We start from the raw sequence: 71,058 nt of genomic DNA, 5'->3' as shown, positions 1-71,058 counted from the left end.
CTATTGCTGCTTTGTTAATTAATTGTGCGGGCAGTTGGACATAGATCTTGTTCTGTGGGACATCAGGAATTCGAAGTGGAGAGGTAAATTTGCGTCTATTTCTCATTTTCCATGCATACTGGGAGGGGCATGTACCATATAATACCAAAAAAAAGCGCAAACTGGGAAGGGTGTTCTCTCTTTTCTCATCCTTACATTTCTTCCTACTGTAACAATGTTTATGGAAAGATTTTTTGTCCCTCTTGAGTCTCTTAATTGGGGAGTAAATTAATATTGGTGAAGAACCTAAAACTATTTGCTGCTAATATTATTTTAGTTTATTTTAGATTCTGTATAATTTGACCACCACTATGAACCAATCGAGAATTTTCACCTTGATATTATCTGTTCTACAAATGCATTGGTTAATACAGACATTGGAAAATGACTTACCCTGCAGCCTTGGACTGCCTGATGTTTGAAATACATTCCTGTGTCAGATGTTAAAACCCATGGACAAATAGCGAATTAGCGATTTGTTATACTTTTTGAAGAAGAGATGGGCTTTCGATTTAAGTGGTATTATGCTAAAAGAATCTCATGAAAATGAATAAGGGCTTTTTTTATTTTTGCTGCAAGAATAAGGATATATTTGTGTCCCATGATATGCACCCTATCAGTCTTCATGGATAGTTTCTACCCATACTGTTGAGTTTGGTGCCTTGAATTTTGGTTTGCAACTCTCTTCTTGGCCTGTCCCGAATTATGTTGAGAAAACCCAAAGGCAAAGCGGAACCCCCGTGGTACAGACCTGCATTAATATTGGATCAGACCCTATATGAACCTTGTTAGGGTTTGGTTCTCATAGGTATTTTATTGTATCTTACACAGCAAGCCATCTTGTATCTTGAAGAACAAAAAGAGAGAGCAAGTATGTACCTAAGCTTGAAGAACGAAAATGAGAGGGTGTTTCAGTTGTATGGAGGAGGGTTTCTTGGTGAGAAGCTGTGAAAACTACAATAGTAATCTCCACTACTGTTATATAGTGGATTTCTTCTTCTTTGGCACTCGTGGATGTAGGCTATAAGATGAACCATGTAAATCTTTGTGTGTGCCTTGAGTGCTCTGTTTTCTCCTTTTGCCAATCGCTTTTCAGATCCTCGTGTTTTCGTTCCCTAATACATACAAACTGGAGTGCTACAGGAAGAATCCAACAGACGCTGGAACTATGGAAATCAGGTTTCAACTTTTCAGGAGAACCATTTCTGTGAAGGAAACTACTAATGATAACTTAGCGAGCTTCTTTACTCATGGAGGCAATAAATCTTTCACTTTGAGAGGCTATGCTGCATCAGATTCTATTATCTTAAACTTTCTTGCTTGAAATGCCTTTGTACGACTGTACCCTTGTAATGCCCTTTAGTTTTCACTAGCCAATCCTTGAACCTTCTTTATGCTTTATACACCTCATAGTGGCCACCAGCTTGTTCCTGAGGGAGAAGTTAAAGAATAATGTTTTAATGTTTTGTAGTGATTTAGTGATTTAGTGATTTAGTTGTTCGTGAGATTAATATTCTGTATTCACAGCATGTCATTTTTTATGTGCTTCTTTAACATTCAAGTTCATGAATTGTTCCTTCATCTAATTTCTCATTTTTTCTAAATGTAGGCCAAATAGTTGACACTGTTGTAATGAATCCTCCATTTGGAACTCGGAAAAAGGGGGCTGACATTGATTTTCTATCCACTGCTTTGAAAGTAAAGATCAGAGTATTTTGTTTATGTTTTTTACTTAAATGCCTTCTATCTACAGTGGTTCCTGATTAATTTTGTCATTTTAAATCAATTGTTGTGCCAGGTTGCCTCTCAAGCTGTCTATTCCTTGCACAAAACCACAACAAGAGATGTAAAGTTATTTCCTTTTTAAGTTGTGATGATTACTTGTTCAAGATGCATGCATATTTTTGTTTAGGACATAACTACATTAGAATGTGATATAGACACTGCATTTGTATGGTTGGCTGGTCTCTAGACATATTTCTATTTTGACATGTTGTTGTTGATCCATATATGGGGTGGATTCACTAGTCATTCATTAGGTTTCATTCCTGCTTTTCAGGTGTACTAGTATATTGCCTCTAGATGCGGTTGAAGAACTCTATTGCTTGGACAAGGGATTGTCAGCTTTCTATTTGTTGATAGTAGCAAGCTGATTGATCCCTACTGTTAGTTGTTGATAATTGGGTTCTCTTTTACATTACTGATATCTCCTAGGTTGTCAAGGATTAAAAAAAAAACTCTGTTATTTGCTGTTGTGGGGGGGTTAATGGTCTACTTTGAATTAGGATAAAGTCTGTGGCTCCATTGTTCTGTATTGCAACCACAAAATTGGAGGGTTCAGTCCTAGCTTCTTCCTAACCACGCTAAAAATAACCACAAATACAGATTGATACATGTACAAACAAGCAAATACGCATACAAACACTGAGTCACATGAATTTCATATGATGATTGAAAAGCTCTATTGCATTTAACAATCAAAAAGAAAAATAAAAAATCCTCTTTTCTATCGCATTTTGGAAATCCTTGACTTATTAGGATACATTATGTGTTCCTGAGCTTGAAAATCTTGGTCGCATGCAAACTGATTTGGACCTTTAATACTTTCTGACAAGGTTTTAAAAAATGAACCGGACAACGAACCGTTCAGGGGTCCAGTTCCCGGGTCGAATGGTCTGACTGTTTGAACCGAACGGATGGCCCATTCTGACAAAAAAATAAAAAAAGGCCAAAAACCGTTGGACGGTTCGAACGGTTCAACTGCCCGGGTCAGCGGTTTTCTGACCAAATCAACGGTTTTTGGCCAAAAGACGGTTCTGGGGTAAAACAGGACTGGTCAGATGACTGGTTCCCGGTTTTTCTGGTCCGACCGTCTGGTCCGGTCTGGTTTTGAAAACATTCCTTTCTGAAGTTTTTCATCTTAAATGTGAATCTGTTGTCAAACCATGGAATTAGCATCCGTTTGGAGTTTGTAGCCACAGGTGTATTTGTTTAAGAGGATTTTTCTTGTGAATATGATGACAAGCTCTTTTATTTGTTCCCCATTCTCTTGTTGTTGTAGCATGTGAAGAAAACAGCTTTACGGGATTTGAATGCTAGAAGTGCTGAGGTTTTATGTGAGGTATGGAAAATGATATTTGTGTTGAGTTCCCTTTGTCTATTTAACATTCTGGATTGTGGTGATTTATACAAGAAATGTGCTAATGTCTGCATTTTCACTCTTTTACTTTCATGATTGAATATTGCTTAGTTAGCAGAGTTCAGTTGCAGATCTTGTTTGCATGAGCTATTATGTACCTGTCAAGTTATCTTACTGGCATATGGTTTACTTATCCTTTTTCAGCTTCGGTTTGATGTACCTCAACTTTACAAATTTCACAAGAAGAAAGAGGTTGATATTGCTGTTGATCTGTGGCGATTTGTTCCCTAGAAGAATCAAGAAGGTTCATTGACATTGTGCATCATCAAAGAACAGCTTCAAAGGCAAAGTAGTGGAATGGACTTGAATCCCGTGTCTGTATATTTGATAAAAAACAAAGAGAGCAGAAGGAAATATCACACACTTTAGATGTTTTCATACCCTAGTTGAAAAATAATGCAACATAGTCTTTCACAAAGAAAATGAAAATGCAATATCATTGTTTTGGAAACTCATAACAAGAAAAACAGTTCACATTGGAGAAAACCCCCTTGAAAACACATTAACTTCAAAAACAATCTTCTCCATCAAGATACCATGGCCAAAACAGAAAATTATTACAACAAAGAAGCAGAGAAATTAAGAAAGTAGGTTCCAAAAGTAGCTTTAGATGATAATGCAAGTTGAACATTAATACAAACTTCCATCCAAGACTTTGACACTCCTTGTCACAACAAGAGTCAGATAATTAGCCCCTTACCAGGTTACATACAACTAATAGCAGCTTTACCCATCAAGCCTCATGTTGCTGTTTGTGCATTTTCTGTTTCCTCCCCCAAAGGGTGGCCTTCGGCAATTATCTACTTCACCAAAGCCCTTAACTAGTATACTCTCATTCTTGATGAATAGCTCCAAGCCTCCAACGAAGCAAGCTCTCCAAGTTTTCTCTCTGTATCTCCATCTCTTTTTCCTCATTCACTATGTTCTCTGGAATATCTTAGATGGAGACGAATTACAGCTGTGGGCAGGCCACCCGCATTGTAAGATCATCGACCCAACTCTTCGAATTTTTCACTGCGACCCACAAAATGGCAACTTATTAATGGCGGTAACTTGGCACAGTCCGTTTCCAATCAACGGAAGATACTAAAGATGAGTAGTTGAGTACTTGGTACGAATTTGGGCTGGCACTGGCATCAGCCCAGGCCCATCCCGACCTTACATTGATTGTAGGCCCAGGACTAGCCTGTCTCGAACTAAGCCCAACATTTTGGGTTCAATCCAGCACCCTACGAGAGTCGGGTTGCCCGATTTGAAGAATTCTTGCATTGGTTCAAGTGTGGGGCCCTAGTTAAAATTAGACACATTCCCAACCCAAGCCAACCCAAATTGTACCCGTAGAACTAATGTTTCTTAAAATCCATGTATCCCAGAGCTTCTCCATATCTGGAGTGGACTGTGGTAGCTTTCAATGTCATTTTCCTGTTCTGTTAACATTCTTCATCATTGACAGGGACGAAGCCAGTAATCTTTTATTTGTGTGTGTGGTGGGGTTGGTATCTCCATCATCCCCAAAGTAATGGCCCCTGGGCCCCGGTGCCGCTCTCTGATCATTGAGATCCCATGTTGTTTTCTATGCTTTGATTCCAAAATCTCTGCTCAATTGGAGATCCATTTGATTTACAGTCGGAATCAAAATCCGGTTGGAATTGGGATGAGAATGGTCTATTCCCCTTGCCTGTTTGATTCAGACGGAAATTGGAATCCGAATCAATTGGAATGGATTTTCATTTCCAAGGGAGGGGGGGGGGGGGGAGAGTGGCCATTCTCTCAAATGGGGGAATGTCATTCTACCGGGAATGGGAATTGGATCATTCTGATTCCAATTCCAGACCCCTATACCAATGAACCAAACGAACCCTATATGTGTAATTGCTCAGTTGTCTTTGGCTTTGTGCTTTAGTTTTTGTTTTTCTAGAATCTACTGTACTTTTAACTTGTGTCTCAACTCTCAACTTGGACTTTTGGCATAATATTAACCTCAGAGAATTGCATGCCTTCTTGCCTTGATAAAGTCTTTACTACTTATAAAAGACCACTAAATAGGAATGCCTAGAATTCATCTAACTAAATTTTTTCCAACTTCAACATTTATTTATACATATTCTCTCCAATTGTTACCACACCAATTTTTTTTATTCATGGATGCCAATGTCATATAGTTTAGTGAACCAAACTCCCAATTTCCCCTGTCAAATCTTTTAAATAAAATCTCTCATATTTCAAAGTGTAACAATTTGGCCGAGCAGGAATAAGTAAAACAGATGCGGAATTCCTTACTTTTCCATTACTCCTCCAACATATGTTTGACATTTTTCCAACCTATGGTGTTCTCTTTCAAATTTTGAGATTAGTGGTTTAAAGAAATGCATGAAAATAAAGCTTTGTTTTGCCACAGATCAAGGGTTCTTGTGCTTCAAGGTTCGAAATTTTAATACATATCAGGCTGTATCGGGGATTTCTCAATACGTCCTTGCAAGGGGTGTTTTAGGATTTTAATTAGTCCAAAGGGTGAACAGACCTTAAACCAATCCCTCTAAATCAGATTAAAAATAAAAAAAAACTAAAAAAATAACTATTCATACCGTTCGATATGCCTCTACCACATATCAGCATATGGTATCAATATTTTGAACCTTGTGCTTGTCAATTAATTGGTGGTAGTGGAGTGGGGAATACGTGAAGCCATTGAGCCTCAACATAATCCAAGCAGCAAGGCAGAATCTTATTGGATGTTGACATTCATCCAGATTTCTTTTGCTTGTGTTAGAATTTATGAACGCATTTGATGTAACTTCTGTGATGTTGACATATTTGCAAAGTCTTTGCGTTGATATGTAAATCAGCACATAACAGTTCTCATCATCTTCTGCCGCCCTGATCTCCTAAGCTTCATTTTACACTAATGTGTACACTAATCAATAAATATTTATATCTATATCTATATTACTACAAAAAGTGGGAATAGAGTCTTGTGTTCCTAACATTTTTCTCGATTAAAATCTCCCTCTTTTTGAAATATGGTATCTCTTTATTGTGAGGAGAAAAAAATGTATAATTTGAATATTATTATTAAATTCATTTAATTTCCTTTCATTAAGTCTCACATTTAAGGTATTAACCCTCATTCTCTCTCATTGAATTATATAGTTAAGGCATTTTTGTTTTTCATCAGTAAATTCTATTTTTTTTTTTTAATTTCTTTTGAAGGGCTACACAGCAGGTGGTAACCCATCCCCTAACCCATACCCCCCAACCTAGGTGCAGGTGGGATTTGTTCCCAAGTCCCCACTACAACCAATAGGAGACCTTACCAACTAGCTGGATGGCACCTTGCAAAAGAGAAACTACAAAAAGATTGTGAGTAAAGTGAATTATTCTTTTTTAAGATGCAAAATTTGCAAGATAATCATTTTTAGGGCTGTTCACGGGTCGGGTTGGGTTGGTTTAATAGATTTTTTTCAACCAACCCAACCTGGCCGGGTTACTTAAAGGGCAAACTGAATACGACCTGCCATTAAGCAAAACCGACCCTAACATGAAGGGTCGGTTTGGCATTGTTTGTGAACAACCCTAATTTGGTGTAAAATTTCCTACTCAAAAAAGGAAAACAATCCTAAAGACAAAAGTAATTCCCATTTAACTAATATTTTATTGTTCTTTAATGTTAAAAATAAGTAACTAACTAGAAAGAAGAAACTAAGATAGGGATTACCTAGTTACAAGTCGGGAAGACTGATTTTCAGTCTATTCCCGTTTGGCTCGTGGAAGATCTAACCGCCAAAAGACAGAGCGTCGAAAAGGCGTGAGAAGCCCATTTTGGGCTGATTTCGGGAAGCTTCAAATGAAGCTTTTCGCATCTTTCGCGTTTTATTCTCGCGTGGAAAGACATGGAAAGACGCATGGAAAGATGTGCATCTACCAAACGTGCTTCGGGCTGCTCAGATCTTCACGCACAAGCTCAATGCGTCTTTTGCAGGTCAGAGCTACTAGAAGATCTTCCCAAAAAGACATGCCAAACCGACTGGTGGTGAAGAAAAATCGACCAAATCAGGTTGGGTCAGGCTAGTTTGGTCAGTTTGGCATTGTTTTTGAACAACCCTAATCATTTTGTTTCAATTTTATTTTATTTATTTTATTTTGGTATTTAACACAACACACTAACTTTTCAACATTGGTGGTAATAGCGGGACTCAAATCCACGTCTCTACTGGGACTACCCAACTAACATGCCAACCGAGCCACCTCTAAGTTCATCACTAAATTCTACTAATTAAATCAATTCATAATGATTTTAAGAATATAAAAATTTATACTTCTAAGATCCACCCGGAATCAAAACCATACTTTTGTCTAGGTGAGTAGGTGGTGGTAAGAAGTTAACCATTTTGGATCAAATGAGCCAACCCATGATAAAATAATCAAGGATAAAAAATTTGATACGATATGCCCCATATCGGGTGTGTCGTATAGTATCTTTTGGGTCCCGAAACACCCGTTCCCTCTTTTTTTAATACAAAATACATATAAAAAGGTATCCAAAAACCAAAATTTGAAAAAAACTCTAAAAAATATAAAAGCAGATGTTTTTAGTACTAATACGCCTTTGCCAATGCACAAGGGCATATTGATACTTTGAACCTTGGCAATAATTAAACAATAAAATTAAAAAATAAATAAAATATATTGAAAATTTTGGGCACATATATGATAAATAAAAAATATTTTTGTTAATGATGGAATTGGAATATAATATTTAAAGCCGACTAGAAATGAAACCATTTTCCAATTCCCTCTCATTAAGTCCCATATATAAGGTATATTTGTTTTTCATCATTAAAATTCTACTAATAAATCTATAGAATTAATTTTAATAGCATAAAAATCAATATTTAAAAATTAATTACCCTAAAAATGCTGTTTTCTTCCTATTCGGTGGTGGTGGGTAAGCAATTCAATCATTTAGGTCAAATGAGTTAATCAATTATACCATAATTAAATAATAAAAATTTAAAAAAGATAAAGATAAAATATAAAAATACAACAAATAAAAACAAATTGGGCATATCTCTAATGTTTTTAAAATCAACACGGACAGCGAACCGGTCAGGGGTCCGATTCCTGGGTCGAATGGTTTGACCGTTTGAACCGAATGGACGACCTGTTCTAACAAAAAAATTAAAAAAATTAAAAAAACTGGCCAAACCATTGAACAGTTCGAACAGTCTAGCTGCCCGGGTCAGCGGTTTACTGGCCAAATCAATGGTTTTGGGGGAAATAACAGTTTTGGGGTAAAATGAAACCAATCACCTGACTAGTTCCAGTTTTTTTGGTCCGACCATCCGGTCTGGTCCGATTTTGAAAACCATATAATATAATTATTATTGCAATTTAAAATTTCTACATACCCACTTACTAGTTCATCAAAATTTATGGGTGGTTCTAATCGGTCAAAGTTGTTTTGGTATCATAACCATCCACTATCACCTTTGAGAGTTGAAATATTAATTGAAGTGAGTATACATCTTTGTAGGAGATCCAGAATGATCTGCCCCAACAATCGTCACACAATATTCTTGCGACTGCAACCAAAAAGCAGATCACCTAGTGTGTTTTCAATTTAAAATAAATGGGAATTGTGTCTGTTTTATATTGGGGTGTCGCACAAATCTGTGCGACCATGGTTGCAGCAGATTTGAGCTTAATACATACAAGCAATTCAAATACCAAATGATGTCTACATGTGCAAGTTGTTATACATCTTTGTAGCCACCCAACCTGTGAATCTGTGATAGGTTCCAAGTAAGCAAAAGAGTGGAAGAGATAAAGGAAACATAAACTAATAAGGGTATGGAGATAAGTATAAACAATGTTTCAATTAGATATAGAGGAATGTGACATCATCAGTCCTAGCTTGGAGTTAATTTACATTATGACAAAATAAAGAAGCTCTCACGTTTATTAGACAAAATGGAGATCTCTTCATAGGTAGAGATGTGTCTGTTCCCTACTTTTGAAGAAATCAATTTAGCTTTTCATTTCCATTGAAATGGAACGATAAACTTTTTGAGTATTGAGTGAGATGGAAGCAATTTCAAAAGAAAGCTATGATCCCTATTATGATCATTAATATATTTTAAACCCAACTTTTGATATTGATGACCAAACTCATTAACTAAACATTCCAACCTATATTTTATCAAGATTGGTATCTTTAGCCAACAAGATAACTTTTTCTTTGAATGAGATTTAGGTAACTCCATTTAACATCTCTCTCTCTCTGGCAAGAATTAATATAAGAAATAATTATTCATGAAGAGGTAGATGGAATCCTAATCTCATTGATCAGTTTCCAGGAAGATGAGTAGATGGGTCATATGTTTATATTTTTGAACTCTTTGGAGGAAACATGATCACTTTTTGCAATTTTATATTTCCATGCTTGAGCCTTGGCATCTTTGGAGATATTTTGTAGTACTAATATTCTCAGTTTATTTGGTTAAGCTGAAATTAATGATAATATAGTACACATTATTAATTGTTTGTTGATACATATAAAATGGAGGATAAGCTGGGAATAACTGGGCTGTCCATCAACAATCTAGCAAATCATATCCGAAGTAGATTATAAAAGCACTAATGATGTTGGTTTTGTCAGTGATAGTTTGGGGTTAGGAGGAGACAAAGGCGATTGGTTGCACTAGTTGTGCAGATTTCCCAGTCCATCAACAATCTGCTTGGTTAAACCTCTTCATGCATGCATTCATTAAAGAATCAGGGTTGAGCTTTGTTGCAACTTGACATGTGCTGAAGAGCTCTTTTCCGAGGTGCCCTTCTGGCTGTATCAAAAGCCAAATTACCTGATTGTAGATCCATCAACTCTCTTTAATTTGTTTATATTTTCACCTCTTATTAGAAGAATACATCTCCCATGTGGTCCCAAAGGCAGAGTGCTTGGAACCATGAGCTGTTGTTTTTGTCTGGGTCTATATATATATATACATACTTGTTTGTCAAGTTGCAGTATATAAGCTAGGTTTGGAATTTGCAGAAGCTTTTGTTAGCTTTAGGGAAAGCTTGCTTAATTTGACGACACAGTTTACTGAAATGGCTCACAATTTGTGCTTATCTTTAGGAAACTAGATATCTAAGCTCTGGTGATCTGTTTAGAATTAAGTGGTCCACATTCTACCTAGCTTCTGTGTCTGTCTGTATCTTTGAAAGAGAGAGAGAGAGATGGTTACTTAAGTAGGAAGTCAGGGAACAGAATGGTGGAGGGTCCCACAATAAGACACATGCCTAGATTTCTCAAAGGAGATGGTTCCTTAGCTAGAAATTTCAGAGAACAGAATGGTGGAGGGTCCTACTATATGACACAGGCCTAGATTTCCCCAAGTTCATTGTAATCTATGGATATATACAGGAAACTTAGGGATTGACATCCAAAGTGGAGTTATCATGACAAAAAGAGGGAGCTTTTGAGTTGAATTTAAATACCAAACTGGACAATTAGATGTCATTGATGGCTGATCTTTTTCGAGAATCTTAGGGGATTCTTTTGGTTCTTAGTCCCACAGTCTCTCTTTCTCTCTCTCTCTCTCCTTAAAAGGGTTTGCTCTAAGTCGCTTAACAATAGACTGAGCCGGTTTATTTGATGCATATTGCTTCCATTGTGTGTACTGTGTAGTAATGTGCCTTTGCTCTGCATGTGCCCACAATCTGCAGTTTATATGCAGTTTATATTCTTTATACTTTCTTTTGTTTGGTTTTTATATTCTTCCAACACACGTCAAATCAAACCTAACAAACAACACATTGCTTTTTTTATTTTTTTTGCTTTTCATTAGTTTATTTATTTCATGATATGTTGTTTTTGTCTTTCCTTTTTTTTTTTAATTCTTTGTTTCTTGTTATTTGTAGGGAAAGTAACAGTGTTCATGGGCTCGTCCAATTTAAACCCATGACATAAGAGCCCATTCAAAATTTTCTTTTCTTTTTCTTTTTTTTTTAGGGTGAACTTCCTGTGATAGCTGGATTGATCCAACAAAGTCTATGTTCCATAAATTTCCCCTTTTCTAGTGCTTTATTGTGGGGTAAGTAATGGGGTTCCATTGTCATTGCCAAGTGAGCTCATAATATAAAGGCCCATAGTTCATGGTCCAGTCCATCTCTCAGAAGGATAGAGCTTCCCTTTTTTTTATTTGCTGCACATTTAGAAGGATGAAGCTGAACCATATGTTTTGCACCCATGGCTGTTGAACACGATAGCTTGGAATTAATACTAAATTAAGACTACTTCTTTCTTTATATATTGTAAATTAGAATATTATATAGTATTGAATTTTGTAGCTTCTCACCTATTTGCAACCCATCTCCATTGATGATATATTTAAGCTTTATAAGTTGTAACTAACTCCAAACCATCTAGCCAATGAGACCAGTTCATAGAACAGCTTGGACAAATTAAGATCAAGCACTAAAGGAATCAATACAACATGGACCACTTGTCCATGACCATCCAATAAAATGATGGACACCCAAGAAAGCTTGTGTACTCTATGGGCCAAGATCTACCAAGTAGAGAGGATCATCAATTAATTAATTGTTTGCCACATGAATGGCAAATGAGAAAGGGAGTATGGTTTTATGACTAGAGAGCCTTTGCCATTGTCTTGAATATGTTATCTTTAATATGTCAATTATGAAAAAAGGTAGGTCACACTTCATAGAGAAATTCTTTATTTATTCTCTTGTTCTAGTAATTTGAGAGCTATGATGGGAAACATTATGTATTTTTATGGCATGGCAGGAAAAATTAAGGATTGGAGTTCTCAAAGTTTGACTAATGAGAATAAACCAATTCCTGATTGACTTTGGATTGCACAAAAAGACACACCTACATCTTATTTGTTTTAATTGTTTATTGTCATTCTTTATATTTGGAGTCTATTGTCTCTGCCATTCCAATATTAACTGGAAACTGACATAATGGGATTCAAGAAGAAAAAGGAGGCTCTCAAGATACCCATTTGTCTAATTGGCCCCATACCTTCTGTCCCATATCTAGACATCTTGTTGAACCATGTAAATTTCTTGAATTTTGTGTTATTTGTTTTTGTCTTTTATTTTCCCTATTTTGATTTTTTGGGGTGCCTTCATTTTTTTTTTCACAATCATAACAGAGTTGATCTTATTCTGGGTCTTGTAAGAAAATTATGAGGGTGAATATATAAGTTTCAGTGTATTGCGATATATCGTATGATATGTATTCGTTTTCAGAATCATCAATACATTTCGATTTCAATTCTAAAGGATTTTGATTTCGATTCCAATTCCAACTGTAAACCAAACAGATCTTGAATAAGTTCGGCCTATTTAATAGATCCAAATATTAATATTCATCTTAACAAAAATGTTCAATACATGCTTTTTAATATCAAGAATAGTATTGATACTTTGAACCATGGATTTGGGACTTTCATTTGCAATTATTCTAATATATATGGGTTAGAAAAGTTCTATTTATGCATCTTCTGAATTATTGTTTCATGTCTTCTGGGAGGTCACATGTCCGTTTAAGAAATGGAGACCACATAAATATTGTGACCCACAAATCATGCGTTAAACAGTTTAATTTGATTTGGTGCATGGCATTCGGCAACGAACTCTGCATATGTTGACATATTTATCTCATGAATAAATCCTCTTATGATATTTTGATGACAAATTAATTAGATCACCATCTATTAGCTTCATGGCTCAACTTTTAATTGAATTCCTTTCTTAAATTAGTATTAGATTTAGCAACTTCAGACAGTACCCAGTAAAGAATACTTGTTTTATTATATAACAATGAATAATAAAATATTAATTATAACATATCAGGGTTCATATAGCTTGGATGATATCTTGCTGAAAATCCCATTCTGCCCAGCAGATGGCAATTCCTGGGAAGTTGCCAAAGAAATTTATTGAAACTATATAAAATCCAAATTAGATATGATTTACCATTTCGATTATTATTCTTTATAGTTATCTAATTAATTACCTTTTTAACTAGTTAATTATAGAAGAAGAAACCTGGTGTGGTTTCCAGATATACCAGAAAAATGCCAATATGGTAGATGAACCAATTATCTGAAGGGATTGAACAATCTTAACCACACAATTTGTCAAACATTTGGATCATTTAAACAGAAGGATGGTGGGGATCAATTAATAATGTGGGCCATGTGTGCTCTGTGCATGGATGGACCATCAAAATATTCTATTCCAAACACTGGTTTGGATTTCCCTAATCAAGAGGCAATTTTTTACTTAGATTAAAAAAAGTTCCTAATCTATATTTTTAACAATTAACAATTAAATGACAACAATCTCTTTCAAAATGGTTGTCTCAAGTCTAACCAGTAAATGAAGAACATTGTGAAAAATATATACAACTCAGAGATTTTCTCAAAATGAATAAAAGAAAAAGAGGGAGAAGATCTGGCTAAACATCTATAAATCTTTACAATCTGATACAGCTAAGCAATAATTACTTTTGGCAAACAGCATAAAAGGGGTATTGTAGATCTCTCATTCATTCGTTCACCACCAGAAAATATGTTGAGAGAATAGAAGTTAACCATAGGTACAAACTTATTCAGTCCAGAAGAAGAGATGGATGGCAGTTATTTTGGTGAGCCAAGCTTGGGACATGGACGATCTGGGTCTTCAAGGAAAGGCAAGAAGAGTAACTCAGACAAGCCCAGGCAACCACAGAGGGGCCTTGGAGTAGCTCAGCTAGAGAAGATCAGACTCTATAACCAAATGGGTAGTAGCTATTTTCCGTCCTTTCACAGTCCCTGCTACACTAATCTGAACCAGCTGGTAATTTGAATTCTGCTTTGTTTTCTTCTGATTTTCAGTTCTCATTCTCATCTGTGAGTCCAGTGGTTATACGGTGCTTTCTGGTTATCATACTTGCAGGAAGAGGATGTAAGGATGGGAACAACATATTCATCTATTCCGTCATCTTCATCATTCCTTTCTTATTCACAGTCGTCATCATCATCTTTAGTCTTTCACCCAAACATGACGGTATGCCATATTTGACATCATTCTTCATCAGTATAAAAGAATAATACATGAAAGAAAGAAAGAAAGTAATCCACAGAAGGATAATTGCATCGAAACTCATACTGGTGTTGATATAATATGCATCAGTTTTCTCTAATTCTTAACCGTTCAACGTCCACAGATAAGCATAATTCTTCTGATCAAACCAAACAAGATTTCCTGTTGTTCTTTTTTTCCTTTCTTTTCCAATTTGGGTGAGGAGGTTGAGGGATTAAATCGTGGGGACAAAACCCAACTTTGTGATTTTTTAGATGCCAATATGAGATATCCAGTAATACTTTTTTTTTAATTTGCTGGTAGTTCCAATTACTGATAGTTCTTCATGATATATAGCAGCTGGGTTTAGGAGAGATGGAAACCATAGAGACCAGATATGGTGATTCGGATTCCCAGTATGGCACTATGGCTAGGTACTTATGTTTGCTATTTTTGCTTCTTGTGTCAAGCAAGGGCTCCATTAATGATAATATGTTCATTTGATCTATCTGACAAATGTGTTAACAGCAGATGGAATCACAGCAGTGGTAGCTTTGAGACCCAAGACACCATGCAACCTAGCTTGACCAGACATCTCTTGAGCCTAAACGTGGAGGTTGGCTTGAGATACACAGTCCTCTCTAATTATTTCTGGCATGATAATTAAGTTCTGACTAGATCTGCATTATTTCTTTAGTCGAAGTACATCTTCTGTAAATTCGAAGATGAGATTTAATTCTTTAATTCCCATTATTGCATCTTTTAGGATTCAGTGCAAAAGAAGAGAAGGAAAGACAGGTGCGGCTCAATGGGCTCAAGCAGTCAGAACTCTGACTCAAGTGACACCAGAGAAGTAGACTTGGAGCTGAAGCTATCACTGTAGATTTTAATACTGTGTGCATTGAAACAAATTGATACATTTGCATCTCTTTCTGTGGTTATATATATATATATATATATATATATATCCAAAGGGGAGTTCAACTGTAACACAACCAATTGGGTTTTTAGAACTCAACAAGTTGAGCAAGTTGGCAGGTCTATTTTGATTTTAAGTGCAAAGGACTCTAGCTAGTGTAATGAATTAAGGCACATTGTCGGTGCATAATTGCATGAAACTTTCCTCTTGCTTTCCATGAACTGTGTAAGTGAATGAGAATGAATGAACAATTACAAAGAAAGAGAAAAAAAACCCAGTTATCTAAGTTTTGATCGATGTTCATTAAAGCCTAACAGACAGCATCTAATGGTACAGATTTTTAAGAATTTTTAGGAACATAACCATTATTATTATACTTGGGGAATGGAAGAAGACAAGGAAACTGATCAGACATTTTTTGATGTAGAGATTAAAATTTTTCTGGAGATAGAAGTGAGGATCAGGACCACTGGTAAATTTGTCCTAATCATTTGGGTTTCTCTCTCTCTCTATATATATAACATCAGCTTATATATATATATGAAGTGGCTGACTTGTTTATATATATGATTAGTTGCTTTACAACCCAGTGATAACATGCATTGCCTTACAATTTGAATTTTTTTATCAAACAATCATTCATTTCAAGTAAAGTTCTTTAGAGGCTTACACATCTATGTATCTTAATTAAACCTGATCCTCTCTCTCTAGCTTCGGATTAATCTACTTTTCTTTAACAGACAGAAATTGGAGAATTGCAAAAGAGTTCATCTGTATGAAATCTGAAATGACTACCCCATGTGTGGTCATTGTTTGTTTTACATGTCTTATACGAGTTCACATGTGTGGTTGCAGCATTCGTATAAGACATTTAAAACACGAACACGCCAGCAATTAATGGAAATAAATTCAAACAGCATGTGAACTTTTTTTTTGTTGGTCATTGCTGAATGCTGGTGTGACCGTGTTTCATTGGGGGTGGTGACAAGGGCCTCACACCCTTAGCAACTTGGATTTTAAAGCCTAAGCCCAACTTTGTAGTACGTTAGAGATGTATACCAATGTTTTCAACCCGTGGTCAAACCAATCAGTTTGGACTAGTTGACTGGTTCATCCGGCCAGACTTTTGAGTCTAACCCTCAAACCTTTAACTTGCACAAATAAAAAAAAAATGGTTGACTCAGTCAAGGATCCCATTTGGCCTGTTGAACTATTGAACTGTTTGATCATGTCAAAGGGTCATATGTTGAACATTTATCATACTTATTTTTGTTTAATATGATGAATCTATATTATAAGAAAGAGGAGTATGGGAAAGGTCAAAAAGTCTCTCACCACAAGCCTCACATGGAGTCTCCCTTCTCTCCCTTTTCACACATGAAAAAAAAAAATAGAGAATTTACTAAAATGATAAAAAAAACTTTTAAGTTAAGCACTTAATTAATCTCCTATCATAAAGTATCAAAAATCTCAAAGAGGTACAAGCATGTCTCCTCACAAAAATCCTCTTAATTTTTTATATTAAAATTTATCATTACTCTTCTCTAATAAAATTGTTCTCAAATATCTCTCCCTTTCTTAAATTATTCTCAAACCCTCTATTTCCTATTTAATATCTCAAAATCCCTATTGACCCTCTCTAATAAAACATGGGTAGAATTTAGATGGGTTGGGTAGGGTTAAGGGCCAACCCAAAACCCACCCTAAACATGGACCTTGGCGTAGAACCAGACTAATGTCAAAACACACATGTGGTTAGTTACTTTTAAATTAAATAATAAAAAATATAAATAATTAAAATAAAAACCCTTACATCCAAAATCTATATCTATATATTAAAACAAGGTTGTTCAAGCTCTTTTTTCTATTTTGTTTTATTTTTATTCTAAATTATAAACCCTGACATTACAATGATGACATTGGTCTTCAGTATTTATGAAACAAAATTTACTAATATGTGACAATCTTGGGCACTCACAAATCAAAGAGAAGCTTTATTAGCTTTCATGCTTTCCAACAAACCCAAGACCTGAAAAGTTTTACCTAAGTTATTACTTTATTGGCAATTTCTTATCGAAGTCTTTATATAGAAAATATTATGGTGATGGTTCTAACAAATACAGGTTAAGTAAGAAACTGTGAGAAGCTGGTCGATATTTAAATGAAAAGCAGTCTTCTTAGTTCCAGAGCACAAACAATCTTGCAGACATAATATAATAAGCAAGATATTTATAGTCCTACTCCTCACTCGAATATACTCTCATGGCATAAATTCCAATAAAAAAGGCTTTTCATGTTTGGTAAGGTAGACAAAATGGAGAGTCCACTGTAAATTGAATGGTCCATTTACTATACAATATATACAAGACAGTATAATAATTTTTTCTTATAATGATTATTAATTATGATAATAAATAATAATTATTAAAATTAATAATTTTTATTTTATTTTGCCCATTGGTTTTACTTCAATAGTATTATTTTGCCCATTATTTTACTTACCATTACGATGTTATGGCTCTATACGAAAAATCATAAAAATAAGGGAAAATTCCATTTTAGTACCTTGAACTTTGGGAGTGGTGTCAAGTTAGTACCCAAACTTTCAAACATGTCATTGCAGTACCTAAACTTTTAAAAAGTGTCAAGTTGGTTCCTGTTGTTAACTGACCGTCAGTTATCTGTTGAAAATGTCAAAACTACCCTTCAAAAGAAGACACTGTTCATTGTCTTCTACCTTGAGACTGAACCGGTTATCTTCAAAGAAAAAGAGAGAAAAAACATGAAATATAATAGAGGGAAACAATAAATGAAAGCAAAGAAATAACTAGACAATAATGTGTTTCAGATCTAAAGGTAGAAGACAATGGCTTCATTAGTCTAAAATCTCAAACACCTCAACCGATCAGTCTCAAGGTAGAAGACAATGAACAATGCCTTCATTTGAAGGGTAGTTTTGACATTTTCAATAGATAACTGACGGTCAGTTAACGACAAGGACCAACTTGACACTTTTTGAAAATTTAGGTACTACAGTGACACGTTTGAAAGTCCGGGTACTAACTTGACACTACCCCCAAAGTTTAGGTACTAAAGTGGAATTTTCCCTAAAAATAATTTGACTTTTGAAACAAAAAAAAAACCAAAGATTTGGGCACACCATATTTGGACAGTTTAATTTGATATACATACCACAGGTGATTTAATTGGATATGGACTCCACATTTTTCATCCGAGTATTGATGGAAACATGAAAAAAACTATTATTTAGGGTAGGGCTGCAAATGGATGATAACTAGACCCAAATTGTATTCGTTGATATATACATTAAAAGAACGCCCTTAGGCCAAAGTAATTCTCTTTTAGACAAGTGACACCATATTTTTTCAAGAAAGAATATTAAATGAGTGGTTGTTTCTACTCTCAAATAGAAGCATTCCTTTTTCATATATGTGCTTACCCATTATTAGAAAAAGTATGAGCTTCAAATGATGTAGGATCCATAAAATGGGTTATTGTTTACAAATAAAATTTGATTTAATCTCAATAAAAAACTAATTTAATTTTACAACATAAATAATGGGTGTCAAACAAAATTGATGAGAATATTAGCCTTGTACAACAAATGATATAGACAAAAACAAAAGTATGTGGCTAAACCCCATATCCCTCATCAATGTGCCATTTGTAGGTGTCATATCAGCCCTCCACTTTGTTGCCTAGGTTACTAACCCAAGGGGGATGAACTAGGTCGGCCTTTTCTTCAGGGTCTAACCCAAGATATACCAAGTTAATATGTTTTGGTACCTAAGGGGATTTCCCTATAAAGTGTCCCTTATCAATCTCACTTATGCGTTCTCTCTCTCTCTCTCTACAATGGTCAATGTTTGTAATATCTGTCCACCCCATTAAATTCCTAATTTCCTTTTAAATCTCTTTGAATCTCTTAACCCTTTTAAATAAAGTAGGGAAATTGATGGATTAGGCTAGCTTAAGGGCCAAACCAAGACCAACCCTAAAATGGACCCTAGTTAGGACCTAAAATTATGTCAAAAAACAAAACCCAAAATTTCCAACCCAAATATTGGTGCAACTTGGATCGGGTAGAGTTGGGAGTTTGATAAATTTTCAATGAGCTCGAACCCCAACCCAAGCTTGATGTAGTTGAAATTCTTCAAATTTGGCAATCCAACTTATAACCCTAAATTAGGGGTGATCATGGGTCAGGCTAGGCCAAGCTTTGCGCCTATGATATAGGTTGGCTTAGCCCAGGTTCTTGGCCTATAGCTTTTATGTGTAAAATATTAAGTATAAATAATATTTTATATTATATAACATATAATGTGTATATAAAATGTATTTTATAAATGAACATAAAAGTATTATATACAATATTTGGTATAATTAATATATATATATATATATATATATATATATACACGCACACATAAGTGTAAATTATGTATAAATAACATATAAGTGTGGGCCAGGCCGGGCCTAAAGTATTGGACGCAGCCCTAGCCCTGAAATTTGTGCATGGGATTTGATGTGGGCCTGGGCCAGGTTGAAAATGATTGTTTTTGAAAGAAAGAAATACATATAAGGGTAAAAGACTTAAACATACCCAAAGCTTTTATTAATTGACTTAAACATATTCCATGTTTTTCAAAAGAAATTAAAGATATGGTGTGACTCATTTACCCTTCATTTCCTTTCAAATTTTCAAAAAAAAGAACAAAAAGATTATAAATACGAATGAAGGTAGCACAAAATATCACTTTTGTGCCTCCAACTATTAGCAGGAATGGTAAGAGAGCCTTTAACATAGATCTTGAGATTGATTAATGAGCCCCACCCAATTTAAGCTGAATTTTGTCTATACACAATCTGATGTTGGATGTTTTACCAGCAGTAGATATTGGCTATGCAAATGCAAAGCTAGAAGAAGATTTGAAATGACAAGTCGATATAGAATATAAGGTTTGAAAAGCAAATGCATCTTTAAAAGGATTAGATTTAACAATTCAAAGGTTTTGGTCCTATATAATCCATAATGCTTAAAGAACATTTGCACTGATGTAAGAAAAATGGAATTGTTTATGAAGAGAGAATTCATGACTTGTTCCTTCAACTGGTGCCATAAAATGCAATGGATATGCATTAGTCAACAGTTAAGCATATATGTGCACCACACTATAACATTTATTTTTCACACTAATTGTTGAATAGTAAATTTTCAAATAAAATAGTGAAGACCATCCTTATTAGTTGCAGAGGTCAGTGGTCGTCAGATGTCAATTGGGATTTTCTACTCACTTTTCCTACCCACTCTCTATCCGTCGTGAATTGGAGCCACACATCTCTATTATGAATTGAGAGATGTGTGGCAACAATTCACGGCGGGTAGGAAAAGTGAGTAGGAAATCTGGGCTCTCACCCTACTCTGCCCTTGCCCCATGAGCCCCCATGTAATTTGTTATGTAATATCAAAAAACAAAAGGAAAAAAACAATTTAAATGCATTTGAAGACAGGTTTCAACAAATTCATTACGTTCTTTGCTCAGATAAATGATGCCAAATTTCCCACATTTTTTTACTCTAATTAATCAATCTGGTAGTCTATTATATGTGAATAAAGACCATAGACTAACTGAAATTTACACATGTTAGCTTAGTCTAGGAAGTACAGGAAAGCTCATCTCCAGATAAAGAGGTTTCAAGCAAGGTTAAAAGTATCGACACTTTCAATACACAAATTCTGTGTATTTCAACCGAACAAAATTATGACTTTTTTATATTATCTTCTCATCATGCATTAAAATGTTTTAAAGCCCAAATCCTAAAACACCTTATAATAAACATATTAGAGATATAAAGGTACAATATGGTGTGCTTAATATGGGGTATATTGTATCAATATTTTAAACCTTGGTTTCAACTAGTGTTTTCAAACTCCTGTTGATTCTGATTATAACCATCACCTAGCATCAATTCTGGTTTGGGTTAAATTTCAAACCTAAAAATTGGCTAGAAACTGTTAACTTGATCAAAGTTGATCTGGGCAATTGAATTGTTGACCCGATTACTAGGTCATGGATTAAAGCTACAATCTAATAAAAACTTCTAGAGGTCATAACTTGGCAATTAGTGGTCAGATTGGGGTGATCTTTTTATTTTGGACAGCTTTTTTGTGATTTGTGTTGCAAGGAGAAGCTCCTTGACCAACAATTGACCCATAACCCTAATAAAAACTTCTAGAGGTCATAACTTGGCAATTAGTGGTCAGAATGGGGTGATCTTTTTATTTTGGGCAGCTTTTTTGTGATTTGTGTTGCAAGGAGCTGAAAGCAGCTCCTTGACCAACAATTGACCCATAACCCTAATAAAAACTTCTAGAGGTCATAACTTGGCAATTAGTGATCAGATTGGGGTGACTTTTTTTTTTATTTTGAGCAACTTTTTCGTGATTTGTGTTGCAAAGAGCTGAAGGCTCCTAGACCAACAACTGACCCACAACCTTAAGGCTCAGTTGGAAAGGAGTATAAATGCAAATATGTAGAGTGCAAAATATTGTATTTTGTATTATTTTATATGTACTAGTAATTAAGCACATGTGTTGCACCTATGAAATTTTTCTTCATATTAATTACTTGAACTTTAGATATATCATAGTTAAAATAGAAATTGAAAATTAATAAAGTAACAATATGATTAAAAATAAACTTAAATGCTTGTAGTAAATGTGCATGTGCATTGCACGTGAAAATTTTAAATTACAATAACAATTGTTATTATTATTATTATTGTTATTATTATTATTATTATTATTATTCCATTTCTGTTATAAATAAAAACAATTTTTATTTTAACAAATATTTTTATTTAATATGATGAATATATAACATTAGAAATGTTTCCAAATGCTTTCAACAACATTCTATACTTTTTCATTTTGTGTTCTATCTTTTTTTTTTAATTTATTATTCAATTAAGACATCATGAGTTTCTTTGAAAAGTTGCATCATTGACCCACCATCTAGATAAGACAATAGATTTGTTTTAGAATTAGTTTTAAATTATATGTTTTATCTATATTATATAAATAATTTTTACTTATCATACTTAATTTTTGTTTGATATAACTAATATATAATTTTTATATATTCTTTTCATTACGTGTACCTTTTTATTTTTCAAAGATTTATTATTTAATTATCATATTATCAATTAATCCATTTGACCCAAACCACTAACTCACCACCCAAAAAGAAAAATAGTTTGATTTCTAGGTTGACATAAAATTTTGTATTGCATTTCCATCATTTGACAAAATAATTTCTTATGTATAATACTTATTCTTGTTTAATATAATGAATGTATAATATTAGAGATGCACCCAATATTTTATTTGTATAAATATATAACTTTAGATATGTGGCCAATGTTTTCTCTATTTTTTATTTTTGTGATTCTTTGTATTTTATATTTTTAAAAATGTTATTATTTGACTATGACCCCATTTCAATTTTAGGTTGATTTTAAATTGGGCATTCCATTTTTGTTCTTAATAAAAATACTTATTACATGTCATACTTATTTTTGTTTATATAATGAATAGACAATTTTAGAGATATGTCCAATTCTTTTTATTTTTTAGATTATATATTTATTTTTTAATTTTTTATTATTTAATTATGACATTATTTATTAACTCATTTGACCCCAAATGGTTGAATTGCTTACCCAAATGGTTGAATTGCTTACCCAAATATTTTAATTTTTAAATTACTTTTCAAAATATTTATTTTTATACTATTAAAAGTAGTTTTTCTTCAAATTATTTATTTTTATACTATGAAAATTAATGTTATGTATTTAACTAATAGAATTTAATGATGAGAAAAATATATCTCAAGTATAGGATTTAATGAGAGAATAGAAAAATAGTTTTATTTCTAATTAGTTTAGACTTTTTACAAAAATATTAATAAAGTTTCATGAATTTATATATTTCAATACATTTTGAAATATATTACGAAAATGGTAAGAGGGATTTTTGACGAAATTGCCCCTTTGCATCAAGTTGAGAAAGGAGGCAGAACTTACTTTTCATCAAGTTGAAGAGTAGTCTTAGCGTCTGGTTCGTCGGCAATTCCAGAGATCTATCCCAACTCCTCCAGTGAGCTGAGAGTACTTCAAACGACATGTAAGGGGAGGAGGAAGGATCGTTTGTAGACATGGCAATCTTCTTGAGTTCGGTTAGAGTGCCTTTGTCGAAGTAGACAGAGGTTGGAGAAAGTGATTCTTGGGTGTACCTATAGACCAGCCAGGCTATGTCCTGGACGTGATCGAACTCTAGGTGTGCAACCGAGCGTCAATGCTGGTGTGGGGCCACAAGGTCGAAAAGGTTTCGATTCTAGATGGGTTTGGGTTCGAAATCCACGTGCCCTGTTTGTCATCCCGCTGCAAAGTTGGCGAACGAGTTGAGAAACACAGACTGTCTACTCCATCACAAATACAACGACTAATGCCGATGCCAAGCACAACAGTGTTGATATTCATGGTCGGTGATTTGGGAGAGGAGGAAGACGTATTTGATTTTTAGTTGGGGTATTTTATTCCAGAAAAAAAGCAAAACTTCTCCCACTCACATTTTGTTTATTTTTTTGAAAACGTATCTAGTATTGTTAAATGACCAAATTTCATTATTTTTTATGTAAAAAATCTTTTTAAATTTTACATTTCATTTCCATTATTAATGAAAACATTTTTTTTTTCATCACACTTATTATTGTTTAATATATCAAATATATGATGTTAAAAAAATGTAATTTTTTTAATTTCTATATTTTGCATCTTATCTATTTTTTGAATTTTATTTTTTAAATGTAGCAATATGGATTGGCCCATTTAACCCAAAATGGTTCAATTTCTTACCACTACCTAGATTAAAACACTATTTTTTCCAGGTAGATTTTAAAAGTACAAATTTTTGTATTATAGAAATTATTAATTTATTCTGTATAGATTTAATTAATAGAATTTAACGATAGAAAGAAACAAAAGTGCCTTAAAATATGATTCAATGAAGGTCAATGTAAATTAATACCTTAAAGGTTGGATTTAATGAGAGGGAATTCAATGCATTGGTTATCTTAAAATTACCTCTTTTCAACTCATTTAATATCAAATGATTACTCTATTTGCCCTCATTTTTCAGATGGTGTACTGAAAAATGGTTCAGCCTCCTGTTTGATTTTTAAACACTGGTTTGAACGTGGCTGATGATTAAGCTTAGTTGCAACAGTTTTTCTGTACTAACCAATCTGGTAATCTGTTATACATGCACCTTGTACCAAGCTAATTAAGTTGCTACAGTCCCAATCTACTACAATTAATGCCTTGTACCAAGGCTAATGCTGTGTTTGGTTGCAGTACAATTTTATTTGCATTAATACGAATGTATAAGAGCTCAAATTCTTCTTTAATTTTGTTTTGGGTTTTACTTTATTCTGTTTTATGTTTTAATTTACTTTATTTGTACTGCAATCAAACAAAATAAGCTAACATTTGAAGCAGAAATAGGTCAGAATTTACACTCAAATCATTTATACTATCATGGTTCTGCATCAGTACAAATTTATTTATATTGCAATTACACACGGTCTAAGGGTGAATTTGAAAGGAGTACAAATGCAAATATTTAGAGTGCAAAAATTTATATTTTGTATGTATTTACGCTGTACATATTTGCATTTGTACTCATTCCAAACTGAGCCTAATGAAAATTCATCGAAACCAATGGGTGGTTTTGATGGTTAACCTCTTATAAGTGATAGTGGGTGGCTGTGAAACCAGAAATCTCACATTTGAGAGATCGACCAATCAAAACCACCCCCTTGAGTTTTGAAAAATTTTGATTGATAAGTGCCAAGCTTAGGGAGATCCAGACTTTTGATCTTCTGTCTCCTTGATTAATAGTAAAGTTTGACCAAGGTCTCCTGCAAATTAGCAACAAACCAGACTCGAATTTTGGCATCCATGAAAGAAGGGTCCTTAAACAGATCAACCTCACCTCCCCGCTTCAAGTATAAAGAAGCAATGATCACCCTAACTCTCATTTCTCCTCTGGAGAATTTTGAAACAAATAATAGAGGAGGAGGAGGAGGAGGAGGAGGAAGAAGTCCAGGGCCCCGTCTGCAACCTCTCGAGGTTGCCCTGTTGGATGCGCGCTTCCATGGCGGCCCTGCACAAAGCCCTCTGTCTTCTCCCCATCTTTTTCATCCTTGGCCTCGGGCAACCTTTCTTCTTTGGTGGCAGAGGTTATCCGAGAAACCCACCAAATTTTAACTATGGCCGAGGTTTTCGCAGAGATCCACCGGGTTTTAATTTTGGAAGGGGAGGTTTTGGGAGAGATCCACCGAATTTCGATTTTGGAGGAGATGAAAAAAACAATGATGATGTTATGAAAGCAATGAATCCTGACTTCGTGACAATGTACAAGGGTGGATGGGAGCTAGCTTCCATAAACTCTGGTGTGTCGGCCATGCATTTGATCTTGCTTCCCAACAACAAGGCTATCATGTTCGACGCAACCAACCTCGGCCCTTCTCTGATCCAGCTGCCCCATGGAAACTGCCGTCCTGTTCCCGGCAAGAACGGTGAAGTGGACTGTTGGGCTCATTCTGTAGAGTACAATATAGCCACCGGAAATGTTCGGACTCTCAAGGTTGGCTTAACTTGCACACAGACGTACTGTAATACGTACATACAGCTTCTGTTTCAAGTTTAATCGATTCTCTCTCACAAAGCTTTATATATAACACAGGTTCTAACTGATCCATGGTGCTCATCGGGCTCACTCTCGGTTGATGGCAATCTGGTGCAAACGGGTGGGTGGTTCGACGGAGGAAGAGCAGTGAGATACCTCTCTGCATGTGATACCTGCGATTGGAAGGAGTACCCAACTGCACTTTCTGGCCAGAGATGGTACCTGTTTTATTTCATTACGTGAAGCATATGCGTCTGTATTTATCTTCTGTTCTATGATTCATTCAGATATTCGAGTGTTAATTTGCTCGCGCAGGTATGCCACCCAACAGATCCTACCCGATGGAAGCTTCATCGTAGTCGGTGGTCGTCGCATGTTCAACTATGAATTTGTGCCCGAGGAGGGTAAATCCAATCCGACCAACTACGATTTGCCCCTCCTCCGTGAGACGACCGACGAGGGGGAGAACAATCTCTACCCATTTGTACACCTCTCCACAGACGGCAGTCTCTTCATCCTTGCGAACAATCGCTCCATTCTCTTGAACCCTGTTACCGGTAAGGTGGTTCGCGAGTTTCCAGTGCTGCCCGGCGGTTCCCGAAACTATCCTGCATCGGGAATGTCCGCCCTTCTCCCCATAAAGCTCTACGGCGAGAACGCCGCTGTGATCCCTGCCGAGGTCCTAGTGTGCGGAGGTGCAAGGTCGGAGGCATATAAAATGGCCGAGAAATTTATCTTCTTGCCTGCGTTGCAGAGTTGCGGTAGAATTCATATAACGAAACCCGATTCTGTGTGGAAAATGGAGCACATGCCGTCACCGAGGGTGATGGGTGACATGCTCAATCTGCCAACGGGAGACATTCTCATGATCAACGGTGCCAAGAGGGGAACATCTGGGTGGGAATTCGCCGACGAACCGAATTTCACACCAGTGCTGTACAAACCCAAAAATAAAAGAGGCGACCGGTTTACGGAGTTGGCACCAACAGCAATCCCACGCATGTATCATTCATCATCTGCTGTATTGCCAGACGGGAAAATTCTAGTTGCAGGCAGCAACACCCACAATGCGTATAACTTCACCGTGAAGTTTCCGACGGAGGTGAGGGTTGAGAAGTTCTGGCCACCATACTTGGACCCTTTGCTTAAGATCCACAAGCCAACCATCGTTCAGGAGAGTACACCTCAAGCGATCAAATATGGAGAAGAGTTCACGACCATGATCAATCTGCTAGCAGTTAAATTAGATAAGACAGACTTGAAGGTGACAATGTACGCACCCCCATTTACAACGCATGGTTACTCGATGAATCAACGGCTGTTGGTGTTGGCTATAAGAGAGGTGGTCATGGCGGAGATAAAAACATTCAGGATTAAAGCTCTGGCACCGCCGACGAGTGCAGTCGCACCGCCGGGCTATTATCTTCTTTTTGTTGTCCATCGCGGGGTTCCAAGTCATGGGGTTTGGGTTCGTATAAATAAATAAAGGAGCTCTTCCTCTGCTTTGCTTTTCGACTCCTCTTTCAAATTTAATTCTTTCTAATACCACCATTTCTGCGTTTTCCTTCTTTGCTCTCTGACTTCTTTCTCAATTTCTCCTTCCAGTGTAGCCTCCTAAACAAATATCAGAAACGTCAGTACTCATGCATGACTACTGTTGACACAAGCAGCTGATTGGAAATCTTGCGGCTGCTAAAAGAAAGTAAGGGTCCGTTTTGGCAAAAAGATCTTCTGGCAAGCTTTTACATAAAGATCTGAGTAGTTCGGAGTTAATTTTTGCATGAGAATAAAGAAAGAAAGATGTGAAAATGGAGCTTCTCGAAATCAGCCCAATATGAGTTTTTCACATCTTTCTAAGGACCGACTTTTGACAGCTAAATCTACTATGAACCAAATGAAAAAAGACCGAGTGTGGTCTGCCCAGCTTGTAAGCAGCCAAAAGATGGCATGGAAAAAACACACCAAACAAGGCCTAAAATAAGGGCAATAGTTGAAGCTTTCCTTGTTGCATTAGGACTCTGTAATCAATAACAATGTTTTAACAACTAAAAACTGACCCGAAACCAGATCCGTTTTACCCACCAGTTTGCATATTGTTTGGTCTGAACAGACCAGTCCATGACTAGACTTGTTTATGGGCCGGGTAGCCCAATGGCCCGGCCTGCACCCCAGTCAGGCTTGGTCATGTAATTAGGCCCGCAGGCTTGACCTCGGGCCTAACACAGTAAGCCCGATTGTGTTTCAGGCCGGGCTCAGGATTTGTCAAAAAAGCCCGGCCTGACTCAGCATTATATATTTTATAAAATATATAATATGTATTTTATATATTATATAAAATATATAAATAAATATAACATTTATTAAAATATATATTTATAATTTAATATATATATATAATTCTTTTATTTATAATTTCTCTCTCTCTCTCTCTCTATTCAGCCGCTTTAGCAGTAGTAACAGTATGGGCTAAATTTCGGGCTCGGGCCGAAGTTGTAGGCCCGATGGTCGGCCGGGCTCGGGCTCGGGCCTTAGAAAAATCTGTTAATACAGAGTGAAAGCCCAGCCTGACCCATGAACAGGTCTATCCGTGACACTTTTAAAAATTAAAAAATATATATATATTTAATTTTTTATTTTTTTAATTTCATGTCATTTTTGAAACAACTAATGATATACACTTTCCCAATAACCTAAATAATCTCTTCTCCTAAAATTTCTCCTAAACTACCTCCACCACTATCCCCCACTATTTCCTAAATTATCTCTAATTCCTATTTATCTTCTAAATTATCTCTAATTCCTATTTATCCTCTCCCCCACTTTTTATATATATCTACCTAAGAAAAGTTTGGATTAAAAAATTTAAGAATTATTTAAATATTCTAACAAAATTATATAATAACCTTAAAATATTTATTAAAAACACAAAAAATAATTTTATGTTTTTACAAAATATAACACGAAATTATGTACTAACAATTTAAATTTTGTTTTTTCGGATTATTAATTTAAATTTTATTCAAACAATAAAGATTTAAAATTAAAAAATAAAATCTTCTTTAAATATTTCAATAAATAAATATCCTAAATAAAAAATATTATAAAAATATAATTAATTATATAAAAAAATATTTAGTAATATGTAATAGATTTAAATAAATAAAATTCAAATAACAAAAAATTAAAATATTTTACATATTATTTAAATATTTAACATAACAAGATTTTAAATAGTTAAAATAACAAAATTATGTAATAACTTTAAAAATATATTAAAAGTAGAAAAATAATTATAATATAATATTGAAATTAATTATAATTTAATATCTTACAAAATTAATAATGCAATTATGTAATAATAGTATAAATTAAAATATTATAAATAACAAAATATTATAAATATTTAATTATTTAACTAACTAAATATTTTAAGTACCAAAATACTTAACATAATTATATTTTAAATTAGTTAAAATAAAGAAGTTATATAATATATTTAAAAAATCTAAAAATTAATAAAATAATTATAAAATAATATTTAAGTTAATAATAATTTAATATTTTTACATAATATTGTAAATAACTAATTTCACTTATATAAATTAATTATTTGGAAAACTAACTTTCATAAAAATTAATACTTATTAATAATAATGTTAAAATCTTATTATATATTTATTATATAATTATATATACTAATATTAATATTTATTGTATTTCAATAATTTTTTTTGTGATAAATGCATTTTCATTAATTAGGTATAAATTTATTTTTTTGTTACTTAATTGAAAATTTTCAATAATTATTGGAGATTAAACTACTATTATTGAAAATTTTAAATTTTGTTTATTGTACTTATTGTATTTATTGTTTTTTTTTGTTATAACTTATTGATTAATATTTATTAGAGATTAAACTATTATTTGATATTATACTATTTACTGACTAATTTAATATAGTTTTAGTACTTATTGTATCTTTTTCATTATCAATATGTTTTAAATAATTGTGTATTTTCACTATAAATTTTCAATAATTATTGGAGATTAAACTATTGTTATTTCTCATAGATGAGAATATTAATTTAGCTGAAATTATGAGTGTTCATGAGTTTGTTCGGTCTACTTGTAGGTTGTTTGGCGAACCAAATTGCTCTAGTTAGGTTGGGCCATGGGGAGTTGGTTAGCTGAAATCGACTGACCATTTGTGAAAACCAACCCACTCAAGTTGTATCCGTTTGGGTCGATTTTTTGTTTGGTTAGTCAGTTCATAAGATTTAAACTTAAAAAATTAAATTTAAATCTTAAAAATTACAGTGCAATTGTTAAAAAATAAATTTATGATATAAACATTTTAGACTAAGAAATATGGGAAAATTTTCACTTTTCCATATTAAAAACTATATTTAAAATATAAAATATTAATATATATATATATCAATGGTTAAATCATCCAATTTTGGTCAATTTACAAATGGCCAAAGTAAAACTGATCGAACTTGGTCAAGTTGGGAAATTTTTGAACCAAACCCGACCTAAAATACTAGAAAATCGGCCAACTCGAGTCGAGTTGATCAAGTTGGTCGGTTTCATCAGTTTGATGAATAAACCTAACTGAAATAATGAAATTAATTATTGTTATTTTTGTATTATAAAAAAATTATTAAAAGTAGTATATAAAATATAAATAATTTTTAATTATTTTAAAAGTTGAAAATATAAAACAATTGTATATCTTATGTGTTTCTATTAGGGTCATTTACGAGAACACACCTTATGGTTTTACATATTTACTTAAACCTACCTTATAGTTTTCACTTTACTAAAATATCCAATATATTTTGCAACTCATTTACTTAATCAACCTTTCATTAAGGAGTGTTTGCTTTTCCATTAGGTCCATGATTTTTATTCCAAAAATACCCTTAACACTTTTTTGTACAGAAAACAAAATTGACCAATATATTTTTACTTTTATTTTCTTTTGATTAAATTTATTTAAATGAAGATTAAGGTCGACACTATCATTTACCATTGTCATCTAATGGAAGATTGATTAAATCCATTGCAAATTATAAGTGATATTTTAGTAAAATACAAATTATAGGGTAGATTTTAGTAAATCCATGAAGCTATAGGGGATGTTTAAGTAAATGACTATTTCTATTATTTATCTTTCACTAAACAAATCCCGTGCATCACACGAGTTCCCGCTAATAATTAAAGTAAAATTTGGCATGAAAACCGTTTTCTGCGTCAAATGGGTCAACAATGGTCAACGGGTCATTGATCAATTCAAGCTCAAGCAGGGTTGTAAATAGATGAGATTCAGATTGAACTCAACACATCCACATCCTTATCCTATTATCATGTTGGATTTTGGATCGGATTGTAAGCATTATATCGTGTTTAAAATGATAAAAAAATTAAATGCTTAAAAAACTTAATTATTATTAAATTATATATCTAAGATAAATGTATATAAATATTAAATATTAAATTTATCAATTATAAACTTTATATAATTATATATAATATTTTTATATATACATAATTATGTTATATAATAATAACAATAATAATAATAATTATTATTATTATATTATATAATAAAAATAAAAATAAAAATAAAAATAAATTATATATACATAATAATAATTATTATTATTATTATTATCGAATTTGAATTTTAATCGAATCGGATAAGGTTTCTAATTATTAATTGAATGTAAATTGTAACATCTAAATTCGAGATAATCTGAGTTGGATATCAAACTTTTGAAATCCATTAATAAACATAAATTCAATGGTTTTGGGGGAAATAACGACTTGGGGCTGAAATGGGACCTGTACCTAGGGGTGAGCAAAAAAAACAAAAAACCAAACCGACCGATATATACAATAATATATATTTATATAAATAATATAATGTTATATATTATATATTATATTTTTTAGTTTTTTTGAAAATCGAATAAAAGATTTCCATTTATTCGGCGCCTCGCCTACCGTACCAATTTATTAGCTGCAGTCTATGAGTCTAAGAGACTTTTAGCCTTAAGGTTAAGGTTCAAATTTCATTTTTTTTTTTTTGAAATTTGAACCTTTCAAGTTTCAATTTCATGGGAGAAGTACGGACAAGCCCATTGCAGAAACCTGAATCCTAGGCCAGCCCATACAAAATCTACAATAACAGTTAAATTCAACTTTTGAAATTATAGGACAGATACCCACGCCAACTAAGCATCGTGCTTTTCCCTATGCTTTTCTTGTGAGGTGGCGATCCAGCTTGCCATCACCGATCGACAACATCGACAACAATCTCCCAAACCCCTTACCATCACCAATCTCTCTCCCGCCCTGATGCACGGCTCCCAGCTTAGCGTCGCTTATCAGGGCGTCTCTGAAGCTTACATGAAGCTACTACAGGCAAGGCCTCCCCCAAATGCCAGGCCATCCCTTGTGACCAATTCGAAGTGGCGTGGCATTTCAAGCAATGGAGCTCTGGATCGCCGATCAGGCCGTCTTGCCCGTCGAGAACTCGCTGGGGGTAGCATTCACCAGAATTACGACATGCTCCTCTGTCATCGCCTCCACATCATGGGGGAAGTACAACTCCCCGTCCACCACTGCCTGCTCGCCTTGCCTAGAGTGAAGGAGTACCTGAGCCGTGTCATAACTAACTGCAAGCCCTCTCTCAGTGCGAGCTGACTCTGAATAAAATGGGTCTCAACGTGGTGCAAGAGGCGGTGGACGACATGGCGGGAGTAGCAGAGTTCGTGGTGACAAACAACCTGCGGGACACGACGGCCATAGCGAGCGCGCAGGCGGCGGAGCTATATGGGCTGGAGGTGCTGGCGAACGGGATACAGGACGACTCAAGCAATGTGACCCAGTTCATGATGCTGGCTTGAGAGCCGATAATCCCTCGGACGAACTGTCCATTCAAGACGAGCATAGTGTTCGCCCACGACAAGGGGACGTCGATGTTGTTTAAGGTGCTATCGGCGTTCGCATTCCGGTATATAAGCCTGACGAAGATCGAGAGCCGGCCGCATAGGAACTGCCCGATAAGGTTGGTGGACGACGCCAATGTGGGGACGACGAAGCACTTCGAGTACATGTTCTACGTGGACTTCGAGGCGTCGATGGTGGAGGTGAGAGCTCAGAACGCACTGGCCAAAGTGCAAAAGCATGATGCTTAGTTGGCGTGGGAATCTATCCTATAATTTCAAAAGTTGAATTTAACTGTTATTATAGATTCTGTATGGGCTGGCCTGGAATTCAGGTTTCTGCAATGGGCCTATCCGTACTTCTCCCTTGAAAGTTCGGCAGTCTGCCTCTGCTAGAGTGCCAAACTTCCAGTCCTCTATTCCTCTTTTGTCTTTTCCCAGACTGCCAACTCTTTTTCTTAGCTTTCTCTTTTTTTTCTCTCTCTCTCTCAGTTTTTTCTTCTCCCATTTTCGTCTTCTCAGTTCTCAATTTTTCTTCTCTCACTCTCTCAATTCTCTTCCACTCCAGAGGCTGCGCGGACCGCGCCAACCACCAGCACGACAATGATGATCGCCGCCTCGTCGGCAAGCAAGCACCAATGGTCCAAGTGTCCAACCAGTTCGGCAAGCAAGCACCAACTCTTTCACTCTCTCACTTCTCTCTTCTCCCTCACCTCTCTTCTCTGCGTCTCCGCCAGGCTTTAGCTGCACCACCTCTCAGGCTCTCATTCAGGTGACACTCGTCGGCAACCACCGGCACCGAAAACAACCAACGACACCAGCAGTTCGACACTAGTTTTAGTTTTCTTTTTATTATTATTTTAAGTGTATAAAAAACTGGAAAACCGAACCGCGATTAATCGATCCACCGGTTAATCAATGAACTGGTTAACCGGTTGCATTGGTTCAGTTTCGGTTTGCATATTTAAAAAATTGATCAGATCGCATCGGTTTGAAAAAATACCCCACCGAACCATGAGCACCCCTACCTATACCCTGGCTGATTTTTGAGCTGAAGAGTCCTAACTGTCCAGGCCAGCAAAAAAAGTCTATATTCCCCACAAGTCACAACCACTCAATCTCTCACTTTTCACATGTATGCATGATTTCTACGACTGTGCCTGAGACCCTTCCATATAAAATGCGAACACACAGGTGTTTACGATAAAATCAAAATCAAGGGAAAATTCTAGATTAGTACCTTGTACTTTGGGTCTAGTGCCATTTTGGTCCCCGAATTTTAAAATGCAACAATTTAGTACTTGAACTTTTAAAACGTGCTAATATAGTACCTGCCATTAACCAACCGTTAAGTGTCATTTGAAAAGATACAAATACCCTTCAAATATCATCTAATTCTCTTTATCAACCATCCAAACAGTGACAAAAAATGAACAGTCCCAAATCCTTGCCTAGGAAAGTTGGGGTCACCAAAATGCCCATTGAGACGTAACCCCAACTTTCTTGAATAGAAGAGACAAGGATTTGAGACTGTTTATTTTTATCAACATGTGGTTGGTTGATAAAGAAAATTAGATGACACTCAAAGGGCACTTGTGTCTTTTCAAATGTCACTTAACGACTGGTTAACTAACGGATTGGTTAACGTCAAGTACTGGATTAACACATTTTGAAAGTTTAGGTACTGAATTATCACGTTTTAAGGTTCGGGAACAAAAATGGCACTAGGCCCAAAGTAAAGGGTACTAATGAGAAATTTTCCCTAAAATCAAGATATTACACCGACTGATTTTCTATTTCAAATGCTGGTGTCATTGGAGTTGCATGGTTGCAAGAAATGTTTCCTCTTATTACACAGCTAATTTGGGATTAATAGGAATTTGATAGATGCCACATAATGAAAAATTCTAAGAGTTGTAGGAAATGCAAGCTCATTGCAAGTGCATGACAAGTGCAGTGCAAACAATTGCAGGAGATCGTTCTACTGGGGATAACCAACAGTTCATAGCACTCACTGAAACAGTGTAATTTTTTGCATCTCAAAAATTGATGCAAAATTTGCATTATCCTCTTTCTATCTTAATTATTTTTCGTATAAAGTTGAGATCACACCATCTTGTTTCTTTCTTCAATTCCAAACAAACCATCCTCCTATCTCCAAACTCTTTCATATAGAATGGAAACCACTTCATTTTGCTTCTTACAAAGAAATACGACAAAATCAAATTTAAAGTAAAAATAAATTAGAATTTGCACTCAAACACATTTATGCTAGTACAAATAAAAATAAACTGTTTTTTTAATCACCCAAACAAACTGAATCCATACAACTAAAGGTGAGACCAATCCCAACACACCTCGACCTCAACCTGAACCGAACCTAACCCAACTAGTTGTCATCAGGTTAGGATTCGGAGTAGGGTTGATCAGTTTTGCCTAGGCCTGTCTCAAGATCATCTTAAGCACATGTATTTGAATTAGGATTAATTAAACCCAACCTTATACGACTTGTACAATTTATTTATACTATATAAAGTGAATATTTATCTTATACAAAGTTTAATTTAAATAATACTCGTGCACATGCTTATACACCAGTATGATCTAAAATGTAAATTCTATTTGTTTGCAGTAAAAATGATGGTTTGATACATTTATGTGGTCCAATTTTGCCACGGTTTGATATGAATGCATTTGTGTATTAAAAACGACAATTATTACAACTCCGAAGACGTCCACTTTACATTCATGAACCAATCAGAAAGGGGATTTGAACTATACATATTTGTTTTTTACTTGAAACAAATATCAGCCAAAATATTGATTTAAACTATAATAAAATTTAAATAAATTGGTTGGCCATGATAAGTACATCTTATTAAACATGAAAATACATTTTATAGAATCTAAACCGATGAAAAATAAAGCGACTTCAACTTAAATTAGTTAAAAACTGAATTTAACATGCAACCAATATTAAGTAAATTAACTGTAATTGAACAATTCATCCATTATTAATACTCAATAGTTCCTTAAGTTCCTGTTTCTCTTATTTTCTAACGATCCAAACATATTAGGTTCTATACTATTTGGACAAATACAAACGTCAACGGCTCAACGCTAGGAACTCTATTCTACAAAGGGATCGTCAACGACTGAGATCAATCTCAGGTCCATGGCTTTTGTCTCTTCTGCTCATGTCCATTGGTGGAAGCAGGAAATTTCCGGTTCACAAGTCACAACTGCTGGCTTTTTTCTATCCTTCCGACGTCTCCTGCACGATTTTCTCCCAAATCTCATCTCGTGCCAGCTCTGCTCGGCCAATTAACAATTTTTTTGCACAGTTCTACCCCTCATGTTTTCGAAGAATCACAGTTACATCCTTGTATTGAACGTGTTTTGTTCTTCTTGTGCACACTACTTACCCTAGAAAAAAAAAAGAACGAACTTCAACTGTCCTTGAACATTATCTAGCTTAAATAGACACAATAAACCCATCTATCAAACAATACTTAACATCTATATGCTGATCGGTGCATTTCTTGGGCTTACTCATTTACCCTCTATCAGGTGGCCTAAAAATTTGGTTGGTCTAGATCAGTCGTTTAGTAGGTTCATAATAGCTTATTCTTCATAGTGGATGCAAGGTGGCAAATTGTGGGAGTCAAAACATTGAAATAGAATCATGCCTATCTTCTTACCAAACAGCATTAAAAAATATACAGAAACTACTTTCTTTTTAAGTTTGTTTATCCTATTTAAAGCCATCTCAGGCCCTGTTCAAGGACATCTCAACTATAGGCTCAGGCAATTGTTCCTCTGGAAGGAGAGGGAAAAGGGTTGTTGCCCATTTGGGTTAGAATGGGGAACTTTGAAGCTCTGTTCACTGTTCTAATAATCTCTCTAGCTGCATTTCATCAGAGTTCAGTTTAGGTCAAGCTTGCCAAGAGCATGTATTTTAACTGGGGTGCTCAGAATTCCTCCATCTTGGGCAATGGTGATGAAGTTCAACTTGTGTTGGATAGAACTTCAGGTATTATGCTCTTACTTAACTTGTTTTTCGCTTTTCTTGACACGATCATCTTTTTAGTGATGGCAGTTTAGATGACATTAAAATTTAGGCTGTGCCTTTCTATGAAATGAATCATGTTGAACATTAGATCATACCAACTAGTTTTTTAACATAGCCTTTCTCATGGTTTATTTATCTCGGTTAATATCACATTAGTTATTAGTCAGAATGACATATATAAGAATTCCATCCCTTATTTCTTCCGAAAAACTGTAAGTATAGAGCCAAATCCAGTGTCAGCCTTTGCATTTGATTTTGGAAATTTGATGTCAATGAACAAAAATTGACAATGGGTAACAAAACTAGAACACTTAAAATGCCACTTCTGCACTGTCTTTACCCACAAGGAATGTTGCTACAACATTGTTGGTGTGGAATTGCTGATTGACAGAAAACATAAACACCAAAAATGGCATCCACAGATCCACTGCAAGAAAGGTTCAAACTTCAAAGTAAAGGGACAATACACATTAGATATAAATTATTTTAGGCTTCAAGTTTTGAACAAGACCATTTCTGGGACATTGGTTGTGTTGCAGCCACTGATATTCTTGACGTGCGGCTTGATGAGCGTGGCCAACATTGTGTCGTGGTCAGCAGATCCGAACTCATCTGATTATGCTACAAAACTTTGATTTCAGATCTCTAAAGACAAACAAAAAAAAAGTCTCAGCATCTTATTCTAAATAGCTCATTCCTTTTTACTTATCAAAAAAAAAAAGCTTGCTTTTTTGTCAGTTTCTAATTAACCAACTTCCATACCATGTTTCTGTTTTTAGGATCTAGCATGCAATCTAAGAAAGCATTCCTATTTGGGAGCATCCAAATGCTGATCAAATTAGTACCTGGGAATTCTGCCGGTACTGTAACAGCATACTATGTAAGTACTAATCCAACCAAAGGGTCATTGCGCTCAGGTCTCCCAACAAACCAAACAACACCTTTTATCATCCTCGGTCAAGTACAGTGTCAGACACAAGATGTGAGGAAAATGGGAACCATACTAGATGTGACTCCATTCTTAGATGTTCTATGTCTAAACTTCCAAAGAAAGATACAAGAGGAAAAGGGGAAGTGCTCATGCATATAGCTGTGTATCAACCATGAGATTTGTAATTATGGGTCAAGAAAATCTGGTACCAGACAACCAATATCCTATTCCAAGTAGAAAAGGATACCCCTCCAAAAGCTCCATTACTTGTTCACACTTTTTCCTTTTCCTTCACTTTTTTCTTTTCCAAGTGGAAAAAAATACTAAAAATCTAATATCAATTTTCTGCAGATGTCTTCCACTGGTAGCATGCATGATGAGATAGACTTTGAGTTCTTAGGAAATGTATCTGGACAACCTTACATTATCCACACAAATGTCTTCACTCAGGGTGTTGGAAACAGAGAGCAGCAATTCTACCCATGGTTTGACCCAACTGCTGATTTTCACAACTACAGTATGCATTGGAACCCCAGTGAGATTGTGTAAGTTAACCCGGTGATGGTAACTCAGTGGGACCTACTCATAACTACCCTTTTAGTATCATCATCAATATCATCACTATTATGTCCATTCTTATTTCAGGTGGTTTGTTGATGGGACACCAATCAGAGTTTTTCGCAACTATGAGAGTGAGGGCATCACTTACCTAAACAGACAAGGGATGAGAGTCAATTCCAGCATATGGAATGCTGATGACTAGGAACCCAGAGGAGGTCTTGTAAAGATTGACTGGACCAGTGCACCCTTCATAGCTAGATTCCAAAAATTCGAGGCAAGAGCTTGTAAATGGAATGGTCCTTTCAGCATTAGACAGTGTGCCTCAAGTAGACCTGCAAACTGGTGAACTTCTTATGAATATAGCAAGTTAAGTTATGCCCAGTTAGGACAGATGGAGTGGGTTAGAGACAACTACATGATATATGATTACTGCAAAGATACTAGAAGATTCAATGAAGAAATGCCCCCCCGAGTGTTTCAAACAACAGTTTTAATAAAGTTCATCAAAGGAAATGTAGTTTCAAAAGGAAAGGACATCTTAGTGTGGTTTTAAAGGAGATAAATAAATCCACAAAACACCCATAACCACCCATTGCTTCCATTCTTTCAGTTCACAAATGAGAAACTTCCCTGGCTTTTTTTTTTTCTAGTTTATATGGTAACTATATTTGACTTTCAGACTTGCACCAAATGCTATCCTTGCATTGGATTTCCTTTTTTCTATTTGAAGCATCCTTGTATTGGATTGCAAATGGATTGAATTTAATCAAACTTGAATGTAATTCAAATTTTTGTTTAAGTCAGATTCAAATATCCATTTATCCATAACTGGATTAGTTCAGAAATGTGATCTGTTTATTAATCAGACCGAATTTGAATATTGCTTGATCTGGTCAGTTAGGATCCTCTGATCCAATAATACTACCTCTGGTCTTCAGCATAATCAGAATGAGTTAGAACAGGTCATTCAGCATAATCAGCGGGATGATATCTGAATTACAACATCTAGGCTGCCAACTTAAAATTCCTTTTCATGGCTAGTGTGTACTTCAAGAAACCAACGAATGTGGTGAAGTCACCCACTCTCCGACAGAAGTACCAGTTTAAACCTTGTTAGGAACTGCAAGTTTTTTTCCCACATAAAAATGACATGGCTAAAAGATGTATAAATGATGAAAGACAGTTAGATAGATCCCATTGTGAACCTCATATGATATTCAATGATTTTTTTTTTATTTTTGATAAAAGGCAACTATTATATTCATAAAAGGAGAGATACAAAGAGGATATACAAGAAAAGGAGAGCCTTGCTACAAAACAGCCAAAAGCCCATTCAAGACATATTTAAGCTATTATCACTATACGAAAAATTTCTCTCCAGACCTGATTTAGTTAAGAAATCATCCATTTGATTTATACCTCTTGGAATCCATCAACAACAGAAGCCAAGAGAAACAGAAAATTCATAAATTTCATGCAGCAAATAAGCCTGTCTCTAGGGACCTGTCCCAAAATTGATAGCCTAGCTAATCATGATCCTAGAATCCCCCTCTACAAGTAAGGAACCAGAAAGGAGGTCTTTGGAAAATCTGAGCCCCTCAAGAAGGGCTTGAACTTTAGATTCAGATGCATCCCTTGCAGTGATAGGACCACTAAAAGCCCAAATCAGATTGCCATCAACTCTTAAGATGACCCCCCCCCCCCCCCCCCCAATTCCAGCCTTAATTTCACCAGTAGGTGAAAAAGGGTCTCCAAATGGCTTTGGGGTTTAAAACTTTCAGTAGTTAACAAGAGGAGGACCAATATATTCAAGATTCAAGCCTATAAATAAGTGAAGTTAACATTGTTTAGCAGATAGCATGTATTAGTAATATGGTACAATCAGCTTTCTGTCAACAATACTTTCCCACTCTAGACTTCAGAAATGTAATTATGCTACATGGAAGACATCACAAGCACAACTATGTCCAGAGCTAGGCTGTGAGGAAGCAAAATCTTCATCTATGGGTATGCCTTTATAAATGTGAGTGGTGCAGAAATTCTCCAGCCTGGATATCCTAGAAGATAGTTAGGGCACAGAATAGGTCAGATCTAGAGTACATCCATATAAATCCAGAACTGCATTCATGATCCATATCCTAATCTGGATAACATTTAAGGGGATCAATATAGACCACATTGATCTGATCCATGGATCAAATATGGATTTGATTGGAATAAACATACCTTATCGTTTGCCTTTTCCTTGTGCTATTATTATCTATAAAAAAAATATCTAATACATGGATATGCATCAGTTCCAAACCTAACTAATTGCAACCCATCTTTTCTATGGTAAACAAAATTTCTGGAAAAATATGGGGAAAAAATGGAACCAATAAGTCCATCTTTTACATATCTCGTATTAATAAACTCAAACAGCAACAAACCAGGAAGAAAGGGCAGCCTATATTGATCTAGAAACAGTTTATTCAAAATAGAGAAAACAAAAATAGGCCACTAAGGAACCTTTTTCATGGAAAGGCTTGTCGGTAATGGTTCACTACTCCAGAGGCCTCCTGATTCCAGCTTAAGACCTTCAAATTCAACCTACCACAAGGGTTTGTGAATTTTATTCTTCATTTCACTGGTTATGGAGTCAAAACATCCGTCTAATTTTGTCTTGATCTCAAATCAATCCATGCGATCTAACATAATGGAATTGACCCTTTTTGAATGCAACTGTTTGACATCAGTTTTAAAAGTCTTGAGCATGCTTGCTGCTGCTGATCCACTGGAAGCTAGGAAAGGAAAACATGGTTGCTTGAATCCTAGATAATTATACAAGAAGCAACCTTGTTCCAGCATTAAAAGGTCTTCTTAAGCACCACTTTTTACTATATTTGGCAGGAAATGAAGAACTAAATGGTTCAGAGCAAGTACAAACCAAATGAACCGATTGTCTCCCTAGAAATTAAAGATATCTGTCTCAAAGTTCTTTGACTCCAAAAAGAAACTAGCCACGCATAAGAAAATTAATCAATGGCTGGGGTCTCGGATCCAACATCTACCATAAAAGGGCCACCTGATGCAAATGAACTCAGCTTCTTGAAGATGAATAGATGTTCGAGACAGACAGGTCTCCTTCCATATCCCAATGGACTACAAAGATTTTTTTTTTTTTTTTTTTGTTTAGGAACCACCTTGAAAACAGTTTCTTGCCTTCCTTTGCAGGGGCATCTAGATCAGTCAATTTGCGTTCAACCGCATCCTATAGACATTGTCGCATCTATTGTCTTGGATAAAGACACAAAAAGTATCACTACTGTAACAAGTTCCAATCTCTTGCCAAAATGTAAAGAATCAATTGGTTCTTTCGCATACATAGAGAGTTCTATGATCTCTAGGATCTATCTTAGAACCAGTTCGGTGTTAGAATTGCCCGTGTCTTCACGAACACAATATAGTCCACTTATTTTCTTTGAAAGGTCTAGCTGAGGCTTATCTCCTCCAAAGTTCCTCACCCAACCACGAAAATGATAGAAAGAAAGAAAAAGAGAGGAAAGGATAAAGTAAAAGCGAAACAGAGCAGATACTTACAAGTTACAACCTGCACTAGTTCTAGCAATTGCAAAATCAGATGGAGATTGTTGATTGAAAGGGGACATCGGTCTATCAGACTATCACTCTATCCGTTTCTCTCAGGTAGCAAGCACATAAACAAATCAAATCTATACAAAACCAGAAAGGAAGAAAGAAAGAAGGAAAGAAAACACATAGAATGTAAACCGGAAAACAACTGAAAATTCAAAACGCGCAATGGTGGTCGATGCAAAAGTTCAATATAACCACTGAAATCAAATCTGTAAGAATCCCTTTCATCACATAATACAAATCCAGACACCAAGAACAATAAGAAATGTACCCACAAAAGCAAACCCAATACGAGTCTCCTCGCCCAGGAGCATGGCCGATACCGCAGTGGCCGCGAAGGTTGTTGCATTGGTCACGGGAACGGCTAGCGAAATCGGGCTCTCACTCAAAATGACGAAGAAAGCAGCGGAGGCCGATAGATTTACGAAGAAGGGGATCGAGTACTGCCAGATAAACAGAAGATTTAGCCAATTTTTCAAATGCCCAAGTAGCTGTTGATGGAGTTGAAGATGCTGCGCAGGATTTGTTGCAGGAGATTGGAGCTTCTTGTCCCAAATAAGCGCACCCCGGCGCATTATAGCGTTTGTAACGCCCCAAACGACGCCAATGGCGATCATCTTCCCCACATCGCTCATGTTCGTCTCTACGCGCAGTCTGGTTCTGGAACTCTGAACTGGAAGTGGAACCCCAATCATTTTATCGGCACGTGTTTAACAAAACCCGCACGTTATTTCCCGCCAAGCTTGACCCCGCCATCGAGCAACACAATTACTAAACTATCCTACTTGAAAAAGATTTTTCCTGCTCTCTTCTTTGAACTATCGAGTAATTTAGGGAATGAAGATACCCTTTCCAAACTTCTTATTTCTTAAGTAGCCGACTAGCCAAAAGAAGATTCACATTGGTGAATTTACATAAGTACCCCTGGCTAGTGACTTCAATCTCTGAAATCGTTCTAGGCCTTCTCTGTTTACTTCTCTCTCGTTTCTGGCGTGTGTGGTTTTGGTTTCACGAGAAGGAAGAGGTGATCGTCTCCTATTTATTATTTGCTCTCTGGCTTCGATCGATCCGTCCGAGCTCCTTTACTCGTAACAAGTATTTAAAACCCTAGCTTTTGATGCTCAGAGAAACTTGATCGTGTTGACTGATCTAGATAGATATCAAAGGATGGAGAGGATCGTCGGAGGGAAGTACAAGTTAGGCCGCAAGATCGGTAGTGGATCTTTCGGAGAAATCTACCTTGGTAAGTCTAGATTTTTTTAAGGTTTTCTTTTCCTACCTCCCTGCCCCGATTCGTGTGTTTCAGTTCGAGTTCATGTTCCTCTTATGCTGATTTTGTGAATTTCGATATCTTACAGCGACCCATGTAGATACGTATGACATCGTCGCGGTGAAAATTGTAAGTTTCTATCTGTGTCTTAGAACCATTTTGGTTTTTGTATGGCGTTGGAAATTAGTGGGTTATAAGCTTATTGGGGCTTCAGATACCTCTTTTTTTTTAGTAGTACTCGTCCTGATCTTACTGATCAATTGGCGGGGAAATGAATAGAGCTGTAATCAAGCTTATGCGGCCTGTTTCTTGCTGTCCTAATGGCCTTTCGTCAACTTTATCTTCAGTGTGCAGTTGTGGGGTGTGTTTTATCTATAAAACTAGAACATTTATCAAAAAGAAAAAAACATCTATAAAAGTAGAAGCTTTCCAATTAGGGGTTTTGAATGGTTGTCTTTGACTTTGTTCTACATAGGTAGCTCCAATTTGCCTATATCTGCAAGTGCTAAAGTTGTTTTAGAAAACTCCCCCTCTCTCTAAAGGATGTTTTCCACTGGATTTTTTATAAGGTCTTGCACTTTTCGCTTCTGTGTATTGTTAAGTTTGCCATACTTAATTGTTATAGGTATACAACTCTAGTCATTCTTTCTATCATCAAGCCTTTAAATCATTCAGAATTACTTCTTTCTACATTTTAGTTGACAAATTCAGGGGAGTTGGTTGTTTTCATTACATATTAATTAGAACTAACATTGTAGTGTGGACTTAGAAGTAGGAGATTATGTTTCAGCTTGTCACTCTGTCATTCAACTTGACAAATATAGATATTGGTTCGTTCCATGGAGTTGATTATTTTAGTTTGTTCACAGGAAAACAACAAGACAAAACATCCTCAATTGCTTTATGAAGCCAAGTTATATAATATTCTTCAAGGAGGAAGTATGTATTTTGAATAGCATCTTTCCCGTTTAGCTATATGTATCTTTTTGACTTCCAGTCATTTTTCCAGTAATTATTCTGTAATTTTATTCCTTCAGGTGGTATTGCTGGCATAAAATGGTGTGGAGCGGATGGGGAGGATAACGCCCTTGTTCTTGACTTGTTGGGACCAAGTCTTGAAGATTTATTTGTCTACTGTGGAAGGAAGTTCTCATTGAAGACAGTTTTAATGTTGGCAGATCAGATGGTAAATAGAATTTCCCACCATAATGAGCTGTTTTGATTTTGTGAAGGCACCTGCATGAGTTTTTCTCATTTCTTGGGCCTTCTGTGTCATTTGGGATCACAATCAGGAGTACTAAATCTGGTTATTTTTGTTTTTTACTTTGTATTTAAAACATAATTTCCGAACTTTCTGTTTAGACTTGTAGGGCAACTGATTACGTGTTCCTCAATCACAAATTAAAGAAAATGCCATGATGAAATATCTACTGATAGTGGCTACAACTTATTCTTACTACATTGTAATTGGATTTTCTCTATTGTTCCACATGTCTTGGGTCTACCTAAAGATGCGTAAAAAATAACTGCCCTCTTGTTGTTTCAATTACCAGATTACAAGAATAGAGTATGTGCACTCTAAAGGATTTTTGCATAGGGACATCAAACCAGATAACTTCCTTATGGGTCTTGGTCGAAAAGCAAATCAGGTAAAAGGTCCTTTGGCACTTTTTCTGGCCTATTTTTATTATTGTTAGTGCAATTCCTTGGACATGTATTATTTTTCCACCAATTATTTAGTTGCACTATATTTTTCAGGTCTACATCATTGATTTTGGCCTTGCAAAGAGATATCGGGATGCTGCAACTAATCGCCATATTCCTTACAGGTATTGTTTCAGTTTCCTGCTGTAAACTATGTGGCCCTTGGTCCTTCTTAGCTTATCTAGCCTAAATTGTTCTTCTGGTATTGATGCTTGTGGTTGTCTACTGGTTGACTGTAATGCTTTTTTATTGGTTGGTTAACTGTAATTTTGGTGTTTTAAATGAGTTGTCAGTGACAAGAAATTCTTGTTCATTATATATGATGCTTAAACAAAAAAGAGGTTACCTAGTCCTAAGTCGTTGGTTCTATGAAGGCTGATAATGTTTGCATAAGTGTATGCCTGTAAGGTCATGACTGTTCCCATTCTTGATAATAGCCATATTGGTTGGAAGTTCATTTGCAGACATTCCATTCTTATTTTCTTCATGCATAATGACCAATATAATTTTTTACTTATTAATCATTATTACTTTGTTTGTGGGGAATGGGGGGATACAAGGCCATGCTCGTTTTTCTTGCTTGGATTCAAACATCCAAGAAGTTGTTGACTAAACAATTACCATTTATTTAAATTCATGCAGGGAGAACAAAAACTTAACAGGGACTGCACGTTATGCAAGTTGTAATACTCATTTGGGTATAGGTAAGTAATATCAGTTTGTTAGTTTGTTTCTTCTAATGTTTTAGTGCTTCAATTTTTCTGATTTGCTTTTTTTGTCTTTAGAGCAAAGCCGGCGTGATGATTTGGAGTCTCTTGGTTATGTTCTTCTGTATTTTTTGAGAGGAAGGTCTGTTCTTGTCTCTCTATTGCAGCTATTTCCTTTTACTAACTTATAATGTCTTTTAGAATTATCTGGCTCCCCATATGCTGCTAGTTTGCATTTTGTCTTTTCACCAACTTATAGGTTAGAACGTTGGGGTGTTATAAGCAAAATATTCAGGCTTTCTATCAAACCATTATATTGGCTACATAGCCTACATCTCTTTACTGACCTGAACATACATATCTGTAGCCTTCCATGGCAGGGATTAAAAGCTGCCACGAAGAAGCAAAAATATGACAAGATATGCGAGAAGAAGTTATCAACTCCAATTGAAGTATGTATTCATGTCTATTGTAAAGTACTTCCTAGATGTATGATTAGCATCAAATTTTAGCTCACCAGACCTTATCCTCTCCGTGAAGGTTCTGTGCAAGTCTCATCCAGTGGAGTTTGCCTCATATTTCCATTATTGCCACTCTTTGACATTTGATCAACGGCCTGATTATGGATTTTTGAAACGTCTATTTCGGGATTTGTTCACTCGTGAAGGTATGTGGCAGATAAAGTTACTTTTGGTCCATGTTTCCTAGTTCGTGCACATACATTCATTTTTGAAACTGAATTTTGTCACTTAGATGTTTTGAAGTCCTATTCTTCGTACACATACTTATTTTTCTTCATACCTTGGATATGATGCCCTGAGTGGGAAGGTTTTGTCTTAAACATTATCCGATGCCAGTATATTAACCAGGGAACCACAGTGTTATGGTAATGGTAGGTTATTTCTTCTATGTTCTGATGGTGGCTTATTTGGAACTTTACCTGGGTGGTCTATTACCATAGCCAGGAGCTTAAAGGCTGTATTTTCAGTCATCAGTTTTAATTTTATTATTTCAACCACAGGTTGTCAAATGATTGAAGGGACCATGCTGACCGCATCGCTAACCAGTTAGGTTGGTACTCATAATGCGGTCATCCAGGACAACTAAGCATCAAATAGATCAGTTAGGTTAACTAATGACTAATCGACAATCAACATAATCAACCTAGTAACCATATGGTTATTATAAAGTTTTAATTCGCCGCCTTTACCTATATAATTGTTTAAAAAATAACTCCATCATCATCTAAGCCTTGTCCTAATTATATGGGCTTGGCTACATGAATCATGTTTCACCATTCCGTTGTTTCAGTGCCATCAAGCATTTGTGTCATTAACCATTTAAAATAATAATTTATGTCTTTGTTATATGCACACTAGTGTTACTAAGCATTTGTGACTGCACATGATGGGGTGATAGTATAAAAAGAACAACAATGAAGGAGTTCTTCTAATCAGTGGTTACTGCAATGCTACTATTGAATTTTCATGAACAAGGGGACCGCATCAAATTGTCAAAGTATCAATCTTTGTAAGACAAAGATTGTCACTCCCTATCTGAAGTCTCAAATCTCAGTCTAGCTGGGCTTCCTTTTTTACGTTTGCAAATACAAGACTGAAGTAAATGTTATGTATCATTCTTTTATTGTGTATTTGCAGCCAGTTTGTATTGACTTGTGCAAGATATTGCATCTATATCTTATATATTTTTGGTTTTGTGGTTAACTAGTTGCCACATTCCATGGGGAGGCCAAAATGACTAGTCATTGCACCACCTCATTCATAATACTGTTTATAAATAGTTGTTTGATGATATATCAATTTGTGTAATTACGGTAATTAAATAATGCACTATGTGTGATGCATCTGATTTCATCCTATACCAGTTTCCATATCATTTAACCTCAACAATGGTATCAAAATTCCATCTTTAAGCCTTCAACTACTTTCTTGTCTTCTGTTTGGCAGGGTTTGAGTTTGATTATATATTTGACTGGACCATTCTAAAGTACCAGCAAGCACAGAGGACAAAATCTCACACACAATTATCTGTAAGTATTAGCAGAACTGGATCTGATATGGGCTTCTTTGTCAATCAACCACTTGGTGTGGTTTTGGTATTCAATATATTCTTTACATGCTATAGTTTTGTTAGAAGTCTATTTTATCTTGGATGTGGTCTTAAGACTCTTAACTGCCTGTTCTGTTTGTTTCTTTTCCCCATCCAAAAAGGAAAAAAAATGTACTTTCTCTTATAGCCACTATTATTGGAAGAAGCTTGTTCTAATGAAAGGTGATATCCTTACTTACAGCCAGTTTCAGGAGGGACTAGCAATCAAGTAATACCAATGGATGTTGACAAGCATCAAGGTAAATATAATTCTGTCATTAGGGCTACCTAGTGTGGTTCTGAATTAACTATTTCAGAAGTAATGATATCATGTGTACAACCATAGCTTCTGGAGGGGGCCTTCTATGTGGTACAATTGTTAGTTTCAGTATGGGATAAAGCCGCTTTAGTTTCATTAACAAGGTTTATAGGAAAAGATTGTTAGTATGCTAATTGATCTGTATAATCTTCCCATTTATTTCTTGAATATGTATTGCCTACAAGTGCATGTGTTTGTGCAAAGGTGTCTACTACCTTTGTGGGTTGTTTGCAGCAAAAACCTGTTGGAATCCTGATCTTGGACTAAGTACTGTTTTATTTTAAGTTTTCTGACTATTTCAATGCTTTCAATGCCAGGAGTAAATAATGCTTCTTATTCAGCTGAGTTTACAGAGCGAGTGGTGTCAAGTAATGCTCCTCGTCCTGGGGTTCATATGCAGTTTAAGTCTCCAACTGACAAGAACTTAACTGCTGAAAATCCTGTTGATAAGAATGTAAGTCATCTTGTCATGGATAGTTGACACTTGCTTTTCCGTGTGTTTGAAAATGCTGAAAGCATTTTTTGGAATTCAAAGGAAGCTTTGAGTTTCCTTTGTGGTTGTCAGTTAGCTACGAAAAATCTTAGCACTATGGTCCCATTCCCATAGATACAGCCATGGGATTGTAAAACACAAAACAACAACACCGCATGGATCGAGTGGGGTTATTATCGCAAGCCCCCCATCACTTCTTGATTGATATTTTGGAGTTTGTTGTATCGTGTTTAGGAGTCCACTACCACTGTAGGATCATATCACTAGCATTTTGCATTGTAAATAGTGATGTTTCTTCTGCTATTTTGCGACATATTAATTCCAGAATTTGGTTTCAGGTGCATCTCATTTTGTTGAATTTAATTTATGCAGAATGTGAGCAAGTTTCTGGCTGGCGTCTCCAGAAAACGTGTTTCAAAACCAATGATTCCAACTGAAGGCGCACATGTCAATCAAGGGCTTGGTAGCAGAATTGGTACTTCAAGTTGGGTTCCTTCATTACAGCGCAACTCTTCTGCCAAGTGACTGGTAGGAGTTTTATCCCAGTCATAAACTCACTTTGCTTCCATCTTTCTTATTACGCTTTCAAACATTCACCTCCAATGAATGGGTTTAATACCCATATCATCAGAGTTTAAACAACTTGTGTATCTGGTGACACTTAACATAAAAATAAATTGATATTTATTTTGTTTTGCAAATTTGTACTTTATCCCACACAAAACAACTTGACATGTTTGGCATGCTTTCGTACCGACATCTTTAGGTATATGGTACTTCACATATGTTATCTCATCATAACTCCCATGCCTATCCTTGCTAACTTGTAAATATAATTTCATTCTTATTTTTAGATAAAATACTGGATTCCCTATTTCCCATTTCCAGAGTCTGCCACTTCACACTAATGTCATTTGACAATGTTACTTGTCTGGCTGTCTCTTGCATCATAGTCAAATGTTATGTGGAGGACTTCTTATATGTTTTGTAGATTACTATTACCCTATTCTTGGATATTCAATTGGTGGCTAACATGTATTCATTTAATTTCTTCAGCAATGAATCCAGAGGCCAAGATTTATGGAGCATAAGGTTTTAAAGGGCACATGGGAAGATCTTATAAGTGCTGCACAAATGTTTTTGCTCAAGTCCCTTTATGGATACCAACTCATACTGTATTTTCTTAAAGGTGACTACAGATACATTGGATGATGCTAAATATCAGTCTACTCAAAGCTTGGTTGCTGTTGCGTACATAGATGGCACAAATATCTTACACCAATATTCCATTTTATGGTTCCTTGTAACATGGATGATGCATAAAGTGTTCCCTTCATTCTTCTGTTAATAGATCATACAATTTCAGTTGTGATATATGGTTGTTGTTTTGACAGTGTGTATTTCATTTGATTCAGGGTTCTGAGTTGCTTGTGTATACTTATTGCTTTATTATTTTGGATCAAAGCCTTGGGTGTTCACCTGGATCAGTTTTAACCTTAGGTACATTCAAGTCCTTCAGTATCTGAATAAAACAAAGTACTCTAGTGTTTCAGGTGCACATTTTTCATGATTACTCTCATGGAGCTTTCTTCAGGTACTTTTCCTGAGTTTTAATATTTCTCCCATGTTTACAATATACCCCTATAGGTCACATCTCGTAATTTTCTTGTTTTCTTTTCCAGAATTGATATCGTGATCAATTAAATACAGAATGATTCTATACCAAGGAGCTAGCCTGAGTGGGAATTGTTTGACAAAAGCTCCTGTTTCAGATGGAGGGAAGTATTGACCCCAAAATAGACCTCCAAGAGTAAACTTTGGAGGCTGAAAAAATACATCCAAGGTAGTCTATGGGCAATACTGACAACTCTACCCTTTGAAACCAAAAATGCATGATACCAATTCAAGTAAATAGTGGCAGTGGTTCATAAATTTCTCAAGCCATTATATTAGTTTCTTCCTTTATATATAGAATTTTTTAATCTGATGGGTACATAAAAATTATGGTGTAGGTCTATTCTTATTTCCCTACTAATCTTTCTAGTTTTTCTTGCTCCTGTTGTAGTAGGCCCTAGTTCTTTTTCAAGTTTTGATTTTTCCAAGCCATTCTTCTTCATCTTTAAATATTTAATGGGACAACCTTGATAATTTAGATATCCAGATTTTATTTCTTGCCTCCAAAATTAATATGTTGCCTTATTATATCAGACCAGTTAAAGTTTTAAGGGCATTTTTGTTATTTGAAAATTTAGTTGTATGCAAGTGTCACCCAGTTTCCTTTCCCTTCCGTGGGTATCCATCAACAGGCAAGCAACCAAGTCCACCCCCAGGTTTGTTATTGTGATTGCTGTTCGAGAACAGTTTCTTCTTTTCTGTCGTCTACCCCTTATTCCATATTTATCTGTAGTAGCAATAAGAAGATTTTGCAAAAAAGAAAACAAAAAAACTCAATATTTATTGGATTTACAGGATTTATGGGATTTTGCAAGTAACATGTTTATGATGATGAATTGACAGTTTCCATTTTCTCTTGAACATTATTCTTGCAATGAAATTGACTATTATATCTATTTCGCCTTGCTATAGATTCTATATTGGGCTTTTAGTTGTAGATTCATTGATTTGATTCAATAATAACTATGAGAAATTGATTATTCATTTTGATTAGCAAAATAAGAGAGATAGATGCTTGAACCGTCATTAACATGAAGGGTTTGCAGCAATTTCAATTTTAAAATGTTACAGTTTTAGATGGCAATTCATTTATGTAATCTTTTATTTGCAGGGCGACAGAAGCGAAGATAAGTAAGCCCCAAAAGATGACATTTGATGGATAAAACTTTTGACCTTTGGCTTTGGCCGTCTTCGCCACCTGCTGAGAAAGAGGCAGCCTAATTATTTTCCAGTGGATGGATTCTATCGTAATAAATAAATCCATAGAGATGGCAAAAAAACTTTTGTGGAGCGCAACGGGGATGGATGGACAGGGGTTGCAATTAACTTCAACTTAATTTTTACGGGTTACCTAAGAGAATCAAGAAGAGTTGCCATTGTTTTACTCTGGAGACTGACTGAAGTCAACCAAATTTTAGAAGGGGAGTGGAAGAACTAAGAAGCCGTGGAGGGGAAATGTTGAAATAGTCCCCGACCATCTCTGGTGGTTGGACCTGGCAAGCAAGCAGCACTGCTCTGCTGGGCTGGGCTGGGCGGTGCATGGTGGTACACTAGCACTGTCATCATCATCCCTAAGCCGTTGGTGTTGGGTCTACTGTGGCCCCACCTCAACGGAGCAGAATCATAGATTAGGTTATTATTATTATTATTATTATTATTATTATTATTATTAACAGATGACGAAACGCTACTCGTGATATAACCAGAGGAGAGCTCAATTGATGATTTTATAAGGAGGCAAATGGCATTGTTGAGAGTTGAGACGGACACGTTTTGCATGACTCGTTGATGGAAGAGATGGATTGGTTGGTTCTTCACTTCAGGTCAGGTTATATTGCTGGTCTAAAGTTGCCTCGAATCTCGTGGCAACAGCAGAATCCATCAGAGCCAAAGATGATGATGCTAATGTTTATATGAATAATCACATCTCGTCTTCTTTTCATGGCGATGATGCGATTGGTGGTGAGGTGAGGTCGTTTGGAATGATGCAGGTGCAGATGCAGTGTTTCGGATTTGGTAAGAGCACTAAACACCACCCCTTCTTGCTGCTTCAGATGTCCATTCCTTGATGTTTGATCTGCAGTGGGCCCCATCCTTTTTGATCCTGCCCTTGATGGCTCATGGCTGCGTAACCATCCATAGACGCCCACATGTCAACCTCAGTGCAAGTGCCATGATTCTATTTCTATCCCTCTCACCACGCCTGGATGACTATTGGTTAGTTGGTTACAGAGCCCAGTTGAGGTTAATCCGAGCTCTAGAGTCGTACACAAAGCACGTAACTAGCTTCTCCAATCCAGATAGATTAGAGACCTTGAGAAAGACATTGCTATTATCCATGAAAATGAATTACCTTAGACGACGTTACATGTGTTCTTTAATTAACCACTTCGTGAGGAGATACCCTTAGGCTCATTTTGGAAGGAGTACAAATACAAATATATACAAATATGTACAGTGCAAAGACATACAAAATAATACAAAATACAAGTTTTTGCACTCTAAAAATTTGCATTTGTACTTTTTCCAAGCAGAGCCTTAAGGCCCCGTTCGCCTTTTAGTAAGTTACTCGAGTAAATGCATTTGTCCAAGAAACACTTACCTGGGTAAGTGTATTTACTCGTGTTCTTTTATTTAATAGGTAAATTAGGTAATGACTATTTGTCAGAAAAATTCATTAATAAAAGGGGCATTTTTGTCATATTCAAGTGTAAGCAACTTTCATCTTAGGTGGGAAAGGTATACCCACCAGATAAGTGATACCCAGGAAAATACTTTTCTTGGTTTCTACATTAATCTAAAAAGTGAGCATAGGGTTCTTTGTCAATGGGAATCAAAAGCCTATTTACCAACTTTCCCCCTCTCAAAATCTAAGAAAAGAATGCCCCCCATCTACCTAAGATCATACTTTTCATGGATTTCTCTCCAACAGCTTTATAACTTTGCCAAAAAAAAGCCATTTTAGTTAATTTTGTACTGTAATCAAACAAAATAAGGTTAATTTTGAAATAAAAATAAATCATAATTTGCAATGTCGTGGTTTTGCATCAATGCAAATAAATTTGCACTATAACCAAACAAAGCCTAAAGAATTAAAAAAGGTCATTTTTGTCTTCAAAGATCATAACTATGATGAAAATGTCATTTTAAGTTAAAAATACTATTGCAACTAAAATAATAAAAGCATGCTTATATAGAATTGCTCACTTTGAAAAGGCCATTTTAGACTCTAAAGTTTGAAAAATCATTTTAATAAAGATAATGGACTATATTAAATAATTAAATTAATTAAGGAAATTAAGTTAAATAAACAAAGTTAATTGATCTAACTAAGGCCATGTTTGGGATTGCTTATTGATGAAGGATGATTTGACTCAACCTATGAAATGGTGATACGTAGACACTGACCTGGCATGAGTGACAGTCCAGCATTGAAGCCTAGCTTGACCAAGTGACGGGCCTACAAAGCAGTCCGTTGCGACGCGAGCTCCGAGCTCCCTGTGCTATCTTTGAAGAGATACTCCGAGGCAACTGTAGCTCGCGAGCTAAAGTTATTAGCTCGCCTGAGCTCCCTAGCAAACAAGTCATTCCGAAGACCAATTACACTAAGGGTAATTCTGGAGTGTTTCGAGCTCGCTACAAAATAGTTCGCGAATGAGCCGCACGAGCGCTTTTCAGGAAGCTTCTGATTGACAGACCGTACCGGTCTGACTGCGCCATATCCTTTATTGACGGTGTAGTCACAGTCCTTTCGACAGTCTGCGTCCACGTCTCTCAGCAGGCAAAGGCGTGCATGCCACTTTGGAAACGTGTCACTCACCCGGGTGAGACGTACGCCACAATGGCCACCTGCACAGCCCTGGCAGGTAACGGCTGTGGCAGGAGCCCAGTGGCGGTTATGCCCGACCTAATGTGAGTGTCCCTATAAAAGCCCTCAGGGCAGAAGAGAAATTTCTTGAAATCCCTAATCTCTCAAATATAGTGAGAACACGCTATTTGCACTCTTAGCCTTCGTCTCTTTCTTGCTTCTCCTTCATAGTACTAACTTAAGCATCGGAGTATCTCCGCCGGGTAAACTCCCCAGAGATTCTTCTTCTTTCTCATCTCAGGTACCTTCCATGAGCCACGTGAGCACCAGTTAGGAGTGACTGGATCGTGCTACATCATTTGGCGTCGTCCGTGGGAAATGCTTCGAAAAGCTTTTCTCCAAACTTTCACGTCTCTTTACTCTCCAGAAACTCAACACTCATTGCTTCATCTAGCAACACCGGACGAAGCACGGAGATGGATAACTCTAGGGAGCAACCACAGCTTCCTACTGTATGTATTGGACAGTTCACCGTCCCCCTCTTAGCGGACGGGATCCCCAGTTTGGATGTGCCTCTTGCAGCGGCACCCGTCGTTGCACCACTCCCTACCGCAGTCGGAACAACCTTCGCTGAACCCTCGGTTGTGCCCTCTGCAGCCAGCTCGACCTAGCTGGAAGACTTGGTGCAGTGCATGCGGGCCATGCAGGCTCAAATGCAACAGTTTCAACAGTTCCAGATCTACCAACAGCACGTGTTACACCAGGTCTCTCAGTACCAGTATCAGCAGCAGTTTCCCCAGCTATCGCAACCTCAGTTTCAGCAATCACAACTTCTCCCTCAGCACCTAGTCTCACAGCGAGCTAGGTCTCGTCGACAGGAGGAGCACCCATCTCGCCAAGGAGAGGCCCCCCAGAACCCTCCAAGGAGATAGGCTTCCACTCGCGGTAGACAAGAAAGGCCGGCCACTTCAGTCTTGCCACGGGAGGTCAGGTCGGAAGGACCCAAACTCGCCAAGCCCACATCGTCTCAGCCCTCCAAGCCTGAGGCCCCATTCTTGGAGAATCGGTTTGAGATTCTGGCCGCAGGCTCTAAGCAGGACCCTTTTGTCCGCAGTCATCACCAGCGGCCCGAACTACTTCCTGCACACACCATACTAGACAGTACAGAGGCGAGCAGTACTAATGCCGAGTCCACCAAGAAATAGAGACGTCGCCGCCGAGCTCGCCGGTCTGCTACCCGCAACCTGTCCGAGCTTGGAGGCAAAGGAGAAGCAAGCTCGGGCGAGGTCAAGGCTCCCATCCTCTCAATTCAATCCCCCTATCTCCTGAGCTCCTAGCAGTCCCAATGCCTAAAGATTTCAAACTCCCCCCTCTTGACAAGTACGATAGGTCGTTCGACCCAAATGATCACGTAGATGCCTTCCAATCACAGATGCACCTGGCGAGAGCTAGCGAGTCGTGCATGTGCGTGGCCTTCTCTACCACTTTTAGAGGAGCAGCCCGCACGTGGTACCGGAACTTGGCACTTGGGTCGATAAGAAGTTGGGTGCAGTTCGCACAAGCCTTCACGTCCCATTTCGTCACCAATAAGCGGTGTCCGAGAACTGAAGAGAGTCTCCTCAACATAGTACAAAGAGAGGGAGAGCCCATCCGGGGCTACATCAAGCGGTTCAATGACGCTTGTATGCAGATACCGCGCCTAGACCCCGCCGTGCGCCTCGCAGCATCCAAGAAAGACGTGACGCATAAGGAGTTCAAATGGCACATCGTCGTCAATCAACCAATGACCATAACCGAGTTCCTTAAGCTCGTGGATAGGTTTATAGCCACCAAGGAAGAGATCAACCAGAAGGGCGAAGGAGCGCCCGAAAAGAGGAAAAGGGAAGGAGAGCCTTTCAGTCAAGGGGACAACCAAAAGAAAAAAGATGTAGCTCGGGGGGCAAAGCCGGGACAGTTATTCCGAGCTCTAGTAGCGGACTGAACTGATTACACCCCACTGAACGCGAAGCGGGCCAAAATCCTGATGGCGATCAAGGATGGAGTATGTGAAGTGGCCACCCCGTTTGAAGGGGAACCCTAGTGAAAGAAATAAGAATCTGTATTGCAGCTTTCACAGAGATCACGATCATAGCACCGAAAATTGTAAAAACCTCTGCGACGAGATTGAAGAGCTCATTCGTCGTGGGTATTTAAGAAATTTTGTACATAATAGTAATAATAATAATAAAACAGGTCGGCAAGGGGAGCATGGCAAGGATGCTCCCGAGTCCAGTAGTAGGTCGGTCGAGCAGTCACAAAGGCAGCCTCCGGAAGAGAGGCTGGTCCGGGGTACCATCCACGTTATAGTGGGAGGTTCGATCGTCGCGGGATCTATTTCAGTAGCAACTCGGACGTCAGTTCGCGAAGCCGCCCAGGAAGAACGGAACCCTCCGAAGCGGCCGAGGACAGGAGAGCCAATTTTCTTCACAGAAGATGATGCGCGGGGGGGGGGGGGGGGTTCACTACCTGCACAATGACGCACTTGTGATAAAGTTGAGGATCAACGACTTTGAGGTTAGACGCATACTCGTCGACTCGGGCAGCTCGGCAGATATCCTCTTCAAAGTTGCGTTCGACTAGCTTCAGTTGCAGAAAAGTGACTTAAAACCGGCGGAAACTTCTTTGGTGGGTTTCAGCGGAGAAGAAGTCCGACCCCTTGGGAAAATAATAGTACCTGTGGAATTCGACACATGGCCCTTCATAGTCAGACTCAACCATGACTTCTTGGTGGTCGCGACCCCCTCCCCATACAATGCCATAATAGGTCGGCCGATCACCCATATCCTACGGGCGGTGGTCTCTACTTACCATTTGGCAATGAAGTTCCCTACAAACTTCGGTGTGGGGGTAGCGCAGGGTGACCAGCTCGAGTCCCGCAAGTGCTATATCGCCGCCCTGAAGGGAAAGACCAAGGTGGCTGACGACCTCGAACTGGAGCGGCCTATGAAGCAAGGCGAAGAATGAGCCGCGCCCACGGAAGAAATAGTCGCAGTTCCGACCTCAGCAGTAGACCCAGCTCGGACGTTTTAGATCGGCGCTTCCGTTTAGGAACCTCTACGATCCGAATTGGTAAGTTTCTTACTTCAAAATTTAGATATTTTTGCATGGTCCGCGGCAGAGATGTCGGGTATAGACCCCGACCTCATAACTCACAAGCTGAATACTGATCCTGTAGTTAGGCCCGTTAGACAGAAGAAACACAACCTAGCCCCAGAGCGGTGGAAAGAGGTCGACGAGGAGGTCGAGAAGCTCCTCGCAGTTGACTTCATAAGAGAAGTCCATTACCCGAGCTGGGTAGCCAACCCCGTCCAGGTAAAGAAGGCCAACGGCAAGTGGCGCATGTGCGTCGACTATACCGACCTGAACCGGGCTTGCCCAAAAGACTACTTCCCGCTCCCCAGAATTGACCGCTTGGTGGACGCGACCTCAGGGCATGAGTTGTTAAGTTTCTTGGACGCTTATTCGGGCTATAACCAAATCAAGATGGACACGGCAGACGAAGAAAATACTGCCTTCATCACGGAGTTTGGTCTGTACTGTTACAAGGTTATGCCCTTCTGGTTGAAAAACGCAGGGGAAACCTTTCAAAGGCTTGTAAATAAATTGTTTGCGCCGTTAATCAGCAGAAAAGTAGAATGCTATGTAGACGACATGATCGTCAAAACCCAACTCTCACATGAATTAATACAAGATTTGCATTCTGTTTTTGAAATTCTACGTAAGTTTAATATGAGACTGAACCCAAGCAAGTGTGTATTCGGTGTGATCTCAGGTAAGTTCCCAAGATACATCGTTAACCGGCGCGACATTGAGGCCAACCCGAACAAGATTAAGGCCATATTAGATATGAGACCACCCCGGAAGTTGAAGGAGGTTCAGAGGTTGAACGATCGTATAGCCGCACTGAGCCGCTTCATGTCCAAATCGGTGGACCGCTGTCTGCCGTTCTTTAAGGCAATAAAGAGCAAAGGGTTCGAATGGACCCAAGACTGCCAGCTCGCGTTTGACGAGCTCAAGAAATACCTCGCTAGTGTGTCGATCTTAACCCGGCCCGAGGAGGGCGATGTTTTAGAACTGTACCTCTCGGCGAGAGACGAAGTGGTCAGTTCGGTACTAATAAAGGAAGTAGATCGGGTCCAACGACCCATCTATTATGTTAGTAAAGTATTGCAGGGAGCAGAGACGAGATACCCGGAGATAGAAAAGCTAGCATACGCACTGGTAATTGCAGCTCGGAAGCTCCGCCCGTACTTCAAAGCTCATACTATTATCGTCCTCACCGACAAACCTCTGAGGCAAGTCTTACTTAAGCCCGAGGTCTCTGGTCAGTTGATGAAGTGGGCCGTTGAGCTCAGCGAGTACGACCTCCAGTACAAGTTGTGAATTGCCATTGAGGCTCAAGCCTTAGCAGATTTCATCGCCGAGTGCACATTCAGCTCCGAAGTTCCCAGGTCGGTTGAGCATGAGGTCCCTAGTTCGGGTGAGCCCGAAGCTCCCAGGTCGGTTCAGCCCGAGCCCCGTGAGGTAGCAACCAGTGTGGCATCTCTCCTAGCTAGGCCAAGCGCGAGCTGGGATGAAGAGCCCTGGATCCTTCATGTAGATGGCTCTTCGAACCAACAGGGCAGCGGAGCCGGATTAGTTTTGCATGGCCCAAGTGGCACGAAACTGGAGTACGCGCTACGCTTCGAGTTTGCGGCATCTAACAATGAAGCAGAGTACGAGGCATTGATAGCTGGACTAGTCTTAGCCAGAGAAGTAAAAGCCAAGCACATTGTTATCTGCAGCGACTCTCAGCTCGTGGTCAACCAGGTCACTAGCAAGTACGAAGCTCGCGAGCCTACCATGGTCGCCTACTTAGCCAAAGTCAGAAAGGCCCTGCTCAACTTCCAGTCACACTTCATCAGACAAATCCCTAGGTCGGAGAACGCTGAGGCCGACGCCTTGTCCAGGCTAGCCAGCACCAGCGACATCACCATGAGAACCGTGTACATAGAGGACCTGCCTCGGCCTAGCATTCTCGGGGGGGTAGACGAGGTCGCTCCCGTCGTCCAAGCAGAGCCAAGCTGGATTGACCCGCTTGTGAGCTTCTTGCTACGCCGGACCCTCTTTGCAGATCGCAATACAGCCAGAAGGGTGCAGCGCCAAGCAGCCAAATACGTCAAGATAGACGAACGGCTATACCGGAGATCCTACACGCTCCCCTACCTGCGTTGCTTGCGACCTACCGAAGCCGAGCTCTTACTCCGCGACACTCATGAGGGTCTGTGCGACGGACACATGGGGGGCAGGGCCCTCGCACAAAAGGCACTCCGACAAGGGTATTATTGGCCAACAATGAAGGCAGATGCCATTAAACTCGTCAGAAAATGTGACAAATGCCAGAGACATGCCAATATTCACCACCAACCTGCTGCCGACCTCAAGTATCTCACCAACCCGTGGCCCTTTGCACAGTGGGGCATCGATCTACTCGGGTCATTCCTGCCAGCAACGGGTGGATGGAAGTTCTTAGTAGTAGCAGTGGACTACTTTACCAAGTGGGTAGAAGTCGAACCCCTCGTAACGATCACAACCCAAAATGTTCAAAACTTCTTTTGGAAGAACATCGTGTGCCGCTTTGGATTACCTCGGGTAATGATTTCCGAAAACGGCAAGCAGTTCGAAGACATCAAATTTCAAGACTGGTGCCAAGACATGGGAATCCGACCGAACTTTACTTCAGTCGCACACCCTCAAGCAAACGGTTAGGCAGAAGTCACGAACAGAGCCATCCTCCGCAGATTAAAGGCACGGTTGGATCGAGCTAAAGGATTGTGGGCAGATGAACTACCCAGTGTTCTATGGGCATACCGGACCACAGAGAAGACCGCCACGGGAGAAACACCCTTCAATCTCACCTACGGCACCGAAGCAATGATCCCTACAGAGATCAAAGTACCTACATTGCGGTTAGAAGCATACAGTGATCAGACAAACGAATATGAGCTACGTGCCAACTTCGATCTACTCGATGAAGTAAGGGACCTCGCGTACATAAGGACTGTAGCCTACCAACAGAGAGTAGCTCGGTACTATAATGCCAAGGTCAAGAAGCGGAACCTCCGCGTTGGCGACCTGATCTTTCGTAAAGTTATGGTACCTAAGCCCGGCGCTGGCAGGCTTGGGTCCAACTGGAAAGGTCCCTACCGAGTGAAGCGAGTGCTCGGGGAAGGAACGTACGAGCTCGAGACCCTCGAAGGGAAACAAGTACCTCGGGCATGGAATATTGTCAACCTAAGACAATACTATCTATAAGAATTGAGTAGGCCACTAGCCACTCCCAAAGCCTAAGGTCCGAAATGCTGAGCTAACACTATCTCGGCGCACTAAGACCCGGTCGCCTTTGAGGCACGGGCAAACCTCAAAAGTAGACTATAAGTCACCCCCAGAGCCTAAGGGCAAAAAATGCCGAGCTAACACGATCTCGACGCAGTCAAACCCAGTCGTTTCCATGATAGCTTGTCAAGGTGAGGAGTGTAAGCAGCTCGGGCTTAAACCCCACCAAACGTAGCTTGTCCTAGTACAATGATCGAAGTAAAGAATAACCGACGGATAAATAGTTTGGGTATCGAGATCGCCTTAGCAAAGATACAAAGAACCCATCATACTTGGAAGAAGAAAGAAAGAACTTTCATTATCACTTCAAAAAAAAAAAAAGAAGAAGAAGAAAAATAACAGTGCAATAACTGAGCTAAATAGCTCGGGAAAGTCTGACTATCACGGGGCACAACCGCCCAACCAAAGACTTGTGAAAGACCGGGTTTACGGCACCCAGAAGCCACCAGAAGTCGAGAGAAATACCGCCTCAAGGATCCGCCTCCTTATCCTCTGGCGAGTCAGGCTCCTCTTCCTCCGCTTGGTCCGCCATCTCAGGAGACAGACCCTTCATAGTAATGCCATCGAGGTTGAGTCTGGAGAACTTCTTCCGAACCAGCCACCGGCAAAGCTTAAACCCAAAGCGGTACGAACCCAAACCATACTCCGCCTGGAGGTCGTGGAATTCCTGGGAGTCTTTAAAATCCCAGACCGCTTTCTCTCGCTCAGCCTCCACCATTTGATCAAAGTTTCGAGTCCGATTTAGAAGAGTGGACTCCAAGTCCCGCACCTGCTGCCTGAGGAGCTCCCTCTCCGCCGCCATCCTCGACGATTCCTCCCTATAATGCGCGCTCTCTTCAGAAAGCTGGGCAATTTGAGCCTCCTGGTCGTGGACGAGCAGCTTCTGAGACTCGCTTCCCTTGCGGGTGTGATGGAGCTCGCCTCGGATCCGGTCGAGCTCGCCCTGGAGCTTCTTGTTAGCAGCCCGCTGGTCGAGGGCGTCGACGCGATGGACGCGCGTCTGGAGATCCATGGCATGGATGGCGAAATTCACCTACCGACGGAAGAGAATATCAGAGGACAACGGAGAGGAGCAAAACAAGAGATGAAAAGGGAAAGGGGTCACTTACCACCATGCAATGGGCAGAGGCGAACGCGGAGAGGTCCCCGGGCTCCATATTCCCCCACTGAGCGACCTCATCATCAGTAATTGCCTTCCGGCTCCTCCGGCGAGCCACAAGGTAATCGTTTACCCCTTCCCATTTCCCCACTGGGAACCGAGGGTAAGGGCGTGGCTGGAGGGGATTACAGGGAGCCTCCCCCGGCTAAGGGAGCTCGTCCCCCCCGAGGTTAATCCCACTAGTCCCCTCGGGTGGGGGCGTCGGAGTCTCGGGCGGAGGGGAGGGTAAAACCGGCTCGGCAGACCCGAACTCAGTACTTCCTGAAGGGGGGGTCTGGTTGGGGCGCGTCCTCTTCGCATGGCGCCTCTGACTGCTCGAGAGAAGGCGGCGCGAATCGGCACTAGACATGATGGCTGCTAAGAAGAGCATCAGCGTTAGTCCAACAAGAATGAAATATATGCATGTTAATGTGGGTACGACATCGTTACAGAAACCACGCGACCTAGAATGACAACCTACTCGGGCTCAGGCCGGCCTGCACGAGCTTCTCCTCGGTCAAGTAGTCCGAGCAAAGGAAGCCTACCGATGCCCAAGATAGCATCGTTTTCCGAATTTCGGGGTCTAGCTCGGCCCCGGGGTCCTGGATGGCGCCCCTCCAAGCAGTTGGGAAGGGCCACCCCTCAGGGTTACGGACCACAAAGTAATCCCGCTTCCAGGTGGGAATCTTATTCGACAGCTCGTATAAGAGCTTATAGTTGCGACGGGGAGAGAGGTAATAAAAGCACCTCTCCGGACGAACCCCAGGAGTAGCGTTCTTTATACAAAGGATATAGACAAAAATATCAAGGTCCAAAGGAAGGCAGTACTCGTAACACAGGGATATAGTCCCAACCATGTTTCGAATGGCGTTGGGATGAAGCTGGTCAATGGTGACATTAAAGTGATTTAACATCTCCACTATCAAGGGGTGTAGGGGGAGACGCAAGCCAGCCTCGAGCTGTTCCTGGAAGATTACTATGTCATTGGGACCGTGCTCCCAAGGGAAGTTGCCAGTAGGGAGGCTGTAAACCAGGTCCCCAGGGAGGCGAAAGTAGAGGATCAGAGACCTGAGTCTCTCCGTTGTCATCAAGGAAGGGCCAAAGGTATCAGGCTCCCTCCCCCTAGAAGTAGATGCTATGTCGCCGGAGGCCTCCCGAGCCTCCGGGATCTGCTCCCCGGCTCCCCTCGAGCTCGAGGGAGCATGGTCATCCTGGCTATCGCCCCTGTGATAGGTGTGGTATGGGTACCTAGACATGGCTGACAGCGATTGAGACTCACCAGAGGAGACAGAACAAAGCAAACTGAGGAATTCGGGTAGACTAGGTGAAGTGTGCGACCTCATAATCCAAAGACAGCAAGATGGCGTGGGAGAAAATGAGGCCCGGGGGGCCCCCTATTTATAGTCTCCACCCTTCAAATTGACGGCCCGGATCAAAGCAGATCCAATGGTCCGCAGGTGCCCTGACCGCACGCCTTCTGAAAACCGAAGGCGATTGGTAGCATGTCTTCCATAATTAAGGTAGTCGCAGCCGCACAACATTCGGAGTTAAAAGCCACCTCAGCACGTTTTCGGAATTCGAAAAGTCAGAAAAGTTAGAAAATCTCTTGATTCCTGCAAATGCATTTAATGAGGGCAGTCAATCAAGTTTGAATTTCGGTCAAACCAGTCCATCGCGCTTCATAAACTCCCCGCGCTAAGGCAGTACTCTTAGCTTGAGGAGTGGGGGGCAATTGATGAAGGATGATTTGACCCAACCTATGAAACGGTGACACGTAAACACTGACCTGGCATGAGCGACAGCCCAGCATTGAAGCCTGGCGTGACCAAGTGACGGGCCTACGAAGCAGTCCGCTACGTTACATCTCATGAGGGGAGGAGCCCACCGCGACGTGAACTCTGGGCTCCCCGTGCTATCTTTGAAGAGATCTTCGAGGCAACTGTAGCTCGCGAGCTAAAGTTATTAGCTCGCCCGAGCTCCCTAGCAGACAAGTCATTCCGAGGACCAATTCCACTAAGGGTAATCCTAGAGTGTTCCAAGCTCGCTAAAAAATAGCTCGCGAATGAGCCGCACGAGCTCTCTTCAGGAAGCTTCTGACTGATAGACAGTACCGGTCAGACTGCGCCATATCCTTTACGGACGGCGCAGTCCCAGTCCTTTCGACAGTCTGCATCCACGTCTCTCAGTAGGCAAAGGCGTGCCTGCCACTTTGGGAACGTGTCACTCACCCGGGCGAGACGTACGCCACAACGGCCACCTGCGCAGCCCTGGCAGGTAACGGTTGTGGCAGGAGCCCAGTGGCGGTTATGCCCGACCCAATGTGAGTGTCCCTATAAAAGCCCTCAGGGCAGAAGATAAACTTCTTCTTGAAATCCCTAATCTCTCAAATATAGTGAGAACGCGCTATCTGCACTCTTAGCCTTCATCTCCTTGCTTCTCCTTCATAGTACTAACTTAAGCATCGGAGTATCTCCGCCGGGTAAACTCCCTGGAGATTCTTCTTCTTTCTCATCTCAGGTACCTTCCAGGAGCCACGTGAGCACCAAATAGGAGTGACCGGGTCGCACTACATCACTTATGTTAAAAATAAATGCTTATTGAATAAGTACTTAAAAACAAGTGCTTATTCGAATAAGCACCTATTTGCATTTGGCACCTAATTTTTTCAAGTGTTTATTTTAAAAAGTAAGTACTTGTTTCATATTGAGTATTTGGTAGTCTTTTTCTTCAATAAACATTTGTTACTATTTTGTCCTTTATTTTCTTTTAAATTTTCAAAATATACCCTTATGAAAGTACTTTTATTAAATGACTTTTATAAAAACACTTTTATGAAAGTATTTTTACGTAAGAACTTTTATGAAAGCATTTTTATAGAAATAATTTTATGAAAAGCACTTTTACATAAAAGTACTTTTGTGAAAGCACTTTTATTAAAGTATTTTACAAAATCATTTTTATAAAAGTACTTTTATAAAAGCACTTTTATGAAAGCACTTCCATAAAGGCACTTCTATGGAAGTACTATAAAATTCAACTAGGGATAATTTTACAAGTGGTATTTTAAAATTAAACTAGGGATAATTTTGGAAGAAAAAAATTGATTAAGTGCTTATTGTATAAGAACTTCAAAAAGTTGGAAATTTGGGCTTAAAAAATAAGTTCTTATCTTTAAAATAAATACTTATTTTGGGCTTATTTCCCAAACACCAATAAGTGCTTAATGGTGTGGTCCCCGCCCAAATAAGCACTTATTTTTAAGTAGTAAGCGCTCCCAAACATGACCTAACTAACCCAAAGTGAAATCACTTTGGCTAGCAGTTTTTGAATGCATTAGCTCATGATATTTTGAAAAATAAAAAATAAAAAATGACTTGAAAACCATTTATCGGACAGAATAGTTTAGTAGTCCAATTGTCTAAATCAGCAATTTGTTGATGAAGTCAATTATTTAAAAAATTGACTAAGTATAAAATGAAGCTAGACAATTCCTAGGGAAAATAGTTTGATTGCTCAAATAAATGGCAATTTTAAACCATGCATTTAAGTGAATTAACTAATTGATTAAGTAAAGTAAGCTAAGTAAATAGAGCAATTAAAGAAATTAAGCTAATTAAACTAAATAAGTAAATTAAGCCAACTATGTAAATTAAACAATTAAATAAGTAAATTCAATTAATTAAGCCAATTAAGTGAATTAGCAATTGATTATGTAAGTTAAGCTAATTAAATTAAATAAGTAATTAAGTCAACTAAGTGAATTAACTAATTGATTAAGTCAAAAAATCAAATTAAGCTAAATAAATAAAGTAATTAAACAATCAAAGCTAATTAGGGTAAATAGGTAAAATAAGTTATTGTTAGTTGAGTAAATTAAAACAGAGTTCAACTATGATATTGGAAAGACATGGTATTTGAAAATTTTGTGACCGGTCAACTGGTATCATAAATGTGGTAGCCAATTAGGTGGTATATATCAAAATTCATGGGTGGGTTTTGATTGTTAAAACTTTGCTAGTACCATGTCTTTCCGGCATGATAGAGTTTATCATTAAAAAAAGTAAATAAAGTAATTAAAAAGTAAATTAGTTTGATTAAGAAAATTGAGTTACTAAGTTAGCCAAGTTAATAATTAAGTAAATTAGTATTTAAGTAATAATTTACTCTTAATTGTTGTTAATTATTTATTAATAACTCTAATTTGATAAAATCCTTAAAGTGGCTCCTTTTCAAACTTTAGGGTTTAAAGGGGCCTTTTCAAACTTGGGCAGTGCTTTTTAGGTGGTTTGTTTTTGCCTTGATGTCAACAATGTCTCTAACATTGTTTGTTTTTTCCTTGACGTGACCTTTTTATCATAATTTGAGGGCAAAAAATGGTCATTTTAATTCTTTAGGATCTAAAATGGTTTTTTTTTTTTTTGCAAAATTTAGGGTTGATATAGCCAAAAATCCTAATCTCCCCTTTACTTTTCCAACACTTTATTAAACATACCAAAAATCCCCCCCCCCCCGGCCTCACGCTTCAAAACTTCTATTTTTAATTTAAGGATCACCCAAAGTTGTCAAGACGGTCATTTGGCATCATTCCTAATATGGAGGCATGGAATTAATTGCAAGCTCTTTGTGGGTAAAGCGTGCACTCTACTCTAATTACTCTCTTAACTTTCATTTGCAACAAAGACCCCCTTGAACCTTCACTTTGCAACAAACACCCCCTCTATTACAATTCCATTAGTTGACTTCAAAAAAGATTTTCATTTAGTTGTTCAAAGTTTTTTAAATCCCCAAACTACCATTTTTTTATTTATTTGAATTCTATGTGATGGTGCTCGATCTGCTCGGAGAGCTTCAAGTGATAGCGGTGAGCGGCCTGAACCCTTCAAAAGAGAGGATATCAGAGAGCCTAGTTTGTAAGCCCATGCGAGGAGGCTCCAATGGTCAAGTTAATGTCGAACTAGACGAGCTTAAGGATAGTTTTGAGCAAAGAAAGCTAGAATACCTTATTAGCGAGCCTACCATGTGAAGGTGAAGGAAACCCCCCTTTAATAGAGTTGGGGGATGATCAAGGCACTCCCAAGATTCTCGGAAGTAGTGGATCTTGGTGTCAGGATTCTTAGAAGTCCATGGGAGCGTTCTCTGGATGAATAGCTTTCCGTTTCTGTCGGTTGCTTGACATGTTCCCGAGGATCTCAGAGATGTTAACTGTTTGGAAACGCATTACCCATGCTAACATGGCAAGTCGGGGTTGTTCTACCGGAATGTTAATTTGTGCCTGAGTCGCCTGATATCCCAAAGAGCCTGAGGTGGAACCATTGGTAGAACATTGTGGATGATCAATCGAGGTCACTTGAGGATACATGGACTCGTCCTGATGGTAGACACTTTCCGAGGTCACTCATGCAAGTCCCAAAATGATGTGGTGCCAAGTGGCCGATGTGTCAATTTCGCCCATCATCTATTGCCCCCCCCCCTTCCAAGACCAAGGTGGAAAAGTTCATGCGAAGGGAGTAGATCGATGACGAGGGCTTCTAGTTACTTGTTTTCTTTAGGTCGGAGATGAGGTCAAGTGAGTCGTGGTTCAAACAGTGTCTTTTGAGTGGAAGCTTTTAGAGGGTCATGCGTGTATACGCACGGACGTGACGCCTCATTAGGCTACTACGGACGCCAATGATTTACTAGATCTGGATTGGGTTCTTGGAAACCGAAACACCACATCGATTTGAACCGTCAAATGAGGTTAATCACAGTCGTTGAGGACTCGGGCCCTATGGCCTTGGGGGGTCCATTCCTTTGTCTTTAAGCGAGAGCTAAGTGATGAAGAGCTTGGTCACGTTGGTTTGGTCGGTGCCACCTTGCGGAGTTTGTCATCCTTAGAAATTTTCGGTAAGTTCTTCCTCTTCTTGTCTTTTCTTCATGTCTAAGGGGGAGGTCATCGTCCCTCCCATGCTGAGGAGGGGTCCTTAGAACAAGAGAGACAAGGTTCCCATAAAAGGGCCTCCACCTTTCGACATCCACCCAAAAAATTCGAATTCGTCTCAACCGAGCTCACTTCCGAGGAGATCGGGTTCTTCATAGGCCGTTATAAGATCCTGTGGCACTTGGAATGTATGCTCCCCGTCGGCGGCTCGATGCCCTGGCAACATGATCAAAATGAGGTTTGTGTCTTTGATTAGGCTCTGGAGGCTGGACTAAGATTTTCGCTACACCCTTTCATAGTCGAGGTGTTGAATTATTACAATGTCTCACTTTCCCAACTTCATCCGAACTTCGTGAGGACTTTAGTAGGGACCATTTCATTATGTCATCACTTCAGTTTTCCTCTAGACCTCAACACCTTCACCTACCTTTGTCACATAAAGAAAAATCCCACCAATGAGTATAGCTATTATCTTTCCTACCGATCTAGGTACAAGTTGTTGGGTGCTTTTTCGTCTAAGGTGCCAGAATGGAAAAGCAGGTTCATCTTCCTCATCTCCTAGGAGGGATGGCCCTTCAATACTAAATGGAGGTCGGCCATTAGGGATACCGGTGAGTTTACCTTTAGTGAGGCCTTACAAAAGCGGGTGAAGGGTTTTCTCGAGAAGAATGCAAGGGTTAGTGACTACCTGACTGTAAAGGCATTGATCCGAGTTGGGATAAGTTCTCAAGGTAGGTTGTCTACCGACACTTAGGTATTTTCCTTGGTTATGTTCTTCCTTTTATCTCACGATCTGTTAATGCATGCACAGGTGAAATGGGCGGTGTCAACACCATGGGGGTCCTCCATCGAGCTAAGAGGAGGAAGGCCAAAGAGTCATCTCGGGTTTCTACCGAAATGTAGGAGGGGCAATGATCGATGCCTGTGGTTGACCTAGAGATAGGGGAGGAAGTTGAGCCGATGCAGACTGATCGCCCTTGCATTGAGGAAACCGAGACGAGCTACAAGCCAGTTTACCCGAGCTCCGATCTCGAATGAACAAATGTGATCGGGGAAGTTACACCAGTCGTCGGCGTGCCACCGCCTCAGTTTTATCCGGAGTGGTCCATAACGATGTCGGACCAAATTATGGACCCCCGGGTGGTGCTCGAGATGAGTAGGGCCGTTCTCCTCCCCGAGGATGTCAAGGACTTCACCAACCAACCCACTTAGGTGCTCAGAGAGAAACTTTACCAAACTATTTTATTGGTAAGGACTTGAGCAGACTTCTTTAATAGGTTTTGGTTCTCTCTCTTCTGACTCGAGCTTATTTTGCAGTTGAATAACTTGGCTCAAGTCATTATGGACCAATGTACGAACTTTGAACGTCAAGACAAGCTACGAGGAAGAGAAGTGGAGGATCTCCGAGCTTAGTTGGAGGGGTGCTAGGTTAGTGTCGCACTGTTATCCGAGCAGGCTACCGTTGCGGAGTCGGAGAAGGCAGAGTTGACTAAGCGGTTGTCCAAGTCTGAGAAGAATGTGGATTTGTTGATGATTGAGCTGAGTGAGCGATTTGTCGAATTGAAGGAACAACAAGCCAAATACATTAAGGACATCCAGGTTGTCGAGGCAAGGGTTGTTGCTCCTTTTCGAGCCTTGCATCACTTTGCCAAGGAGAAGGATAAATATGTCACCAATGCCATGAGGAAGGGATTCAAGTTGTGTTGTAATCGTTAATTCACTCACTCCTGAGTACAACATCAGCGTCCTGGTGATTGATGTTGTCAACCCCGGAATGGCCGCAGAAGTGCATAATGAGCCAAACTTTGGGGGAGACGAGGTTAGTCTGGAGGACAACTCCGAGGAGAGCAGCAGCGAGGTCAGTAACAAAGTGAAAGGTGACGTGGTCGGCGAGAACAAAGCAAGCACAAGGGCCGATGATCTGCCCCCCATCCATCATTAATTCCTTTTGCCTCTTTTCTTGAACCTTTTGTTCATAACTGATAGCCCGAGCCTCCAAGCTCAATTTTCTTGGAACTTCTTTCTCTTCTTTTTTTTATGAATGTACCGAACTACTCTTTGTTGCAATGAAGAGTTCCCATTAAATAGTTAACTGCAATGAATTTCTGATGTGATATTAGGTCGGTTTATGTACCCTATTCCGAAACTATATGAAAATTCGCTAAGTGTTGGAATGGGGCCAAAATGATTGTCGAGGTAGTCCAAGCTCATATGTTCAAATGTGATCTCTGAGGTAACTCGGGGTGTTAAAACGATGGTGACCTAGAGGTCGCGGCTTGAGGTGTAGGGGTGAGCAAAAAACCGAAAAGCCGAACCAACCAAAACTAAATCGAAAAATCGGTTAACCAAACTGATCGGTTTGGTTTCAGTTTGATATTCTTAAAAACCAACAGTTTTGATTAACCATTTAAAAAACCGACAATTAACCAAATCGATTGATATATATATATAATAATATATATTTATATAAATAATATAATATTATATATTATATATTATATTTTTTAGTTTTTTGAAAATCGAATAAAAGAGTTCAATTTATTTGGCAGTCTAAGAGACTTTCAACCTACCGTTTTTTTTTTTTTTGAAAATCGGTAGTAGCCTTTGAACCTTAGAAGGTTCAAATTTCAAAAAAAAAAAAAGAAATTTGAACCTTTCAATTGAAAGTTCGGTAGTCTACCTCTACCAAACTGCCAGTCTCCATCGATTTTCTCTTTTGTCTTTTCCCCAGACTGCTAGAGTGCTGGACTCTCTCGGTCTTTTCTCTTTTTTCTCTCAGTCCCTCAGTTTTCTCTTTTTTCTCTCTCAATTCTCTCAGTTTTCTCTTTTCTTCTTCGACTCAGGACTCTTCGTATTCCTTACTCCAAACAGTTGTGTGGCCCCGCACCAACCACTAGCACGGTAGCACCAAGCGGCAACGCTAGTTGTCGCCTTGCCAGCAAGCAAGCACCAATGGTCCAATGCCATCTCTTTCTCTATTCTCTCTCTCACCTCTCCTCTCTACGTCTCCACCAGGCGCCAGTCGTGCCACCTCTCAAGCTCTCACTTCAAGTGACCACTGGCACCAACCAATCCAGCATTGACAGCAACCAATGGTACCAACCAGTCCGGCACTAGCAACCACCAATAGTTTTAGTTATTTTTTTTTTATTTTAAGTGAATAAAAAACCAAAAAATCAAACCGTAGTGAATCGGTTCAGTTTTGGTTTGGATATTTAAAAAATCGGTCAGATCGGTTCTATTTGAAAAAATACCCCTACCAAGGTGTTCAATTGCTTAATTTAAGCAAAGTCATCATGCAAATACTGCGAAAATGGAGTTCGGTCCCTA

General features: G+C 38.3%; 6 protein-coding genes, 1 long non-coding RNA gene and 1 pseudogene across 14 annotated transcripts in view; 6 read left to right on the top strand and 2 right to left on the bottom strand.

Moving 5' to 3' along the window:
• Window positions 1–3,661, top strand: part of LOC104595139 (S-adenosyl-L-methionine-dependent methyltransferases superfamily protein) — a 4,833-nt gene extending 1,172 nt beyond the window's left edge. The window contains exons 5-9 of the mRNA XM_010255735.3: window positions 35–83; window positions 1,649–1,737; window positions 1,838–1,885; window positions 3,101–3,160; window positions 3,383–3,661. Of these exons, the coding sequence (XP_010254037.1) occupies window positions 35–83; window positions 1,649–1,737; window positions 1,838–1,885; window positions 3,101–3,160; window positions 3,383–3,469 (333 nt within the window). The 3' untranslated portion in view covers window positions 3,470–3,661. The remainder of the gene's footprint in view (window positions 1–34; window positions 84–1,648; window positions 1,738–1,837; window positions 1,886–3,100; window positions 3,161–3,382) is intronic.
• Window positions 3,662–13,708: 10,047 nt separating this feature from the next.
• LOC104595138 (protein SPEAR1) lies at window positions 13,709–15,514 on the top strand. 4 transcript variants are annotated; one of them, XM_019197372.2, is made up of 5 exons: window positions 13,709–14,110; window positions 14,210–14,320; window positions 14,693–14,769; window positions 14,867–14,951; window positions 15,102–15,514. In XM_019197372.2, the coding sequence occupies exons 1-5, from the start codon at window positions 13,901–13,903 to the stop codon at window positions 15,216–15,218; spliced, it is 600 nt and encodes a 199-aa protein (XP_019052917.1). In that variant the 5' UTR covers window positions 13,709–13,900; the 3' UTR covers window positions 15,219–15,514. The 4 variants fall into 4 exon arrangements, with proteins under 4 accessions (XP_019052917.1, XP_088755253.1, XP_010254036.1 ...); XM_088899127.1 differs by having other exon boundaries at window positions 13,710–14,110; window positions 14,696–14,769; XM_010255734.2 differs by having other exon boundaries at window positions 13,711–14,110; window positions 14,864–14,951.
• Window positions 15,515–25,379: 9,865 nt separating this feature from the next.
• On the top strand, window positions 25,380–28,002 carry LOC104595430 (glyoxal oxidase-related protein). The gene is made up of 4 exons (XM_010256161.2): window positions 25,380–25,983; window positions 26,083–26,243; window positions 26,341–27,493; window positions 27,631–28,002. The coding sequence occupies exons 1-4, from the start codon at window positions 25,480–25,482 to the stop codon at window positions 27,697–27,699; spliced, it is 1,887 nt and encodes a 628-aa protein (XP_010254463.2). The 5' UTR covers window positions 25,380–25,479; the 3' UTR covers window positions 27,700–28,002.
• Window positions 28,003–31,865: 3,863 nt separating this feature from the next.
• Window positions 31,866–33,330, top strand: LOC148801982 (arogenate dehydratase 3 pseudogene; annotated as a pseudogene).
• A 3,939-nt stretch (window positions 33,331–37,269) lies between these two features.
• On the bottom strand, window positions 37,270–38,030 carry LOC148801981 (uncharacterized). Its single transcript, XR_016082371.1, has 2 exons — window positions 37,896–38,030; window positions 37,270–37,695 (listed from the first exon to the last, which is right to left on the bottom strand). It is a non-coding gene; the product is annotated as an uncharacterized LOC148801981 (long non-coding RNA).
• Window positions 37,702–41,950, top strand: XTH26 (xyloglucan endotransglucosylase/hydrolase 26). The gene is given in 4 exon segments (XM_010256159.3): window positions 37,702–37,930; window positions 38,333–38,526; window positions 38,627–39,005; window positions 39,007–41,950. Coding segments are annotated over 4 exon segments (720 nt in total). The 5' UTR covers window positions 37,702–37,813; the 3' UTR covers window positions 39,037–41,950.
• A 377-nt stretch (window positions 41,951–42,327) lies between these two features.
• Window positions 42,328–42,871, bottom strand: LOC104595136 (uncharacterized). The gene has a single exon (XM_010255733.3). It carries the CDS (start codon window positions 42,868–42,870, stop codon window positions 42,403–42,405), a length of 468 nt encoding a protein of 155 aa, XP_010254035.1. The 5' UTR covers window position 42,871; the 3' UTR covers window positions 42,328–42,402.
• A 220-nt stretch (window positions 42,872–43,091) lies between these two features.
• LOC104595135 (casein kinase 1-like protein 3) lies at window positions 43,092–70,205 on the top strand. Of its 5 annotated transcripts, none has more exons than XR_734840.3 (18): window positions 43,092–43,418; window positions 43,534–43,574; window positions 44,315–44,384; window positions 44,483–44,631; window positions 44,999–45,094; window positions 45,204–45,274; window positions 45,792–45,853; window positions 45,935–45,998; window positions 46,224–46,308; window positions 46,397–46,523; window positions 47,824–47,906; window positions 48,168–48,225; window positions 48,602–48,738; window positions 49,150–49,305; window positions 49,834–49,966; window positions 50,193–50,371; window positions 50,460–50,620; window positions 51,563–55,461. XR_734840.3 is itself a non-coding variant. In XM_088897584.1 (15 exons), the coding sequence occupies exons 1-14, from the start codon at window positions 43,343–43,345 to the stop codon at window positions 49,300–49,302; spliced, it is 1,272 nt and encodes a 423-aa protein (XP_088753710.1). In that variant the 5' UTR covers window positions 43,092–43,342; the 3' UTR covers window positions 49,303–49,305; window positions 49,834–50,165. The 5 variants fall into 5 exon arrangements, 1 of the variants encoding a protein (XP_088753710.1); XR_016082370.1 differs by having other exon boundaries at window positions 49,116–49,305; XM_088897584.1 differs by lacking the exons at window positions 50,193–50,371; window positions 50,460–50,620; window positions 51,563–55,461 and having other exon boundaries at window positions 49,834–50,165.
• The last annotated feature ends 853 nt before the right edge of the window (window positions 70,206–71,058 follow it).

This window comes from Nelumbo nucifera, chromosome 2 (genome assembly GCF_055504915.1).
Source record: "Nelumbo nucifera cultivar China Antique chromosome 2, China Antique-T2T, whole genome shotgun sequence".
Lineage (NCBI taxonomy): Eukaryota > Viridiplantae > Streptophyta > Magnoliopsida > Proteales > Nelumbonaceae > Nelumbo > Nelumbo nucifera.
This window is presented reverse-complemented; position numbering and strand designations above follow the sequence as displayed.

Bases quoted from the DNA above. Each gene is read 5' to 3' on its own strand.
- LOC104595135 (XM_088897584.1), top strand. From the start codon at position 43,343: ATGGAGAGGATCGTCGGAGGGAAGTACAAGTTAGGCCGCAAGATCGGT. The intron at 46,309-46,396 runs GTATGTATTCAT...CTCTCCGTGAAG, and splicing joins AGTTATCAACTCCAATTGAA to GTTCTGTGCAAGTCTCATCC. The intron at 48,739-49,149 runs GTAAGTCATCTT...TAATTTATGCAG, and splicing joins AAAATCCTGTTGATAAGAAT to AATGTGAGCAAGTTTCTGGC.
- LOC104595136 (XM_010255733.3), bottom strand. From the start codon at position 42,870: ATGATTGGGGTTCCACTTCCAGTTCAGAGTTCCAGAACCAGACTGCGC.
- LOC104595138 (XM_010255734.2), top strand. From the start codon at position 13,901: ATGGATGGCAGTTATTTTGGTGAGCCAAGCTTGGGACATGGACGATCT. The intron at 14,321-14,692 runs GTATGCCATATT...CATGATATATAG, and splicing joins TCTTTCACCCAAACATGACG to CAGCTGGGTTTAGGAGAGAT. The intron at 14,952-15,101 runs GTTGGCTTGAGA...TGCATCTTTTAG, and splicing joins TCTTGAGCCTAAACGTGGAG to GATTCAGTGCAAAAGAAGAG.
- LOC104595430 (XM_010256161.2), top strand. From the start codon at position 25,480: ATGCGCGCTTCCATGGCGGCCCTGCACAAAGCCCTCTGTCTTCTCCCC. The intron at 26,244-26,340 runs GTACCTGTTTTA...TTGCTCGCGCAG, and splicing joins GCACTTTCTGGCCAGAGATG to GTATGCCACCCAACAGATCC. The intron at 27,494-27,630 runs GTTCGTATAAAT...TTCTCCTTCCAG, and splicing joins TTCCAAGTCATGGGGTTTGG to TGTAGCCTCCTAAACAAATA.